We start from the raw sequence: 72,089 nt of genomic DNA on the forward strand, positions 1-72,089 counted from the left end.
GGTTACTCTTAAAACTTCAGCCATAAGTTTTATTCCTAATTTCAAGATGGTTTTTCTGGCTTTCTTCCCAATTCCAACACTCAACATGACCTTGGACGAGTAAGGGACGTGACCTTGGACGAGATGCCCGTATCAGAGTGGACTTGTTAAATGACTTCTTCGTTCTTCGAATCTTCTTGTTCCCAGAGTTGTAACGGGTCACGTGATGTAAAGTATCAGATGTGATGTGTGTAACACTATACATTTACATATGGCCTGTAAGAGTGGCGGAATGGTTTCTGAGTTACGAATGGTTACTCTTGAAACTTCAGCCATTAGCTTTAGTCTCAGTTTCAAGATGTTTTTTTTCTCTCAATTCTGATACCTAATATGACCCTGAGCTACAAAGGGACGTGACCTTGGACGAGATGCCCGTATCAGAGTGGACTTGTTAAATGACCTTCCTTCTTCGAATCTTCTTGTTCCCAGAGTTGTAACGGGTCACGTGATGTAAAGTATCAGATGTGATGTGTGTAACACTATACATTTACATATGGCCTGTAAGAGTGGCGGAATGGTTTCTGAGTTACGAATGGTTACTCTTAAAACTTCAGCCATAAGTTTTATTCCTAATTTCAAGATGGCTTTTCTGGCTTTCTTCCCAATTCCAACACTCAACATGACCTTGGACGAGTAAGGGACGTGACCTTGGACGAGATGCCCGTATCCGTGGGGACTTGTTAAATGAATTCTTCCTTCTTCGAATCTTCTTGTTCCCAGAGTTTTAACGGGTCACATGTGATGTAAAGTATCAGATGAAAACTGATGAATATCAGATGAATATAAAACACGTATTCTATTAATTCCACATAAAATTAGCATTAGACTAACAGTATATTATGTTGAATATGGCAGAATATTATATTGTAATAACACAATACATTCCAGCATCATTCAGATCACAGATTTTCTGTTAAAAATAACAGATTAATTTTTCGAATGTATACCTTCTGCTATTGTAGGAACTTAACTTTATACAGAGGCTAGGTTTTTTTTGGGGGGGGGGGGAGGGTTTAGTTACATAGCGAAAAAGAATTTCTTCTATATGTTTATTCCTATTTGTTATTAATACTATTTTTTGCGACGGTATCAGTACTTGTGTAACACACGTGTATCTACTTGGGTGGTGTACCATTATAGATTCTACATGTGTACAACTTGCAAGTCCCTCTGGGATACTTTTGAAGCAAATAAAAGCCTTCAAGTTCCATGTCAGTGTCGCTCTTTCTATTCCATATCAGGTTAAGCAGAGCCGTTTTTGGCGTCGCTCTCATTTCAAGCGTCAAGGTCCGGTTCTACAAACGCTTTTTCGACTTCAATTAAAATCTGAAATTGAATTTAAACCATTAATATTTGTGATCATAAGAAAAACAACTAGAATTAGAACGGCCTGTTACTTCGAGCACGTGTCACGGTTTAAATTTTTATGGCCATGGATATAAAATACTGAATCCTCAAATTTTGACGTCTGTGAAAATCTCTTTATGGAATCGGTACAACAGCCTTCTAATCGGAAGGACGTCGTGTGTTCAAATCCACACACCGTTAGTTTTGCGCTTGTTTTGGATCAAGAGGTCTGTGTCAGCTTTCCCCTAGCGTGTGTGCATTTTTTTCCGGCCTCTGTTCGGTTTCCTCTTTGATATATCCGGTTTCCCACAACCTCTTTCCAGTCTCCTCCAGCCTCTATCCAGTCTCATCCAGCATATTACAGTCCGACTTCATCCACAATCTGTCTGGTTTCCTCTTCTATATCTGGTGTCTGCCGTCTCTCCTGTTTATTCCAACCTCCAATCTATGTCCGGTTTCCTACAGCCTTTTTTCTGGTTTCACAACTTCGCTGGTTTCGTCTAGTATTTGACCTGGTTTTCCCCGACCTCTATTCTGTTTCCTCTACTATATGGCCGCTTTTCTCCAGCCTCTGTCTGGTATTCTCTTCTATACGACCGATTTACTCTACACGGTCTCTGTCCCGTTTCCTCCATCCTCTGTCCGGTTTCCTCCAGCTTGTTTCGTCCACTTATAATCCGCAGAATCGCCATTTTATGAGTGGAATATTCTTGAGTCCCACGTAATAAAGAGTATCCCATGCAGTCAAACAGTGGATACATTACCGTATATTCGATCATGTCCTTGGTTTAGTGAATGGATCGTGTTGAAAGATAGTATGTAGAATACCATTTATAGTGAGATTGCTTAGCTCCCTAAATCACCTTATTTGTGTACTTTTGGACCCGAGCAAGAACTTTGGCACACTGATAGACAGAACCATACAGAATGTTTGTGGCTACTGAAGCAGGCCGAGAACGTTCCACGTACGGCTGAAGAGGTAGCCACCATGCAAGAGTTGGATTTGAGAGGCTCCTGGGTCATTCGGAGGTATAGTACATGTACCATAGTAGTAGTCAATGTTGCAAACGTGTCGTTTTGAGGAGATGGAGTCGAGGAGGTGCAGGTGTGTCGTTGAGTCCGCGCTCTGCGCGTGACGTCAGCTGGGAGACGTCAGACGTTCCATTTCGTGCCAAAATGTCACGCGTGAGAGCATCACCTCCATGTTGCGCCAAAACTGACCAATGAGTGAGCTTCATTTCGCACCAAAACTGATGTCACGCGCGAGAGCAGCTCTGTTTTCCCGCTCGGTTATTTCGTTGAGGTCTGCGCTGCGTCGTCCAATGAGCGAGGAGGATGAGGGAGTACGAGAAGGGAACAAAATAACATTGTATAGCATGGTATAAAATAACATTGTATGGTATAACAAATAACATAGGCTTGTAAAAGAAAAGAAAAAGAAAAAACATCGCAAGAGTTCTGCAGAAAACACATAGGCTATCTGGAAAGCTGAAAATGACAAAAATCCAACGAATACACTACCTCTGACATCATATTCCTGTGTAATATTTTTTTGCGGGACGAATTTCTTCATGTGGTCTCCAGCTTTTGGATTGTCTGATAGAATAGCTTGTCATCTCACATAATTATCTGTTGGTATCGGCAGTCATACCTTTTCATGTATGTGCAAAAGCGAATAGGGGTGGGTGATATGTTTCGCGCTATAAAATTCAGGGGAAGTAACTCAATATACAATGATAATACACCCCCAAAATGTATTCCCCTTGTTAAAACTGTCCTAAAATGTTTCGACCCATACCAAACATGTTTGTCATCAATGCTTTAAGACTCAAACCACACAGCAAAACAACTGAGGATCAAGAGAAATTAGCTGATAACTTGGAAGCATACGGTTATGTAACACTCGCTGTGTCACCTCGAAAGCAGATCTCAAGTATCGAAAATTGAACTATTTATAGTACGAAATACGACACGTGTTTATACTACGGCGATTGTTCGGGTATACCAACTGAGAAAGAAAAATCCTTTTTTGAGGCGATGTGTCCGGACTAGACGAGGGCATCGCCGCGTAGACACTAAGCAAAATAATGACATTCTCATTATCATGATCCTAATTCCAGGAGTTCAAAAGAAAGCGCAGCCGGAGTCCGTGGGGGGCTTACTGATGACGTTATTGATTTTTTTGTCTAACGGGCAAGGCGGCCTTTATGGCTAATCTAAGCCCACTTGTCATAATGCTCACTTGGTCAACGCCCGACCCTATTCACTTCTGCGCATACATGAAAAGGTATGACTGCCGATACAAACAGATAATTGTGTGACATGACAAGCTATTCTATAAGACAATCCAGAAGCTAGAGACCACGTGAAAAAAAAATCGTCCCAAAATATTACTGGAATATTAACACAGGACAATGCCTGTTGTCAAATCGATGTCAGCGGTAGTGTATTCGTTGGGTTGGTGTCATTTTCAGCGCGAAATGGAGCTTACCCATTGGTCACTTCTGGCGCAAAATGGAGCTGAAGGAGCTGCGCTCGCGCATGACGTCACGCACACTCATTGGTCAGTTTTGGCGCGACATGAAGCTGAAGGAGCTGCTCTTGCCTGCGCGTGATATCAGTTTTTGGGCGAAAATGGAGCTCACCCAGTTTTGGCGCGAACGACATGGAGCTTACCAATTGGTCAATTTTGGCGCGACACGGAACTGACGCTCTCGCGCGTGACATTTTGGCGCGACATGAAACGTCTGACGTCACGAGGCAGAGCGCGGACTCAACGACACACCTGCACCTTCTCCACTCCACCTCCTCAAAACGACACGTTTGCAACAATTACAACTACTTACCATATTAAATGTTCGACGTTTTGTGCAAAGCACATTTGAAATACCTGGTGGAATTAGACGAGGATAGGGTCATTGATAAAATACACGGAGTTGTTTTCACTGAAGTTTTCGTTTAAAGTATATCGAAGAATCTAGGTGTATTAAGACAACCTTATTCAAGCTATCCGATCCGGTACAGTTATCTACATGATAATGATGATATGGTTGATCGTGTACATCAGGATATGGCAAACATCATGCCATGGATACTCTCCAAATTTCCATAGCTGCCAAATTGTTCGTTTGTCAATGTTTCAAGACAGATCTACATTCAAAATTGATTGGTCGTTTCCTTCTAAGTGCCAAGAAAATGAAGGCCCTGGGCCTTTGAAAGCCCTGGATGATGTGATGTTTTATGGACTCATCATCAAATGCCAATCGATGATGGTGACTACTATACAATGGATGCAACCGTAGACATATCACAGATTTTCTCCTCAACTTTTTTACCAACTGGTGGCTATGTCTGAACCCGCAAATGGAGTGTTAATTTGCTACCATTTATGCATTTATATGAACAGTTACAATAAAACCCTGACTGGGGTAAACAGCACAAGAGGCCGTGTTTCACCGGATACGTGTGACCATTTGCCAGTTGTCATACTGTCAGCGCTCCTCCGGTTTTACTCTCTACGCTGTACGTCTTTAATTATATTGCACTGATGTTTTTGCGATCCTAGATTGAAGAGAAATTAAATTTTGCATGCTGAGGGGGGTGCACTTGGTCTCACCGAACTTAAGACCCAAGTGCGTTGAATGGTAACCGGGGCAGGGTTACACTCAAAAAATTAATCTGTTAATTTTAAAAGAAAGTCTGTTGATGCTAGAATGTAACACAAAATTCTCTCATATTCACTACAATATCCTGTTAGCAGTCTACATAGAATCTTGATGTTAAATTAATTGAATATGTGTTCTATTCAATAGAACAACCTTCTGCGATAGCAGAATACATTCTAGCATCACTCAGACAACAGATTATCTGTTAAAATTAACAGATTAATTTATTGAATGTAGGTAACAAAGTTTGAGACATCCTTTTCTCTGACTGGAGGGCAGGAACAGTATTACGCTCTGCTGTAACCCGGGTCATGGATCTAGCGGACCACTTCAATGGGAGTAAATGATCAACACCGACTAAAGCCTCCAGGATCCTATGTCATAACAGCATGGCACTATCAATCTTCCATAGTTAACATTACGGGTCGAATACTACATGGTCGCTTAACTGTATTTAGCTAGGCGAATAGCCGCTACGTTAACAAATACTGTACTGTTACAAAAAACAGATTTTGGTGCATCTATGTTACCGTTCTGAGTTACAGTTAATTTCATTATTACACTTATCCTTGACGTTTATCATATCAAATGATAACCGTCCACATGAATTTATCAGCGAACATATTTAAATTCGTGGAACAATAACCTAAAACTAGAGAAAGATATTCCACACGGGCTACCATACATTTAAACTGCACGACCAAACTTGGATGACTATAACAAACTCAAACAGCTTCATTTCCATCTGCTTACTGCAGGAAAATATTATTTTCATTACTGAATCAACTTTTAACTGACAAGTTTTTTCCACAAAAAGCTAAACATAAACAACAGTAAGAAAAACGCGCTCGACAGCACACAATCGCATGTGACGTGAGTATTGTCCGCATAAACGCTAACTTTAATTATGATTCTAACGTTTCTTTGTATGACAAACGTCATGCAACCATTGACATACAAAGGTAAATTATGATCTCAAGGATGAGACAACATAAAATTTACAAACGTACATACCTGCAAGTAAGAATTTGTTACGTTAAAAAAAAATGTTAGGTGAAGCATCACGTACAGTTTGTCTGCCGGTCGGTGCGTGCAGACCGCCTTGTTCTACTAAAATACGGAGTTCACTAAGCGGTCGCGGACTTCCGGTTTGCTACAAACGTACATTCCTGTTATAAGTCTTCACACTTACTTTAAATGTGTATATTTTTCGCAGCTAAATCTGTCAGATTCTCACACTAACACACTATCACAAACTCCGATTGAACTGTGCAATGAAATCCGAAATTTCAGACGAGCAAATTTTACGGGAGGGGATTAAATTTTGAGGGGTAGCCTAACCGTTGCTGTGGTCAGATTGCCATGTTGGCTGCAATCTATTAGATTTATTTATTTAATTATTTGATTGGTGTTTTACGCCGTACTCAAGAATATTTTACTTATACGACGGCGGCCAGCATTATGGTGGGTGGAAACCGGGCAGAGCCTGGGGGAAATCCACGACCATCCGCAGGTTGCTAACAGACCTTCCCACGTACGGCCGGAGAGGGAGCCAGCATGAGCTGGACTTGAACTCACAGCGACCGCATTGGTGAGAGGCTCCTGGGTCATTACGCTGCGCTAGCGTGTTAACCAACTGAGCCACGGAGGCCCCCAATCTATTAGACGTCACTGGTCTGGAATGAAAAACTCAAATGTCATATGTTACATTGGCACAACATGCGTGTTAAGTGTTGTAAACTGCACGTGCGTGAGTGCCAACATTTTACAATGTTACTCCGGGCTGGGGAAGTATTAGTTGATTTATTTGTTTGGTTGGTTGGTGTTTTATGTCGTACTCAAGAATATTTCACGATTACGAAGGTGGCCATCGACAATCCGTAGGTTGCTGGCAAACCTTCCCATGTACGGTTGGAGAGGAAACCAGCATGAGCTGGACTTGAACTCACAACGACCTCATTAGTGGAAGGCTCCTGGGTCATTGTGCTGCGCTGGGGTGCTAACTCGATCCCTCGGCCACGGAGGCCCCTCATTATTTGAAGGTTGTAACAGTCCTATAGTGTTAGGGTAGGCTTCCAAATTTTTTTACATTTGAAATGCGGAACACATCACTTAACTAAATGCTAATTTGACCTAAGATAGTTTTAGATTAAGGCCTACAACATTTTCTATAAGTATTTGCAATGTGTTAAATTTCCCACACGATTTGTGTTGGATTAAGTAAAAATAACACCAATGCAGGTTAAATGCCTATAATGAAATGATCAAAATATTTTTTACTTTATTTTTATATATTTTATTTGATTTCTTTTAGCTTTTATTATTAAGTGTGACAATTTAAACATATTGTTTGAACGAATACTACCTCTGAATTATTATCACCGAATTCAAAATTTTGGTTACGAAATACCATGCCAGCAGAGACCGATTGACTCCATACCTAAATGGGCTGAGGGCGCCGTGACCAAGACCACGTGACTTGGATCAAATGGCGCGTGTTTAAACAAGTGCTTCTTTTCGGGTGAAGTTCGAGTTACAGATTATGTAGCTACTGGTGTTTATTGCGGGTAAGTTACTGTTAGCTGCCACAGTTCCCAGTGTAACAGATAGAATCAGGCAGAAAATATATTCGGATTCAGTCTACGGCGGTTTCCGAAAAGGAAGGCCGGAAATCGAACCGTTGTCACCAGCCTAATCGATCTGTTGAACACGTTGTTGTGTTGTCACATTCACAGTTTGTTGTCGCCTTGGGGACCACGTGCGCCGTTGTGGCCGGTACGCCCTTACCGCTACCGTCCATGCAGGTACTGTCGCGTGACATTGATTTTCATTACCGGTAGCTTTCGGGATGGTGTGATACTGTTGACAAATGTGCAGGATTTGACTTCTTTATCGTGGATTAAACATTCAAAGTCATAATATTTACCACGTCAAAGCAAACCACTTAGAGTCATTTTTGAACATGAACATCTTCTGATCGGCGGGAGTGTGCACAGTTATGGAAGAGCAGCACTGACTTGCTGTTGACTGACATACTTGATTGACTTTGTGTGCATGAACGATTTCGGAGTCGGGGTATGTAGCCATTTATATAGTTGTAGTGTGTTAACTTTTAATATGCAAGTGTAACTGTGGCATGAAAATGCAAGTACATGTATAAACATTAAATTATAAAACATTGAACGTTATATGTGACTTGACATAATGTTATTTAATGTAACAATGTAATGTAACTTTCTCGTACAGTAGACCTCTCAAAGAGTCCATGCTGTTTCATCTGTGTTACAGGATCAGTGTGTATAAAGCTATATTCAGTCAGTGTTCTGGGTCTCCAGGTTATCGCAGTGGTATTAACTTTAAAAAACAAATAAAGAAAGAAAGAAAAAAGATGTAAATGTAAATCGAGTTAGAAAATCTATTTTCCCAAGTTTTCAATAGCCCAAAGCTAAGTTGGACTTCCTTACCATAACACCCAGTTTCAATCATACAGACCTCCACGACAAGAATTTCTCCAAAAAAAACAACTCCATCCACCGATTCCCTAAAACAACCGAAATGTAATCCATGTAATGTAAACAGTTATCCAGCCGTTTAAATTCGGAATTTTGTTTTTCAACTTCGGGCAAGGTGATTGGCCCGAAAAATAAAATTTTATCATACCCATCACTCTTCTGAGAGTTTCATGCCCTGTTAACAGAATGTTGGATGGGATAAAAAATTTTTAAGTGAAATTGTCCGCGTGGAAGTCTATATGTCCGAAGCTGGGCGTTTCGATAGGAATGTCCAGCTTAGCTTTGGGCTAGTTTTTAATGGAGCTTAAAGAATAATAATTATATACATGTAATATAACGGTTGGTCTGATTCCGGTTTTGTTCACTACTGTATAAACTGTGACACTAGTTCACCCATCATCTGTTCAACAATAATTGTATCACCTGTGCGAGAGAGTCGCTGTGTTTGATAGAGCAGTCAGCTGACTCCAAAACCTGTTCTGCTAGCTTAGATATATATATATATATATATATATATATATATATTTATGAGAATAAGTGACTATGGGTGGACACCATATCAGCAATATTTCAGCAATATTGTGGTGAACACACTTTGAAAACATGAGGCACATACATGTACATGAATGAATGAGACAATCATATCTCAGGTGCACGCAGTGTACATTTCGTACGCCAACATAGATCCTTCAGTGTTGTATATATTGTTACATATACATATCTCTGAGCATAAATTTCATGTTTTAGGTAAGCGTCCTTTTAATCTTACATACAATACGACATAAAAAACACACAGGTAGGGCCTAGCTACATGTAGTAGTTGACATACAGAGTTTAGGTACTAGTATGTACATGTAGGCACATAGGATTTCAGTGTGCTTCATTGACTACCTCTATGGTAACACTATAACCTGCGTTTAACCTGTAGGCCTTTATATTGGGTAACTGGTATGCCCTGTATTATTTCATAGCAATTTACCCTCCTACAGAGACTCAACATTACCTGAGTGTTAAATTATACTTTTATTCAGTACATGATTGTGTTTTATTAATTGAGATATCCGGTAGCCCTCTTAAATTGAATTGTAAAATAATACTTTAATTGTAATGAAATGTGGCCTCTGTGGTTCATTTGGTTAGCGTGCTAGCACAGCGTAATGACCCAGGAGCCTCTCATCAATGCGGTCGCAGTGAGTCCAGCTCATGCTGGTTTCCTCTCCAGCCATACATGAGAAGGTCTGCCAACAACCTGCGGATGGTCGTGGGTTTCCCCCAGGCTCTGCCCGGTTTCCTCCCACCATAATGCTGGCCGCCGTTGTATAAGTGAAATATTCTTTCAACGTAAAACACCAATCAAATAAACAAGGAAATAAATGGTTAGAATTTTAGCCATGCACATTGCATCACCAGCAGAATGAGTTTTATTCTGTACCCATTGTTCCCAGTATAACTGTTTCTAGATTGTTGCTAGTTTGATTATCAGTTTCACTAGTGTTTCAGGGGAGAATTGACTGTGACTAACTGACTGAAACACTGAGCAACACACGCTGTATTTGTTTCATGTATTCGATTTTTTTTTCAATTTAGAATTCCTGTGCAATCTGAAGTTTTACGAGTCAAACTTTAATTCAATTGTCTTTGAGCAAAAGGTACATTGTACCATGGTTTAAAATGATTTTTTAAATTTTTTTGTATATTTTCAGTTATTTATTAGCACATGTATTGTCATTAGTTTTCATGAATCATTAAATATTATGTGTTCATTTTGTTTTGTTTTTTTTCTCCAGGACTGGGAAGTTAGGAATCATGAGATGAATAATCATGACAGATCTGAAGTGCGGGACAAGAACTGATTTCTTGTAAAATGTCAGTTTTTGAAATGATGGAATTTGCATTGATTAAAATCAGCTGGAACTGAAGACTTTGATCAGAATGCTTTAATTGGGTTTGATGAAAAAGAAAAAAAAAGCGTGTGCGGAAAGTTTGGGCACATCGAGGAGAATAAAAGTTTCCCAAAGTGACATTTAACGAAAACTTCAAAAATGCATTCTGTTCTTCGTGACCCCCGGACCTATGTCCGCCAGGAACCCCTCCCCGTTTACATTCCCAATGGGGTCAAAGTTCAGGCACGCAGCTTGAAGGTGTTTAACCCTACTATACCCTCCAGGAATGATATGCGGAGTGCAAACATTCGCCGTCGCCACTCTCAGATGACCTCCCAAGGGTTTCGTTCTGTGAATTTCAAACCCTACCATGGAATCGGCGACCCATTTTACCTAGACCAACAACAACTTATTCTTCATGCATTGGGACAGTTGGAAGAGGTGTGTAAAGAATTGGCCTCCGTCTTTGTTTTTTATCTAGATGTTTAAGTTATCCTTGGTTTGGGTGTTATATGTATTACACTCGCCAAGCAGGGTTTTTTATTTTGGTGGTATGTAGTTGTCTGAACTTATCTGTGGGTATACCAGGTACATGTACTGAACAGAAAAAGTTGTTCAAGCCCAAATATGAAAGAAATTTTATGCACCAGTTGCCATGGAGCTAAAGATCAATGCATCAAATTTTGGTGGTGATAGTATGTGCGAGTTAAGTGATTCTTCATCATTGACAGATAATATTGTCCCTTTGTCTGTAGTGTGGGAACTTGTAGCTTTGGCTGTGTTTTTAGTTTTTAGGTTGTTCTGTTGTATTGTTTTCAGTCCATCGGCTCACAATGTAGCATGTGCTTATTGCTTGATTTCACTTGTTTTGTAGAGTAAAGACCTGTCTAATCGCAGTGACGCAGGGCATGATGGGATAGATCCTCAGACAGAGTCCTATTCACAGAGGAAGACCAAAGTAAGTGGCTTAAGGTATCAAAATGAAGTGTAATAGTGACATACCATTTATCACATGAGAGCATGCAGCTTTGATAAATCATTATGCCAAAATGCTAAATGGTATACAGGGGCCACGGTGTCGGAGATGGTTAGCACACCAGTGTGGCGCAGTGACACAGGAACCTCTCACCAAGGTGATTGCTGTGAGTTCAAGTCTTGCTCATGCTGGCTTCTTCTCCGACTGTAGGTGAGAAGGCCTGCAGCAACCTGCGGATGGTTGTGGGTTTCCCCTGGGCTTTGCCCGGTTTTCTTCGATCATAATGCTGGTCACCGTTATATAAGTGAAATATTCTTGAGTACGGCGCAAAACACCAATGAAATAAAAAAAATAATAAATAAATGGTATTCGGCACATGGAGAAGAAGAGCAGAATAATATAGAGAGCGGTGGAATGTAGCTTAGGCCATCTTTCAAAACATGTTGGGCAATCATTACCCGCATTTTTTCTTCTTTTCTATTTTTTTAAAAATTTACTCTAAATGTTAGTTTCTTTACAATCTTCCAACTGACCTACATGTATACCCTTTTTTTGCTAAAGGGTGTTGATACACCTACAGTGTGTCAAAGAATGTTTAAGGATGGTGTTATTTTTTTAAAATTTTAAATAAAAAAAAGTTTTATTTTCTTAAAAATGTGGTTGGCTGTTCCATTTATTGTACGACATTAAGTGGAAAGTAAGTTTAAGAAGGGATTAATAAGGTTTTTTGTGAAAAAAAAACAAAATTTATATTTGGAAACCGAAATTTGTGCATTTCATGTAGCAGGTTTTTTAGGGACTAAATTACAGGTGTCATTTTTAGGGGCTAAATTACAGGTGTCATTTTTAGGGACTAAATTACAGGTGTCATTTTTAAGGACTAAATTAAATGTCATTTTTATCGACTAAATTACAGGTGTCATTTTATCGGCTAAATTACAGGTGTCATTTGTAGGGACTAAATTACAGGTGTCATTTTTAGGGACTAAATGACAGGTGTCATTTTTAGGGACTAAATTCCAAGTTTCATTTACACATTATAGTTAGAAATTATTAATGACAATACATAAAAAAAAGTCTCTGAATTCTGCTTCTTAGATTGCGACAAAATTTGTGTTACGACGAGACAGGCAAGGGTTGAACACGCTAAAGAAAGAAGTCAAACAAGGACGGTAAGATTCTCAAGACTCTGTGCTTTTTGCCTGATGTAGCAAGGGTTGAACACGCTGAAGAAAGAAGTCAGACAAGGACGGTAAGATTCTCAAGACTCTGTGCTTTGTGCCTGATGTAGCAAGGGTTGAACACGCTGAAGAAAGAAGTCAAACAAGGACGGTAAGATTCTCAAAACTCTGTGCTTTATGCCTGATGTAGCAAGGGTTGAACACGCTGAAGAAAGAAGTCAAACAAGGACGGTAAAATTCTCAAGACTCTGTGCTTTATGCCTGATGTAACTGCTGAATACCTGAGAAGGGTTTACGACAGATACACCCAAAAGTGGGCAGCGCTACGTAGGGCTAAGGGTTAGTGAACTTGTAACGAAAGTCCTGAACAAGTCGTAGAATTCTGCCTGAAAAGGTGCTGGAAGTCGTCAAGCATCTCGCTGCATGGGGTTAAATTGTAAGTCATTTAGGGTAATAACAGAAATGATTCAGCCAGGTGAAGTAATTAACACTAACACCTGAGATCTCGTTAGCAGAATTAATCAAGCATTTATCACATGGTTCATTGATTAACTCCTGGGTAAAGGTTAAGTAGTTGTGTCCAAGGTAGAACACTTTGTTTAATTGTCAATCATCAAACTTGCTCTTGTTTGATATCGGTGCCAGAACCAGGTGTTATCGAGTGTATTGATTGGTCAGCTGTCAGGAAAATGATTAATCCTCAGGTAATGGTTGTCTGAAGGTCCAGCAAGACCGTTTGGACAGTGGAAGTCATGGATATTCACTTACCTTCATTGTACCTGAGAGGACTGAGGAGGCTTAGCCCGCCCGCATGGCGCAATGACTCAAGAGCCTTTCACTAATACGGTCGCTGTGCGCTCATGCTGGCTTCCTCTCCGGCCATACAAGGGACGATCTGCCAGCAGCCTGCAGATGGTCGTGGGTTCCCCTGTGCTCTTCCAGTTTTCCACTCACCATAACTCTGGCTGCTGTCGTATAGGTGAAATATTCTTCAGTGCGGCGTAAAACACGAATTAAATAAATAGAAAAAGTTAGAATATCAGAAGTTACACCAAGTTTGTCCTGACTAAAAATGTGTTACCTCTACAACATTCAGGTATTTAAACATCGGTTTCCTCACCAGGGATAGAAATTAGAAGTAATGCCAGCAAAAAAAGATTAAATGTATTGTTGTTGACGTTGTTGGATTAGCTTCATTGCTGGGTGGGTTATTGATCCATTAGTCGATTTGCTTGGTATACCCAAATTGTTGTCAGCTGGTCGTTTTGAACAATCGGTATATTTCGTTTCGCTGCCAACGACTAGCATATTCCTGTAGTCGCACTCCTGTCCCTATGAACTTCATGTCGCGATATGCGCTTTGCTTCTCTTTGCTCAGTGAAAAGCCACAAGAACAGTGTAATCTATTTTCGTAACAAGGAAAGACTTGTACAGGAAGTCTGGTACATTTTATGGAAGCTTGATTTTCCGACGAAGTGATGTTCTGAAGTAATTTGATGTTTTGTTACAAATTAAAGGTGCCATTATGAATTCACTCAAATGCCAGTTTGAGAAACTGATCAAAGGGGCAAAATTTTATGTATGTGCAAATTTTCATCGCCAAATATTTAAGCGGACACTTGTCCTCGAAGCTCATAAATTTTGACGGACAAAAACATTTTTTTGCCAGACATGTGCGAAAAGTCAGTTGTAATTTCGAACCCTGCTCACTCTCGAGGCTCTTATGCTGTTTGCGGTGATGAGCAGCCTGCGTTTGTAGCTCTGTTAACACGGTCTAAATGTGCGTTAAGGACCACTTGTCTGGCACTGATGCTAACAGTTTCATGTATTTATTTATTTATTTATTTTTTGCTGCCGATGGTCAGTTTCATGGAGGAAATAAGTTCACGTGGTAAACCACCGACCTTTGGTAATGTTACTGACTAACTTTTCCACACGTGACACACATAAGGAAGACAGCACAAGTGGTGTTTAATGAATGTTTAGTGTAGTCTGCACAAATGGCCACAACAACACCTTTGACTGCCTGTTGTCACCATATCATGGCCAGAAGTATACAAATGTACATGTATGTTGGTACATCTTTAGGATTGATAGGCATTGATAAGCATAGTCTGCTCAGCTATCCTGGGTGTAACATGTAGGTACATGTTAGTGCTGTTTATTTTGTTTTTCTTTGGGGCCTCCGTAGCTGAGTGGTTAGCATGCTAGTGCAGCGCAATAGTTATGGAGCCTCTCACCAATGTGGTTGCTGTGAGTTCAAGTCCAGCTCATGCTGGCTTCCTCTCCGGTCATTTGTGGGAAGGTCTGCAGCAACCTGCGGATGGCTGTGGGTTTCACCTGAAGTCTGGCTGATTTCCTCCCACCATAATGCTGGGTGCCATCAAATAAGTGAAATATTCTTGAGTACAGGGTAAAACACAAATCAAATATTTTAATGAATAAGATTCTTTTTTCTTGTATTTTCAGAACTCTGGTGAGAAATGTCAAGCTGGGACATGGCTTATTTGATCTGATCAAACAGCAGAGACATGCTAAGGTAAGGAATCACAAGCAAATCAATACTCACTTTGGGCCTTCATCAGGAGTCCTTCGTGAGCAATCATAAGAGCATTTGGAGCTTTAACCTGACCTGTGTATAATATGACACCATTAACACTTTAAACCACTTGCATTTGGCCAGTCCACTAGCATTCCAGAGGCAGGCTGCCGGCAGACTACTGGCAAGATACAAACCCACTACATACTCACCATGAAGAGGTTTATAATAATTTGTTAGTCTTGGTGTTATTTATAGTCTTAAACTAAGGGTGTACAAAGGTGTTACTACATGGATCAGGTGTCTATAACTCTCCAGTCCACTACCAGTCCACAGTTGCACGACATGCAAGCCTTTGGCAGACAGCTGTGAAGCCTCTTTCTAGATTATTACATGTGTGTACAGTACACAAGACACATTACACAACATGTGATTGACTTGTTGGGTCGAAATAGGATTGGTTCTGTGAACATGTATATTGTATGATTTGTACCAAAAAGTCATTCCTAAAGTTAAATCTATTTTAATTCTTCACATGTAACCTATTTGCATGTTTGCAAGGTGTTTATTCAAGCATATTGATTATTCTGAAGGCGGTATTCTGTGTAGACTGATAAAACTTTACTTTCTGTCATGCCCTGAAATTGGCCAATCCATCCAGTGTAGTTTTGTCTCCAAAATCAAGTACACAGTGTGCATACATTGCATTGAAAGTTGCCCTTTTATGTGAGAAAAGGTAGAGGAAATAGGGTAAATGTACAAATCTGTACGATAATTTGCACTGTGAACCTGTGGATATGGATGTAAACAAGGTTTCTTTCGGATGCAGAGGGCACAAGCAGAAGCTGATCGAAAGCGAAAAGAAGAAGCCGCAAGAACAGATTGGCAACCACCAAAATTTCACAGCTCTGACGACGACACAGAATCCTCAGATGAGGAATTGGGGCAAGATGTGAGTCTGAACAGGTAAGTCGCCTCATCTGATTGGTTAATGAGTTTCGGTTTATTTTTGGTGAAGTTATTTAATAACGCTGTGATAAAAATTAATGAAAGCTTGTATTCATCAAAATATGCTCAGCATCTTGTAGGAAGTATCAATGGTTTGTTGGATAAAGGTTTTTATTGTAAGTTTTTGTATTGTTAGGTTATTATCAAGTTCCATCTTCAGTGGAAAGTACATTTTGATCAATTCAGTGAGGTGCCAAAAAGTTACCTTGAAAAAACATCTTGATATTTAATGATGCATGAATTAATAAAATTGTGATATATTTCGTTATGTATTAAAGTGGAAAATATGTGCATAAGAAAATGTTTTTTTTTTTAATTAACTGACACATCTTAAAAAACAACATGCTTCAGGAAATGCCTCTCCTGCTTTCTTCTCTTTGAACTGCAATTCTTTATGCAAGTTTTGTCTGCATGGTGTGAAAATCTGAATGTGGCATGATGTAAGTGTTTGCACATGTATTTTTCTTTTGTTTTTTTCACTCGGCCTGCTTTTTTCACTGTGATACTTTTTTCTTTCTCACAAGTTTCATGAGTGACACAGATCGTGCTGATACTGATGATGAAGGTTTTGACCAATCACATGCTTTGGAGTCAGACAGCCCTGATGGAAAAGGGCGTGTCACTTTCAGTGGGTGTGTACTTAATGCAAGGTTATGTTTTGCTTTTTTATTTTTCAATTTTTTTGCTTGTAATTTTTGCACAGCTTATAGTTTTCAGTGCTATTCAGACTAAAGATTGTCAGTGTCATGTTTGTATCTCACCACTAGCACCTTTAGAGCAGGCTTTCAGCATGATTCCTCTATCATTCACTTTGCCATCATAAATGTGGAAAGTAAAAATTACCAGAAACTATCTGTACATCTGTCAGTTCAAAATACTTTGTGTGAACAGTTCATATATTTCTGCTTTAAAGCGCTCGGTGCATTGATGTATTTCTTGCATACATACATGTATGCTCTAACATATCAGCCATTTTCTGAGTTAAAAATCATATTAAAATTCTGATTCACTTAATAAAAGTCAAATTAAAATTTGATTCGAATGATGTACTTAGAAAACCACTTCACAAAAAACAATGTAGCACCCAGTGGTTCTTGTTGGCTCATTTGACTATAACATTGTTGTGTGTTGCTTACGATGAACAATGTTTAAAAGGTTTGGAGACTCAAATTGAAAACTACTTCACTCTGCGGCTTTATGTCATTAGGTTTGTCAGGACACTGGAAATGCCTATTATTACGACCTGGGTATACCAGTATGTGTTGTTAAACATTGCTCGAATGAGTGCAATCAAACCCTAGGAATTGAAACCATGATATGAGCTCAGTATTTAAACAGTTTTGTTATGCCATCTTTATGAGCATTTATGTTACTGTAATTCTTCAACATTTTCACACGTTTGCGAGGTGTTTGTTCAAGCATATTCTGAAGGCATTATTCTAGTAGACTGATAAAATTATACTTTTTCTAAAACTCCCAAATTGGCCAACCCAACCAATGTAGTTTTGTTTCCAAAATCAAATTAAGAATGTGCATAAATTGCACTGAAAGTTGCTCTGTCATATGCTTTAAGGTTGAGGAATTAAGGTATGTATAAAACCATAGCATACCCATGAAGAGAGAGGAAAAATAAACCAATCAAATGATTAAAAATCATGCAAATAATCAGGATTGATCGTACTTAACAGTTCATGGCAGCGCCCCTACCAACATCCTGTACTCACATAACCAAAGTAATGCAGGTAGTTTAGTGCATAGTTTTGACTGAGACAAATATTATGTGTTTGGTTAACCTTGGTTGCTTATGTTTAGGAACTATTGGGTGTTGGCCTACCCTAATTCCTCGACCTTTTCGCTTATGAGAGAGCAACTTTCAGTGGAGTTTATGCACATTAATAATGAGATTTTGGATTCTACATTGATTGGATTGGCCAATTTCTGGGCTTCATGAAAAGTCTAACTTTATCAGATTACACAGATTAAGACCTTCACATTAGGCTTGAATAAGCACGTTGCATAAATGTGGAAAGGTTGAAGAATTACAGTAGCTGTAGAATTACAGTAGATGATGTGTGTCTGTCACTGTGTCTGAAATAAAAAGGAAACGTTCAACTATTGTATGTATCATGGCTTCTTTTTCTGATTCTTTGTAAAACTGATCTGTATTTTGGGATATCCCAACCAGATTACCTGATTCTTTTATGTGCTGTTTTAATTACCAGGCTTGAAAATCCTGATTGCTCAGTGATCACACAAAGCCGCCCCGTGAGTACGCGAAAGAAGAAAGCCCAAGAGCTTCGCCCATATACACCTCAGCACAACAGCCTTGTGGAGGCGAATGACCTTCAGTTCTGCTCCAAGTAAGGTCAAGGGTCAAGATGCAGACTTTATGTATAATAAACTGTGCTAAACAACTAACATCAGTGTTATAATGTCACAGTGTAACCCTGTTTGTGTTAAGACTGCATGTGGCCTTCATGCTGGCAGGGCCATATGTACAGCCATTTTAGTTCCGGAAAACGTTTAGGCCCCCAAACTGTTACGCCCCCCCAAACTAGCCAAGCTGTATTAAACAAGTAAATTGAACCAAAATATGATGGTTTTTACCAGCAAAAGTAGTTTTCATACGAATTTCCTTCATTCTCAGAAACCATCATTTTGAATGACAGTTCGTAAAATGTGTTTATGCGAGGCTACAATTTCACCTCTGATGTTTTGGATACAGAACTTTCTATTTGTTTCTTAGATATGGCCCTTAATAACGATGCTGTATTCCGTTTTCTTTGTAATACATAGGATACATGCACTTCCCGTCTCAGGATTTACCTCCGTAGCAGGTGTCTGTCCTTTATTTCAGTATGGAAAATATTGTTGTTTTAAAAACTTCATCATTTTCTGTATGCACAGAGGCAAATGGCATTCAAAAGTAGTTATTAAACCTTACAAGAAATTTTACAAGCGTATTAGTCGGAGTTCACCATTGTGGTTGTTTAAATTCCATCACACCAGTACTTCCAAATGCTAACAGCATTGGATAGTTGAACTGACACTTTCTGTCAAAGGGGGATAATCCATGAAAGGGGAAGTAATCTATGTATTACGGAGTGAGTGAGTGAGTGAGTGCTTGGGGTTTAACATCGTACTCAACAATTTTTCAGTCATATGACGACCTATGTATTACAAAAGCACAGAATAGAGTGTCATACTAAAAAAACCTCTAACCTTTGTCCATTGGTTTTATATAAGGAAGGGAAACCTTCTCTGATGGCCCAAGGTCAGACAAATTTGGTCAGACAACTCGACATCCCGTGAGGTACCTGAACTTGTGAATGGTCATGGGTTTTCCGCGGACTCTACCCAATTTCCTCCCACCATAATGCTGACCACCATCGTTAAGTGAAATATTCTTGATACAGCATAAAACACCAATCAGATAAATGAGTTACATGTAAAACTGCATGGGTGGAGTTTAAAAGCCACACCTGCTGGATTGGCGACAGCTTAATGTAGGAAAGTTGTTTTGGTCCATATTTAACATGATACTGTGATTGAGGACATCTCCTTGCTGAAGCACTGTCAGTGTGACATCAAAAACCAATCATTCATTCACTTATTTGTGAAAATACCTTGTGTCCCACGCTTTCCTTACAGGTCTGCGCTGTTCCGTCAGCTGTGCGTGCTGTTCTGGATCCTGGAAAGTATGAACATGGAACAGCCACACCTGATGGGAAATATTAGTCAGTCCTGGAACCTGGTGTGAGTATCGGTGATTTCAGGAATGTGTGCCAGGGATTTAGACGTTTGAACAGATTTGAATAATAACAGAAAATATAACAGAATTATAACGAAAGAAAGTAAAATAAAAATGACAATCAACAGAACAACTTTTCTGTTTATGGAGAAGTAAGTTGTTCAAACAGTATTCCAGTTTTGATAAAGAACACTCAATTAAATTGAAGCATTCTGTGAAAGACAATCAACAGAACAACTTTTCTGTTTATGGAGAAGTAAGTTGTTCAAACAGTATTCCAGTTTTGATAAAGAACACTCAATTAAATTGAAGCATTCTGTGAAAGACAATCAACAGAACAACTTTTCTGTTTATGGAGAAGTAAGTTGTTCAAACAGTATTCCAATTTTGATAAAGAACACTCAATTAAATTGAAGCATTCTGTGAAAGAGAAGTAGCTTTGTCAGAATTTGTAACTTTGACATAGTTTGCTCTTCCAATTATTAAGGAACACCCAATTAAACTTAAATGTTGAAATTTGGGTTGGGATGTGACTAGCTTTGTGTACTGGTAATTTCTTAAAGGCAAAGAAAACACTAATTTGAAGTATTTGTTAGATGTAAGACCATTAAACATTGTCCATGAAAATAGTTTGATTTATGTTTTTAGAATTTTTTCAACCCAGTAAAATGCATTTGAATCTTGGATTCTATATTGGCCTTTTGTGGCCATATTGGGAATAGTGATGTCACATCTGGTTTTTGTCACTCAAAAATATGGCCCTTTGTGGCCATATTGGGAATAGTGATGTCACATCAGGTTTTTGTCACTCAAAAATATGGCCCTTTGTGGCCATATTGGGAATAGTGATGTCACATCTGGTTTTTGTCTCTCAAAAATATGGCCCTTTGTGGCCATATTGGGAATAGTGATGTGACATCTGATTTTTGTCACTCAAAAACTCAGGGACTGCTAGATTTCATCATCCTGAACGTTTATACACGTAAGTCATTGACCAAATTGACCTTGAAACGAAACAAAATGTTAATGTGACATCAGTAATACTTTGCGGGTTACTATATATACAGTCCACCCTTGAATCTGCTGTCTTAAAACCGTTTTACATGGTTGGGAAAATAAAAAAAAAAAAAACTGAATTGTATTCCTAGACAGTGTTCAATGGTTTTTCAATGGTTACCTCATTTTAGCATTTTGTGTTCCTTCAAAAACACTGAAGTTCAAATATAAATGTGAAGAGTATAGTAAGGTCATTGAATTTCCCAAAAAACTTTAGTCATTTGTAAAGGTGGCAAATCCATACATGTCTCCTCTTTGTTTTCATTGAAAGATTCTTTATTCTTTGCAGGCACATCGGGGGCACGAAAACCCACCCAAGGAAGGCCCAGGAGAGGCGTTTGGCAGAAACAAAGTGGGACAACTTTGTCAACAAAGACCCCTCCGTACACAGAGTATGTGCACAAGAGGTTGTAACAGGCCTTCAAAATGTTGAACTCCAGAACATTAGACTTGTACATGATGTGGTTAATGGGCGGACATAGCCAGAAGCCAGACTTGAACTGGCAACCTTGGAGTTCACGAACAAGTATGGTTCTGAGAGCACCTGTCACACAGTTCAACCAGCAAGAATGTCAACGCATATTTTCCATGATGCACTTAAAAATATGTAAACTATAAAAGGGTAGAGCTTAGAGAATAAAACTGCAATATGATAGCTGGCAAATGGTACACATGACCGGTGAAATACAGCCTTTTGTCAATTTACCTCAGATAGGATTTTGTTCTAGCTGTTCATGTAAATGCATAAACAGGAGCAAATTACACGCCCTGTAGCACCATGGTTTAAGCAACATTATGTTTAAAAATTGCATTGATGTTAATTGTAATATATCAGATGTCACTGGTCTAGAATTACTCAAAAGCCTATGTCATCATAACATGAAATTGTTTCATGGCTGTTGTCTGTGAAATCCCCAAAAGACCCTGTAAAAGAACAATGACAATAGGGGAGTTTCCAGTACAAACTCTTTTGTCGTTCAAGGTAAAAACAGTCCTACTGCTTCATGTGATTTGTGAGAAATGTTAGGCAATGTTTGTTGACAATAATTTACTGATCACTTATCTCAACATGTTCCAAAGGCACAAATGACATCTCTTTCTGTTAAAAACATGTCAAGTTCAGAAAAGTTCAGCTCTTTAGTTTTCTCTATCATTTGTGTACTCTAAACAACTTTTGATGAAGTTTTTCCATGTTTATAGTAAATGCGATCAGTAGTAATTACATAACATTTTTGACAGGTGACATTGTACAGAAGGACTTTTTGTACCTAGCATGAAAAGAGTTTTAACTTGAAACTCCCCTATTATAGTTGATGCTGATAAACTTTTGATGTTTTCAAAAGGTTTACGAGCCAAAAAATCCTTATGAGATAAAAATAACGGTTGTTGTTGTTTTGTATCAAAAGGAAGTTTTAAAGCGTGTCTTTCAATGCGAGACTGGGCTTTATTAAAGAACAATGGCAGTTGTTGTTGATGTCAATAAGCTTTTGAGTTTATTTTATGGTGAAATGGTGAATGTAACGGCTGTTGTTGTTTTGTGTCAAAAGGGAGTTAAGCGTGCTAGTGCAAGCAGAAGCCGATTAACCCCACGCCGCATGACGCTGCACCCCAGGATGTCCATCTTCTCCACTGCCAGTGTGTCGTCTGTAACCACTCCAAACTCTTCCAATTATGCTGGCGGAGCTATCCCAGAAACTTCCCCTGTGAGCGCCTCACAGGAAGTGACGAATTCGGCAAACCAAGCAGATCCAGATGATGATGCTGCCGTCAACACAAGTGAGTCGCCGATAATTGATGACCATAAATTTCCTCCATGACTAACTTGCCCATATTTCCTGATTCTGAGAGTTGTATTGTTTGGAACATGGGATGATATTCTACTGGAAAATTGTAAGTTTCATCACCAAAAATAATATTTTGTGACATTTATTTGCCTCTAAAAATGTACTTTTGTGGGCGAAATTATGGATCATTTAGGATAATTTGTGTATTGGATCGGTGTTTCATGCCGTCCTCAACAATACTTCACTTAAATGACGGCGGCCAGCATTATGGTGGGAGGAAACCAAGCAGAACTTGGGGAGGATCCAACTGCCTTCCACAGGTTACTGGCAGACTTTCACATGCATCACCTGAGCAGAAGCCGGCATGTTTTCAGTTGATATTAACATCACTTATAAGCTTTCAAGTAAGTGGGAAGGTCTACCAGCAACCTGCGTGTGGTCGTGGGTTTTCCTCGGGCTCTACCAGGTTTTCTCCCACCATATTGCTGGCTGCCGCTGTATAAGTGAAATATATATTTATACAAATTAACAAATAATTTTTTCTAACAACTAAGTAAAACATCGTTTCAATGTCGGATTTAATTATTTTCAGTTTTGAACAGTTATAAAGACTAGAGTAATCCTGTTGTCAGTCAATGAGGCACTTCTCAGATGTTCATTGTGCAAAACTGTTCTTCTGGGAATCGATGTCACTCAAACATGTGACAGCAACTTCATTTTTAAAATCTTATATTTATTACAGGCATATTCAAATTTTTGGATGAATATTATGCGTCATTAGACCGTGATCGTGCTCAGGGAGATGGCGTTGAATCCAAAGCTGAGCAAGGGGCGGGGTCAGGTGAAGCTCCACCCTCCTCTGCCTTATCTGACAGGGCACAACTAGATAGCAGGTAATATCTCGTTTAACAATTTTGTAGTTGAAGAGAGATATGTGGATTTGCCCTTACTGGTACCTTAATTCTTCAACATTTTCAACCGCCTCTGCGACCAATATTTTTAGACATTCAGAGAGAACTATGGGGTATATAGATATAATATGCACAGTTTTATGAGGCCTCCATCTTAGTGACACAAACAAATAATTCTAGCGTCATTTTCATAAGAATTGTATGCATAACTTCCACTGGAAAAAGTACTTTAGAGGTCGAAAAGGCTGAAGATTTATTATATTTTCAAAAATAAGGACCGTTATGGTCTCTAGTCAGAGCATAATCTTCCTATTTCCTAGTGTGTTTGGGGGCTGATTTCCCCAAAATACACAGATTTATGCGCACCCCTCTGTTAATGTTAGCTCAGTGGGAGTAAGATATGATATGACACATGATGGTTTTGTGTGTTTGATTTTGGTCAACTTAAATGTGCATTCAAAACTTTCAAAAAAAAAAAAAAAGTAAGAGCTGCATTTTAACCTGGGACCTCATTACCCACTTGTCCGTTCTGACTGGCTGTGGAGAGAACAAGGCTTTTATATCTGGATTTTAATATGTTGTTATTGTAACCATAATGAGGTATCTCTACACTCTGAACCCATACCGCATAGACAGGTGTAATAACTTTGTGTGTGTGTGTTTTTTTGCAGGAATGATCGTCGATCAAAAACACCCAGAGCGTCTGTAGTGTTTTCCTCTGTAAGTAGCTTTTCTTTCACAGATTACTAGCCGAGTTATCTGCCTGTGGAGGAGTCTGTTGTAATCACCAAGTGGTGTCAGTATACTGTGACTGGGTGGGACGTCTTTTCTGTTGTTAGTACGCTTTGACTGGGTGGAATGTCCTGTCAGGTGTCAGTATACTGTGACTGGGTGGGATGACCTGTCTGGAGTATGCTGTGAATGGGTGAGATATGATAATGTATAATGTGGGTTGGGTGTAAGTATTCAATGACTGGGTGAGGTGTCGTGTCTTGTGTCAGTATACTATGACTGGGTGGGTGTCATGTTGGGTGTAAGTATACTATGACTGTGTGGGGTGTCATGCATGTTGTCCGTATACTATGACTAGTGGGGTGTCATGTCTGGTGTCAGTATACTGTGACTGGGTGGGTGTTGTATCTGGTGTCAGTATACTGTGACTGGGTGGATGTCACATCTGATGTCACTATACAGTGATTGGATGGTGTCATCTGGTGAGAGTACAGAATGAGTGGATGGGTGTTGTATCTGGTGTCAGTATTCAGTGACTCGATGGTTGTCATGTCGGTTGTCAACATGCTTTTACTGGGTGATAGTGTCATGTCTAGTGTTAGTGTACATTGACTGGGTGGGGTGTCATGCCTGTTGTCCGTATACTCTGAGTGGGTGGGAGTGTCCTGTCTGGTGTCAGTATACTGTGACTGAATGGTAATGTCATGTCTAGTGTCAGCGTACTGTGAATTGGTGTGACTTGTTGCCTGGTGTCAGCATACTGCGACTGGGTGGGACATCTTGTCTTGGGTCAGAGTGCAGGGACTGGATGGGTGTTGTGCCTGGTGTCAGTATACTGTGAATGGGTGGGACATCATGTCTGGCGTCAGTATACTGTGATTGAGTATGGTGTCATATCTGGTGTCAGTATACTGTGAATGGGTGGGACATCATGCCTGGTGTCAGTATACTGTGAATGTGTGGGACATCATGTCTGGTGTCAGTATGCTGTGAATGTGTGGGACATCATATCTGGTGTCAGTATAATGTGATTGAGTGAGGTGTCATGTCTGGTTTCAGTATACTGTGAATGGGTGGGACATCTTGTCTGGTGTCAATATGCTGTGAATGGGTGGGACATCTTTTCAGCGAAGCAGTATTAAAACTCTGGCCTCTTTGGGAATGCAGTGCTGCCAGGAGACAAAAAATGGAGAAAACATTATAATTCTTGCAGTAAAAACCTTTCAGTCAAAACTTATAGATTATCATAACACTCTTTTATCTTGAAGGGGAGAATGGACTCTGTGAGAAGAAGTCAGCATGAAAACACAGTCAGAAGTTTAGATCAGAATGGTTGTTCTGCTAGGTCTATGATGGCAAGCCAGCACACCGTACGACCCAAAAGGTAATGCTGTATTTCACCCCCAAATGATAATGATTATGACTGATAATGATAACACCGTATGAGCAATATTTCAGTTTGGTCTAAAGTTTAGTACGTATGCAAAAATGTGCGTTCAGAAGCACATTAAAGCTTTAAAATGATGGTTTTGATAAGAACACTTTTTTCTGGTGAGAAATATGCGGACTTCACAAGAAACTGTTAAGTTGCCCTGTAAGGAAGGTGAATCAGGGTGAAGCAAAATGTGTCTCTTGAAAACTGTCGAACGTTTGGTGCAAATACAGTAAATCAAATGCTGCTTTTGTCTGCGAACAAGTGTATTATGTACATGTTCATCAGAGTTTTCATCAGAAGTATTAGAATTGATGCCAGCCGTATGTGGGGAGGTCTGTCAGCAACCTGCGGATAGTCGTGGGTTTCCCCTAGACTCTACCCAGTTTCCACCCATCATAATGCTGGCCCCCGTTGTATAAGTGAAATATTCTTGAGTACGGCGTAAAACAACAACCAAATAAAGTAAATAAATAAAAAAGAATTGATGATTGAATGATAAATTTTCAATAAATTAAGTGATAATTTTATAGATAGATTCCTGTATTCTTTCTAAAGAATAATGCATTTCTAGTTTTGAACAGATTTTAAAAAACTTTAATCAGTGAGCAAGCATCCTGTTTTTTTTTTTACTATTAACGAAAGACAGGACTCATACATAAGCTTGAAAAATGACGTAAGAAATCTGTTACGAGAAAAGACTTTTAATATTTGAACTGTAAACCATAAAGTCGTATCCAGGGATTTTGTATTTTGTTTTTTTTTCACATACATCTTCCTTTATTCGGATAATGTACTGTAAACATGAATTGTTCTACACTTTTGTATTTTTGTTTACAGCACTCCAGCTGTACTAGAATTTCAAGCCTCATTGCCTAGTAACAAGTTAGAAACATTACCAGCAGACATGAAGGAAATGTTTGCTGAAATTAAAGAAGACAAAGCCTCAGAGATAAATGACACCCTGGAGCAAATAGAAAGGTGAGTTAACAAATTAAATCAAACACAGAATATTTTTTTGGTATGGTGGAATTCTCTAAACAAAAGACAGTGGCTGAAGTGGTTGGCATACCAGTGCAGCACAATGACCCAGGAGCCTCGAACCAATGGGGTCTCTGTGAGTTCAAGTCCAGCGAAGGAAGGTCTGTCTGCACATGGTGGTAGATTGTTAGCCACCACAACACTGGCTGTCATCGTATAAGTTAAACATTCTTGAGTATGATGTGAGACACCAATCAAACAAAATAAACATCAAAAATAAATAAATTTTGGTGATACCATGATTGTACCTATTTGAAACGTCAGTTATATTACTGATCAGTTTCACAATAACATGTGAAAACAAGAAGCACATTTCTACCTCTTTTTCAGAAGAGGTGAATCACTCAAAACTGGCTTATTATATTTTTTTTGTGTGAAAATTTGTCATGTTTCAGAAATCGTCTAAAAACTTGCCAGAACAAGTTCATCGCTCTGAGCATGTTGGCCAAAAAAGGGGAGACTTTTCATAACGCTGTCAAGGTCATACGACCAAAGAAGAAACCACCCAGTCAGCAACAAGAGCAACAACTGAGGAAGAAGTCTTCCATCCATTGTACTTGGTAGGTTAAGCATCAAGACTTTCAACAGTCCATGGAATCCATGACATTTGAGATTACAATCACTTCAGTACACAATTTTGCCACTAATTGAAAAGGTGGTGTTCTTTTCGAGACAATGTAAAATTTTGGTCACCAGAAATTTCTGAATCCCAAGATTTGACTACATGTGGTTAGTAGACTGCTCCCACTTCCACAAAACTTTTCTCCCTTTTGGCACTATTACCCAGTGCCTATTATACCTTTTACGAAAGTAGCCCCTGAAGACTGTCTGGCACCAGCACTAAAACTGACACAACTTGTCCAGGCTTCTACCAATCCCACAGCCTTCTTCTTCTCCGGAGGAAGTAAACAGTAAAGTATTTATTTAATTTATCTGATTGGTGTTTTTCGCCTTACTCAAGATATTACACTTATAGAACGGCCTTATGATGGGTGGAAATTGGGAAGAAGCCAGGGAAAACCCATGACCATCCACAAGTTTCTGGCAGACTTCCCATGAAAAGGAAGCCAATATTGAGCTGAACTTGAGCTTACAGTGACCGCATTGGTGGGAGTGCTAACCCCCTTGGTTACAGAAGCCCCCCTGGCAACAAAGTACATGCTGTGATCTGTTTATGTGGTGTCTAATACCACTAGCTCACCTACTAACTTGCCTGTAACTGGCTTCCAGCATTCCCCTGCCATCCCATCAGCCTTCCTATGCTGTGGTGTAGATTTATTGATGTGGCCTGTGGACTAGCACACCTGTACCAGGCTTCCAACATTCCTGTAGCGGACTTTGAGCATTTCCCTACCATCTCACTAGTCTTGGTATGCTGTGGTGTAGATTTACCGATGTGATTTCTGGATGTTGTACCTAATGCCACTACCTCACCTGTAGCAGACTTTGAGCATTTCCCTACCACCCCACTAACGTTTGTATGCTGTGGGGTAGATTTACCGATGTGATTTCTGGATGTTGTACCTAATGCCACTACCTCACCTGTAGCAGACTTTGAGCATTTCCCTACCACCCCACTAACGTTTCTATGCTGTGGGGTAGATTTACCGATGTGATTTCTGGATGTTGTACCTAATGCCACTACCTCACCTGTAGCAGACTTTGAGCATTTCCCTACCACCCCACTAACGTTTGTATGCTGTGGGGTAGATTTACCGATGTGATTTCTGGATGTTGTACCTAATGCCACTACCTCACCTGTAGCAGACTTTGAGCATTTCCCTACCACCCCACTAACGTTTGTATGCTGTGGGGTAGATTTACCGATGTGATTTCTCAATGTTATACCTAATGCCACTAGCTCACCTGTAGCAGACTTTCAGCATTTCCCTACCATTTCCCTACCGTTTCCCTGCTAGCCTTCGTATGTATGTTGTGGATGTCACGGGGGACAAGCTAGCGTTAGCATTCCACAATCAGTCCCACTGCTTCCACGGCCATCTGAAATGTTTAGTGTCACTCTCTCGATGAAAGCAATAGGGTTAGTCCTACTTTAGTGCTACTTCAATCCCTAGAGAAACTAGTCATTAATATTAAAACGATATACAAGATACCCTATGGAGTGTAGTTAACACTATTTAACCTCTATAAGGGAAGAATACTCAAAAATCAAAGTCTCCGGCTGTTTGAGTAAAATTTTCCTTATGTGAGAATGAATCAGGTAGATGTGACGTCGAGTAAGGTGGTTATGCTGGAATGACATGATGCGTGTTTGAAAGTAGGCGTCATTTGTGGATATACATCAAGGATGGGTGATGCCAAGTGCTCTTGCATGATAACACACTAGCCGGAATTGGAACCAACTCTTTTAATACAGTGAAATTTTGTTTACAGTTTAGGAAAGCAATTCAGCAATTCATTTGTGAATCTTGTCATTAACCCTGCTTTTAAGACATACAGGGGGCCTCCGTGGCTCAGTTGGTTAGCGCGCTAGCGCAGCATAATGACCCAGGAGTCTCTCACCAATGCGGTCGCTGTGAGTTCAAGTCCAGCTCCCTTCTGCTGGCTTCCTTTCCGGTCATACGTGGGAAGGTTTTTTTTCAGCAACCTGTGGATGGCCGTGGGTTTCCCCCAGGCTCTGCCCGGTTTCCTCCCACCATAATGCTGGCCGCCGTGGTATAAGTGAAATATTCTTGAGTACGGCGTAAAACACCAATCAAAAAAATTTAAGACATACATGTCTTAACACTGTAGTAGCAATTAGAGGTGTATCCACTATATCTGGCTTATTCGACTGTTACTAAGTTGAAATTGCAACAGCTGCCTTCATTCTGAATTTTTCGGCAACTTATCCTTGAAGTTAATGCTTCCTCAACTATATCATATTTAAATGTTTTTTTCCTTGGAAAATCTCTGTATTCTGTTTGCTTCTGTCTTTATTGCAGGTACTTGGAGTTGCTGGACAGTTTGCCACCAAGTTTGAAAGCCGAATGGAATTTCGAAAAAATTTTAGATAAATTGAAAAAATATGGTCTGGTAAGTCCAGTTATCTAGAACATATGCCATTGGAAAACCCAAAATATAATTTAATATGTACCAAAAGCAAGATGTCATGTGCATGTAATGATTTATCATGATAACATTCCAGTTTATGAATAAGTGTATGATGTTGTGCATGTCTGTCTGTCTGTCTGTCTGTCTGTCTCTGTCTGTTGTGCAGTGTCTGTACATGCATGGGTGTTTTTTGCAAATCACTTTGACATGTTGTGAAGTAAATTTGAGGGAGTCCAGCTCATGCAGGCTTCATCTCCGGTTGTACATCTGAAGGCCTGCCAGCAACCTGTGGTTGGCCAAGTATTTGTCATCATATAAGTGAAATATTCTTAAATATGGCATAAAACACCAGTCAAATAAATAAGTATGAGGGAAATTTCTGGTCAGTGTATTAACTTGAATTACTTCAAGATCAGAATCTTTTAGCAGTTATTTCATGGTGATCCTTTTAGGATCAAGAAGGTCAGCAAGCCAGCGCGTCGCAATGACGCAATAACCTTTTGCTGTTGTGGCCGCTGTGAGCTCAAGTCCAGCTTATGCTGGCTTCCTCTCCGGCCATATGTGGGATGATCTGTCAGCAACCTGGTCGTGGGTTTCCCCTGTGCTCTGCCTGGTTTTTTCCTTCATATAAGTGCAATAGTGAAAAATTTTTGAGTACAGTGTTAAACACCAGTCAAATAAATAAGTAAACAAATTTTATGGACTGACAGGTTTTGTGATAAACATTTTGAGTTGTGCAGTGAAGCATCCCATTTTACTGGAAATGAAAACCAAAAACAGAAAATCCCTATTAGTGTAGAGTCCAGTTTGTCCTTGGGAAAGCCTTACGGAAAGGATGGATACTTTGTGTCACTAGCTTGCGCCATTCACATGCCTTGTTTCAAGGTCATATTTCAGAAGAATCTCTACAGTTGTTGAAAATTAAATTTTTGTAAATATGTTTTGCCTTTCAGAAAAACTTTGACAGTAGTTTGGAATCTCATCTCGATGATCCATGTGTAATTGGTTTTTTCTTGTTAATGTTGTATTTGTTAGTCACCTTTGATAGATTTATGCATGTGGAGCACTTTACAAGTTTTCCAACATTTTTCATAGTGTCAAGCACTAAAGCACTTTTTCACAGTGTTAAGCACTTTTCCACAGCGTCAAGCACTTGTCAGTTTTTCCAGCATTTTTCACAGTGTCAAGCACTAAAGCACTTTTTCACAGTGTCAAGCACTAAAGCACTTTCTCACAGTGTCAAGCTCTAAAGCACTTTTCCATGGAGTCAAGCCTTATCATTTCAAAGCAAATTTCGTGTGTTAAAGCACCTTGTACATGTAATTGTCTATTCATGATGTTTCCAGCACCTAAATGGACACTTTTGATCCTTTACATTTATTTACTTAATTATTTGACTTTAAATTATCAATTACATAACAGTTTTATAATTTCATGGTGATGATCATGAGTTTTATTGTCAGAGGAAACCTTGCATAAACCACTGACTTTAAGCATGTTACTGACAAACTTTCCTACTTACTGCAATCCTTTAACCTTTTCGCATGCGTGCAAGGTGCTGTTTCCAGGGTATTCTGAAGGCAGTATTCTGTGTAGACTGATAAAATTATACTTTTTGTAAAGCCCAGAAATTTGCCAATCCAACCAATGTAGTTTTGTCACCAAAAACAAAATGTGAATAAAGTGCACTGAAATTTGCTAAAAATTTAGTCATATGCTAAAAGGTTGAGTAATTAGGGTATGATGTACTGATATATGGGACTGATTCCAGCAATCCATTTCTGACTTTAAAGTCAAAATTTGAGAATAAGATTTTGAGAATTTGAAATAAGATTTTTGGAGGATATTGTATGACACTAGACCACTGCATCATGTTATCTTAGGACAAATGTGTCATTATATCAACTTTCAGTACCAAAAGATAAGCATAGTTATAGTCCTGTGTCAAAATGTCAACTTTTAGTACCAAAAGATAAGCATAGCTATAGTCATGTGTCAAAATGTCAACTTTTAGTACCAAAAGATAAGCATAGTTATAGTCCTGTGTCAAAATGTCATCTTCCAGTACCAAAAGATAAGCATAGCTATAGCCCTGTGTCAAAATGTCATCTTCCAGTACCAAAAGATAAGCATAGCTATAGTCATGTGTCAAAATGTCATCTTCCAGTACCAAAAGATAAGCATAGCTATAGTCATGTGTCAAAACGTCAACTTCCAGTACCAAAAGATGAGCATAGCTATAGTCATGTGTCAAAACGTCAACTTCCAGTACCAAAAGATGAGCATAGCTATAGTCATGTGTCAAAACGTCAACTTTCAGTACCAAAAGATAAGCATAGCTATAGTCATGTGTCAAAACGTCAACTTTCAGTACCAAAAGATAAGCATAGCTATAGTCATGTGTCAAAATGTCAACTTTTAGTTCCAAAAGATAAGCATAGCTATAGTCATGTGTCAAAATGTCAACTTTCAGTACCAAAAGATAAGCATAGCTATAGTCATGTGTCAAAATGTCAACTTTCAGTACCAAAAGATAAGCATAGCTATAGTCATGTGTCAAAATGTCAACTTTCAGTACCAAAAGATAAGCATAGCTATAGTCATGTGTCAAAATGTCAACTTTTAGTACTTAAAGATAAGCATTGTTAGTCATGTGTCAAAATGTCAACTTCTAGTACCAAAAGATAAGCATAACTGTAGTCATGTGTCTAAACATCAACTTCCAGTACCAAAAGATAAGCATAGTTATAGTCCTGTGTCAAAATGTCAACTTCCAGTACCAAAAGATAAGCATAGCTATAGTCATGTGTCAAACGTCAACTTCCAGTAGCAAAGGATAAACATAGTTATAGTCATGTGTCTAAACGTCAACTTCCAGTACCAAAAGATAAGCATAGTTATAGTCCTGTGTCAAAATGTCAACTTCCAGTACCAAAAGATAAGCATAGCTATAGTCATGTGTCAAAATGTCAACTTCCAGTAGCAAAGGATAAACATAGTTATAGTCGTGTGTCTAAATGTCTACTTCCAGTAGCAAAGGATAAGCATTGTTAGTCATGTGTCTAAACATCAACTTCCAGTACCAAAAGATAAGCATAGTTATAGTCCTGTGTCAAAATGTCAACTTCCAGTACCAAAAGATAAGCATAACTATAGTCATGTGTCAAAACGTCAACTTCCAGTAGCAAAGGATAAACATAGTTATAGTCGTGTGTCTAAATGTCTACTTCCAGTAGCAAAGGATAAGCATTGTTAGTCATGTGTCTAAACATCAACTTCCAGTACCAAAAGATAAGCATAGTTATAGTCCTGTGTCAAAATGTCAACTTCCAGTAGCAAAGGATAAGCATTGTTAGTCATGTGTCTAAACATCAACTTCCAGTACCAAAAGATAAGCATAGTTATAGTCCTGTGTCAAAATGGCAACTTCCAGTACCAAAAGATAAGCATAGCTATAGTCATGTGTCAAAACATCAACTTCCAGTAGCAAAAGATAAGCATAGTTATAGTCATGTGTCAAAACGTCAACTTCCAGTACCAAAAGATAAGCATAGTTATAGTCCTGTGTCAAAATGTCAACTTCCAGTACCAAGAGAGTCATGTTACTAGGCTTTCAGTTTAAGTGAGTAATGGCTTTGTGGAATTGGCAGAACACAAGACTGGCCAGTCAGCCTCATAAGACCATAAATCACTTATTGTCACCAAACTAAGCACACTTAAACAATGAGAGCAATTGAAGTCTTCTCCTGCTCTTCATAAGCATATTGGCATTTTCCAAGTATATTCCAAGTTGCTCTATTATGTTATCTGCCTTTTGAATAAAGACCTGTTGAGCATGAACCCAATTGACCTCTTAGCTTGGGGGTCACGCTGTGCTTCAGCTGCTCTTCTGCATGTTCTGTGGTTAAAGTAACAGGCAAAGTTTGGTGGTCAGTTGCTTTCAATGGCAAACAAAATCTGCAACATTTCAAAGCAACATTTTTTACCTGACATTCCGAGTTTCTCCATTGTTTTTGCAACAAGTTGCTGTGAATGGGAATATTATCTTCATCGTAAGAGTTCCAATGAAGCACATATTTAATGTAGTTAGTATACTGCTGCTAGGTTAAAGCGTACATGTAGGTCATCAGGTGAAAATTAGCTCCAGACTTTTGCCCTTTAGCCGATTTCAAACATTTTTGACAAAAGTATAGATCTTATTGTCCTAGCTGTTTTTGCACATAAACATTTTTTTGCAAAACGGTTTGCCACAAAAAATGAATTGAAACTTGGTATGTGGTGTCATTATTACAAGTTACAGATCAAGTTTTTTGTGATCTTGTTCCTTTTCAACAAAATTACACATATAGATGCTTTGCCCTGTCATGGAGGCTGATAGTTTTCCAAACTTTTTTGTAAACAATTGGTTATTCTGATTTTAACTTAACACAATTAAGGCTCCACCGAGACAAGTTTGGTGACAGGCCAAGTTCCAAAATGTCCATTTTCCAAAAAAAAATAATTACAGGTTTTGCTCTGATGTGCATTTTGACATTGCTATTATTCTTACATCTAAAAGCCAATAGAGGAGATGTATCGTTGTTGTAATACTTTTTATTTAATAATCATGTAGACAAGCAAAGAAAAAAATGTTAACAGAAATATCAGTTCTGCTGTTAATGTATATGCATTTAAAGTTATGCACATTTATGATTTTATTTTGTTTAGCTGAAATATGAATACCATGAAGATCATAAAAACAGAAGTTTGTTGTTTTTGTTGTTTTTTTTTTTTTTTTTAATTATCTTTTTTTTGGCTTATCACTGTTTCAGGTTGAAGGAAGTGGAAAACAGAGTGTGTATAAGTTTTTGAATGTCTTGAAAGGATTGCGAAGTTGGGAAATCTGCAATCCTGACGTAAGTGCTGCTATTGAGTTCTGTCGTCGCAACGTTGTCGAAATGACAGTTTCAGAGTTTGAAGAATGGTTCCAGCAAACTTTCCCTACTATTGAAAGACCTCAGACTGCACCTCCAGTACTGAAGAATGGCCGCAAGGGAGCTAACTTCTCCAGTGGTCTTGCCAAGGCATGATTGAAGGGACAAAGTTTGTCATGGTAAAGTTATCCAGTGTGGAATGTCTCTGAACACAGGAGAAATCCATCAGTGAGAAAAGCAAGCAGGAGAAAACTGTGTGGGAAAAGCAATCTGAAAACTGGAGGTGAGAAACCCAAGTTGAAAAGTGAGAAACACATTCAGAAAACTGGTTGGTGGGTGGGGGGGGGGAGGTGAGAAAAGCAAACAGAACCTGAGTGAGAAAAACCATCAGAAACTGGGCGTGAGAAAAGCAAATGGAAAGCAGAGTGAGAAAAGCCTTTAGAACAATAGGTGAGAAGATCATAGGCATTCACTGTCATTGAGAAAAGCGAAGGGAAAACGTAGTTTGTGAAGAAGGAACGAAAATTGTCAGTGAGAAATCGAAGGGAAGACTTTTAGTGAACATATCAAGCAATGCCCAGTGTGGGCAAGCTAAAACTTTTGCAAAATGGGTTATTAATTGCAAGACGGTCAGTGAACATATTGAAACAGTGTTGCAAGAAGGAGAGCAATTGGAAGAAAACCGACTGTTGCAAATAAAACTACTCTACCTGTGTGAACAAGTGTTATGAAAGTGAGGAACTACCTGTGACAATTTTGTGACAAGTCATTGTTGCAATAATCTTCTGTTGTTGAAAAATTGTTGCAACAATGACTAATTTTGAAATTACTGTTCCAAGAAGATTTACTTCTTATTCACGGAAAGTCGGACATAATTTTTGGTGTATCGTATATGGAATATTTGGTGTAGATTCCCTCTGGTGTCATGGTTACAAGCATTGCCTGGTTCAGTTTGTACAGTGTAATTATTGTCAGCCATATTGACTTGTTTTGTTTGATGATGATGATTTGTGTGTCTGTTTTTGTTGACTTTGATCGTCGTAATTGAATGATTCGTTTGCGTGTTTGTGCTTGACATGTTGTTGTTGTTGAATTCAGCTTTTTTTGTTGATAAATTGAGATAACTTATCCTTGTTGACTCAAGTTGAGCTATTTCTGTTGACCAGTTCATATTCATGCGGATTAATCTGGAGATCATTAACCATCCAGTTTTAAAATGCTTTGTTCGTTTTGTCTTATTGTGTCATCGTTTTGTTTGTGTTGATTAGCTCGGCCATTTTCTGTCCAGTAAACTATACAGCGTCAAAGTTATTTGAAGGATTAAGACACGAAATACATGTTATTTGACGAAAAAAAGAATAAAACTGTTGTTGAACAACACTGAAATTCATGAACATTAAAAACTGTGATACAGTTAACATCGAAGAAGGCAAATGGAGGGTTTAACTACATTTTGTTATTTGTACATAACTACAATATATATATGATTGACTATTATTACATTTCATATTTAGTACATGAGAATAATTTACTATTATCCTCTTGATGTGTATATCTATTTATTGTAATATATAGAGAGAGATATGGAGCTAAAAGGGTAATTTTTTTTATATGACCATTGTATTAACATTTCACACACTTTGGTACCAAATCATTTTGTCAGCTAAGCTCCCGTCTATTTATTGCTATGGAAAACATCTACTTTGATGATAACAACAATCTTTTCATGCAGACTAATTATGGTTGTTTGGGACTGATATAACAGTTATATTAGTTGCATTTCTTATGGAAACTCTCAACATGTTTCTTGCAACTGAGACTATATTAGAAGGCTCGGTTGGTATTGTAAAAGCAATGCTGAAGGATCGCAGTATAATGATCCACTAGCATACCAGTGGTGTGCCTGTAGTGTGGTTGTAGTGTCTCTATTATCTGGGACTAGTATAACTGTTATATTCGTTCCATTTGTTATGAAAATTCTCAAAATTTATTTTACAACTGAGGCTACTGTATCCCATGAACATGCATGTACAGTGGTGTGAATTAGTAGGCTTGGCTGGTACGATAACAGCCTCGCTAAATGATCGCCGTGTAGGAGCAACCAGCCTACCAGTGGTCTGCCTGTGGTGTGGTTGTGGCATGGCTATTATGCACTCTCAAAATGTATACTACAACTGAACCTACAGTATCCCATGCACGTTTAATGGTGTGAATTAGTAGGCTTGGTTGGCACAGTAAAAACCACACTTAAAGATCTTTCCTGTAGTGAGCCACTAGCCTACCTGTGGTTTGCCTGTAGTGTGGATGTGGAATGATTGTGTAACACTGGAAAACATCAAACAGATTGATTCCATGAAGCATTTTTGAAGTGAAGCCAAATTTTAATACATCTGTATTTCTCATGGTTTAGGGCTCATAAGGTTTTAACTGTGACATATTTGTTATATGTATTTGTTATATGTAGTAAAATATATGTAACACTGTTTATACATTCCCAGTTCCTACACTTTTGAGTCCAAAAATGAGAATTTAAACAAATTCCAGATGTTGATTCAAGTCCAATCTGACTTTGGGGAATTGGACGGTCCACTCTCCATCCTCTGCTGATGAATGTGAAATGGATGCTGGTAGTGGGCCAGTCCTGTGGTGATGGTGAGCTAGTCATGTGCTGGTGATGAGCTAGTCATGTGCTTGTGGTGGTGAGCTAGTCGTGTGCTTGTGGTGAGCTAGTCGTGTGCTGATGGTGGTGAGCTAGTTGTGTGCTTGTGGTGAGCTAGTGTCATGCCAGTAAGGACCTTTAACCTGGATGGTACTGTGAACCTGTAGGAGGTGGATGGGTGGGTGTTATGCTGATTTTGTTTCAATTAAGATTTTGACGACTATTATATATGAAGGTGCAGGTGGAGACCTTAACTGTCTCAAGGACAGAGACAGTTTTTTACTTGGTGCCACATAACACTGTACTCAAGGAAAGTTGAAGTAATATAAGCTAGAACATTTCTTGTATTGCAGATGTCAAGTCAACCCCTACTAGTACATTTGTGAATTAAAAGTTTTATAGCAGCATTTTATTGGAAATCAGCAGTGGTTGTTGTGAGGCAGATTGCATTCTCAGTATCTATTGCGATGTACTTTAATTTATTTTCATGACTGTACAATAGAATTAAGAAAATATATAAATTAAAAATTTCTGTGATAAAATTTCAAATCATGGGAGTACTTGTACATATATATTTGCACCTTTCAATTTAATTATGAAAATTTTTGAAGTTATCTTCTCAGTTTATATGTGATAACATACGTATTATGTATTTATTTTATAAAGCCTATTGAGCATGGTATCACATAATTAATACCTGTATTACAAATATAAGACAAGACCAAAAAGGATATTTTTGTGATATATGGATTTTTAAGGAACAAAATTTTGTTATATAATTTAGCTTTTGTAATCTGAAAAAAAACTGTACAGGTAGGCTGTGAACTGTTAGATTTACCTCATGCAGTTTATTGACAGGCTGTGAAGTACTACTTGTGTATCATACAGTATATTGTTAGACTGCGAAGTACTACATGTGTATCGTGCAGTATATTGATAGGCTGTGAAGAATTACATGTTTGTCATGCAGTGTATTGATAGGCTGTGAAGTACTACATGTGTATCATGCAGCATATTGATAGGCTGTGAAGTACTACATGTGTATCGTGCAGTATATTGATAGGCTGCGAAGTACATGTGTATCATGCAGTATATTGATAGGCAGTGAAGTGCTACATGTGTATCGTGCAGTATATTGATAGGCTGTGAAGAATTACATGTTTGTCATGCAGTGTATTGATAGGCTGTGAAGTACTACATGTGTATCATGCAGCATATTGATAGGCTGTGAAGTACTACATGTGTATCGTGCAGTATATTGTTAGACTGCGAAGTATTACATGTGTATCATGCAGTATATTGATAGGCAGTGAAGTACTACATGTGTATCATGCAGTATATTGATAGGCTGTGAAGTACTACATCTGTATCGTACAGTATATTGATAGGCTGTGAAGTACTACATGTGTGTCATGCAGTATATTGATAGGCTGTGAAGTACTACATGTTTATCATGCAGTATATTGATAGGCTGTGAAGTACTACATGTGTATCGTACAGTATATTGATAGGCTGTGAAGTACTATGTGTATCATGCAGTATATTGATAGGCTGTGAAGTACTTCGTGTGTATCGTACAGTATATTGATAGGCTGTGAAGTACTACATGTGTATCGTGCAGTATATTGATAGGCTGTGAAGTACTACATGTTTGTCATGCAGTATATTGATAGGCTGTGAAGTACATGTGTATCGTGCAGTATATTGAAGGCTGTGAAGTACTAAGTGTGTATCGTATAGTATATTGATAGGCTGTGAAGTACTACATGTGTATCATGCAGTATATTGATAGGCTGTGAAGTACTACATGTGTATCATACAGTATATTGATAGGCTTTGAAGTACTACATGTGTATCGTGCAGTATATTGATAGGCTGTGAAGTACATGTGTATCGTGCAGTATATTGAAGGCTGTGAAGTACTACGTGTGTATCGTACAGTATATTGATAGGCTATGAAGTACTACCTGTGTATCATGCAGTATATTGATAGGCTGTGAAGTACTACATGTGTATCGTGCAGTATATTGAAAGGCTGTGAAGTACTACATGTGTATCGCACAGTATATTGATAGGCTGTGAAGTACTACGTGTGTATCGTACAGTATATTGATAGGCTGTGAAGCACTACCCCGGTACATGTGTATTGTGCAGTATACTGATAGGCTATGAAGTACTACATGTGTATTGTGCAGTATATTGATAGGCTGTGAAGTAGTACATTTCTATCATGGAGTATATTTTATGTACAATACTGCCTGTTTCCTTACATGTTCTAAGTACACTGTGAAATAAATGCTGATATAAAGCGGTGTTGGTTGGTTGCTACAGAAATGTGCTGTCAGCTGCAGGTTACATTCTCGTGATCATACAGGTTGCATGGTTCAGAAATTCAGCTATGCGTCAATTTGTTATTGAGCAACTTGTGATGCTTAAATATGCAACTGATATTTTAATTCCACCCCCTGTAAATCTATGTTGTAAGTGAAAAAGGGCCCTCGCTGTCAGAATCGGCTAATGCTCCACTATTTGACGACGAACGAATCCTTAGAGTGCATGCAATGTGCCTCTTTGTTGCAGGAAGGATTTATATCGATCCTTTATCTAGTGCTACTTCACTGAGATGACTTTCAGGATTGACCCTGGATCTCCCGCCCCCGAAGCGAACGCTCTGCCAGCTGAGCCATGCAGTCAAGAGGAGTGTTCGGTACCTACTGCATTGCAGGAATGGAAGGAATTCTGCCAATGGCCAGTTTTCTCCAGGCTCTATCAGTACTGGTTTCTTGCAGGCTCTGTCAATATCCAGTTATCTCCAGGCTTTGCCAATGCCAAGTTTTTTAGGCTTTGCCAATGATAAGTTTTTTACAGGCTCTCGCAGTTCCCATTTCCTTTAGACTTCCAATGTTCGGTTATCTCCATTCTCTGCCAAAGTTGGACAAAACCGATGTTGGAGGTCAGATGTGGACTAAGCTAAATTAGGCCTATTTGTAATGGGCTATCCAATGTGTCAAATCCATTATGTAGTCCGCACTTCTTCTTATATGTCTTATACATAATATCAGGCTATTTGATTTCATTTTATTCACAATATGCACACATACAAACAATACATTCAATAGGAGCGTGGCGCACATATGTAAAGCTCCAAGGAGCTTGCTCTATCACTTGCTATAAATCAAGCTATTAAAGTGTGAAAGCATTTCATTTGCGCTGAGTTTAGGTCGGTACTGGAAAAAAAAGCCCAGTTGAAAGGTAAGTTGTACAGTATACCAGGCCTGATGGAGCTCTTATTGTAATGTATTCGTCGAAACAGACATTGGTATACCAGCCGTCAACCAATTCCGCAAAACGACGTATAACACAAACTACCAAAGAACTGAGAAAGTAGGCCTATATAAAGGACGGAATCTTGCAAAGAGAAGCAGTGAACAGTTTTTAACGATTTGGAAAGACTCCTAGGCGAGTGAGTGTTCGAATACGGTGTACCATGCTAGAATATCAGTGGCCGATAACAAAATATGTATATCAGTAGCACTTTTATTGCAACTGTTCATGTCCAATGTGGCGATCTGTTTCATCACGATGAATACAAAGCCCCTAGCTCCGGGTTTAACGAATTTAAGGCACAGTCTTGAAGCAGATTGTCAGATATTGTAGACGTTCTGTCCATACATACATTGTAAAACTTTAAAAATCGTGAAGAAGTGAATACGATTCATGTGAATGTGAGTGCGTTTTCACACTCCACGCAGAATCTAACATATTCTACGAGGCGAGATATGTGCGGGCCATTTGGAGGACCCTTTGGCATATTGCTGTCCAAATAGGATAATTTAAAACATCAGAATTGAAACTATCCCTCTTGTAAAGTCTTCGAGAGAGGAAACTGTTTTTGGTCTTTGCACAAATATAGGTCCAGACAAGATGAACAATCTGGAGGGTCTGTGGTTTCCTTTAAATACAGCGAAGGTGGGTAAAAATATCTTTCACAGTCTCTGCTATATATGGATTGTTTAAAGCTAGCAGAGCATCAGAATATCGTTTAGTTAATGAGAAAGATCGGTTTTATTAAACACCGAAACAGATAGATATGAAATTCTATCTATCTATTTAATCCATGTGCGGAATAGCAGTATAGAGTGTGGAGAAACCCTAAGCAGAGATGTTCTTATACTATGTGTGTATTAGAGCCTCTATTTATTCAGTGAGACGGTTTGAGTTTTTAAGTATCCACATACAGTTGACGCCTGAATTTTTTGCAATTGCACAACAGGGCCTGCTGTCCTTAAACAATTGTCCTCAGTGCCATGCCCCTTTTTCAAGACCCCTTGCCAACGTTATTTGGCGTGGGACAGCGCCCTGCCCCTAAAATTGCCGCCACGCTGCCGTTTCTTTTGTCTGCGGCTATTTTTTTTCTAATTCTGCGTCTGTTCAACGTGTTCCAACCGCCTTGTCGTATTGGAGAGCTCTGACATTTCCGGGAAACCTCTACTTTTGGCGATTTCAGGTATTATCAAAACTATGTTTGGCCTATGCTGTGTTTTGTAGAAATCCCGATTCATGGGGAGTTCACTCTTCCTCGCGGTGCAGTAAAGATGCGAAGGAGTGAAAAGTGGGTGAAGAAACGGGAATTAACCGAAACAGCCGAGGGCTGTCATACAATTGTAGATTTCTTTGGGAAAAGCGGGGGCAGGCTGTCAACCAAACCAGCCACGGTCACCAATGAAAACAGTGTATCCGAGCCGGAGAAGCAAGGGACAGCCGACGATGAAACAACAACAACAACACATCAGATCACAAATGCCTTGGATGCTGCAACTGTTACTGCTAATGTGCCTTGTAAAACGTTAAAACAAAAACAAGCAAAACATTCTTTATGAAAAGAAGCTGTTCTAAGTCTTAATTCTGACTGGCTTTTAATTAATTATGAATGGAGTGACATTCCGATGTTATACAATACCCTATGTCAAAAACACAAAGCATACGCTCCAAATGAGAACAAAGCATGGACAGCTGTCTCATGTAATATTAATTATTTAATTGTGGATTATTTACCATGACTTCCTTGGATTTCCCGTGACTTCGGCATCAATTCTGCATAACACTACATGATTCGGTCTTATTCAAGGGAATAAATCTTTTGTTCAGCTTATATTTTTCTTGACAGTATTTTACTTGGAAGTTATGTTTCAGGGAAACTCGTGTAACAACATTTCATTAACATGATTGATTGCTTTTTGATATTCACCGCAGTTATACTCCTTATTCAAACTTAGGGTTGAATGCAGAGTCTTGTTGCGTCTTTCAAAAGGGTTCTTCCAAAAACACAAATGACTTAAAATTTACACACACAATGAAATTGAGAATTTCTGAATGTTTTGCACTTTGAAAATGGTTATCTTTAAAAGGGTAAATAGAAATATTTACATATTAAATTATGTAATTACTCCAAATTTATCTTCAAATTTTCAGTTTTCAAATGTCATTTGATTTGGCTCTACAAGAATTCCTGGATTCAACACTGACAAAATGTGAAAAACTGTTTTTCTTCACTGGAAATATAGTGGAATTCTGATAACATTTCATGGCTATAAATGGCTTAGATTGCTTCTCAGAGCATCTGGGATCTATAGCTTGCAGGGGCCTAGGCAGCCCCGAATAGCGACGCTCGCGGTGCATGCTCTTTTAGATACCTATTCCACCATGACCCTTTCAAATCCTGGCAAGGGGTCTGAGAACTTATTCAAAATCGTTAAGAGAGTGGATACACGTTTGGTGGAATAGCTTTTTGACAATAAAGCGAGCTTTGTATGGGGATTTATGCATATTTGGAATTCAGTAAAGCTGCGGTATGTTGGTGTGCCGGGAAGGTACGGATATTCTCCTCTGTTTGAGAAAGGACATGTTTTTTAAATAATTTTCTCCAGAGTATAGGTGGTTGTGGAATGCGTTGATGTTGCGGCAGTTGTGGTTGTGATATTACGCTCCTACACAAGAACCTGATAGTAATAATTCTTGCAGACAAATATAATACTATTACGAGCTTTGTACGCAGGAACAGTAACGTATTTTCTCCGAAGGTCATCAAGCACCGTTCGCACGGTAGGGTCCTTCAGAAATTGCTCGGCTGTTGTGACGTATTGTTGTGATGCTCATAGAGTAAATGAACAGTTCAGGGGAAGTGACTCTAAATCCAAAAATCTAAAATTTTTTACACCCCTAGATTTATTCCCCTTGCTAACCCGTCGCAAAGACAGGCGTGTCATTTCCGACAATTTTTCTGTTTTATTTTGAGCATTCTTGAAGAGTTACATTTAGATTGGAGAGTTAGGCGAGAAAGGGAAACTGACAATCGCCAGTTTAACCAGACAGATTGACAATGGCTTGAAGCACGGCTATTTAGCAGATGAAATAAAGGAAGCAGGGATCAATGCTATGTCCACAAATGTTCGCCTCAGAAGCTTCTTGGAAAAATTAGAAGACTTAACTCTACCCACTGAGAGAGATGTTACAGTCAGCAACTGCAATTTACCAACAACTTTGCCATCTTTCTAAGTAGCCAAAAGAGGATCCTCGGAACTTCCTGATTAGAGCCCTTGACATTAGACACAAGGTGTTTGCTTCCAAGGAAGTTGGTTCAGACATAAAGTACAGCCCGGAACCGCTGCAATGCATGTTTCTCCACGCTCTTCACACAGGAATAGCAAGTGACGCCATCCGACAGGAACTACAGCCCTTACTCCAGAACCCTGACGTCTGACACTGAACTGATAAACAAGATAACAATCCCTAGCTCGGCTAAACCGGAGAGGACATCGAGGCTGAGGATTAGAGCGCGGACCAGTCACGTGGAAAATGAACAGGACTCTGAAACCACTGTGGAGACTAAACCACAAAAACCAGGAAAGCCAAGTGTCTTAGCATTAGAAAAAGATAAAGTAAATGGTGTCCGGGACGAGGTCCGTGAACTCAAAGCCACCATAGCCTCCAGTTTTGAACAGTTGAATCAGCAGAAGATAAACTCATTAGCAGTTAGAGGAATGCGGCCACAGTCTTCGTGGATGCCCTCAGGTGGAACTGGAAATTGTTTTTATTGTGGGATCAATGAGCATTTCTTGTCTATATGTGTGAAGAAGAAAACCAACAAAGCTAAGCAAGGTGGCAAGGCGGTCGGAAGTGGCTGGAGAAAATGGATCCCAACTCAAGAGCCTGGGCGGTGGGCAAACTTTGGAGCTAAGTTGTAATGGGTGTTATACCCGGACACTGACCACGAAACAAGAATCCAGGCTTACAAGACTAGTGCTTGGTTGCCTATCATCTGGATACAGTGAAAACAAAGGCCCTGTGGGATACTGGGTCCCAAGTCAGCTTGATCCCACATCGCTGGTTAGTCACGAAAGTGAAAAGGGAGTTGAGGTCTTTTTCAGAGTTAACGGGAAGCCGGTTAGATCTTCCTGCAAATGGGACAACAGTTCCATATCTCGGATGGATCGACTTAGCGTTTTCTCTACCAAGCCAAGGAGATACACCAGGACAAGTGATTGCTCCGTTCCTGGTCGTCGAAGATGAAAAACTAGAACAGCCGATCGTTGGATATAACTTCATCAAGGAGTATGTGAACATAACTGACTGTCTAGATCCTACACAGAACAATTTTAACCAGTGTCTGCGCAGTGCAAAGTGTGGCAAACAAGCAAGTTGCTGCACTGGTGCACTTCATTCGGACTGTCAAAGTACATGTGCACCTGCGGCCTTCCAGAGGTTCATGGATGAGTGCTTATCATACGTCCGAGACACTTGCTGCTTGCCTTACCTTGATGGTGTGCTCGCCTACAGTACGACCTTCGCCAAACATCTGGATGACGTGCGAGCTGTTCTGCGGCAGGGATCAAGCTGAAGCCCAAAATGTGTGAACTGTTCAAACGAGAGGTCAACCACCAAGGCAAAACCGTCTGTCGACAAGGTGATTACATGAATCCAACAGAAAAGGAAGCTGTTCTGTCCCGGAAAGATAAGACATTCAAGACGGTGGGACAGACGATGGGGCTGTTGATCTACTGTCACCGGTACATTCAAGACTTCTCCCACAAGGCAGCACCTTTGTGCGACTTGTTTAAGAGAGACTTCAGTACAGTTAATAATAGAGTGTAAATCTGTCAGGTTTTGTGGCAATAAAAGTTTCACAGATCTTGAGCATAGGCCAGTAAAAAAATTGACATCTTGGTCGTTGTCCAAAATATTGTCAACATATTTCCTCATTTTCAGCTCTGCAATCTCCAAATTTAATTTCCCCACTTGCTTTGCTAACTTAGCCTCACTCAACAACCAACAGAAAAATATGGCACTGAGGTGGTAGGAGATGAAAGCTCTTCATCTGCAGGGTTGTCCGTTGTCGATTCTGGAAATTTCATCTGAATTTTATCTTCCTTATAGGGAATGTATATCACCTGTGAAAAAAAATAATAAATGAGTTAAAACCTATCATTTCCCTACTTTTGGAAAAAGCATACACCTAAGAGGTAAAAACTTCATTAATGATAACCATAAAACACATCTATAATAATAGTTAAAACTAAGATGGCAAACTAAAGATAATGACTACAGGATGTCAACAGAATTACTTCACTTAAAACACTTCGATAGTTTAAATCCTTCCCCCAAGCTCTCTCTCTCTCTGAAGCATTTGTAGTATTTCATTATCATAACAGCTTAACAAAAGCCAAAGTTTTTATTCAAAATAAAAACGTTTCTGATCAGAATAAAATGTTTTCGGTAAGCAGATGGTCCTGAAAACTGTGAACACGTATACATGTATGTTACAAGTATGAATTCATGACAGATTCCGTTACAACTAGTTTAAATATGAGAAATTTATGAATGAAAATAAACTGCCTTAACCTAGGAAAAAGTGGTGATGATGGACCCGTTTTAAAAAATCAGGCATTATTAATTCAAAATCAGTTTATCCTATCGCAAACCTTTTGAAGATTTAAAAGCAGAATTAGTCTATGTTTTCACAATAAAAATATCCCAGGAAATTAATTTTTGACTTTTCGGATTGGTTTTATTTAAAATACTACAATTTTAATCGATATTTGCAACCTAATTCTGGAGACGTTGTTTATTTATTTGTTCATTTAAGTTTTAAGCCTTTTCACAAATTATAAATTGTATAATTACCTACATGGCGGTTGACACTGGCAAGCTGATTTCTAATGGAGGCATCTGCATTTCTCGCACTGCTTCCGGACAGACGTCAACAAACATACCAGAGAATGCTTCATCTGATCAAACACGCTTCTCTTCAGGAAGGTGCTCTCTTCCAACCCTCTACAATTCAGGCAGATTTTGAAAAGGCTTTTCATAATGCTGTTGAAATATCCCTCCCAGCGACAGAAGTAAAAGGATGTTTTTTCCACTTCACGCAATGCATTTGGCGCAATTGCCAAAAACATGGTCTGCAGACAGCTTACAAAAATGACCCCGACATCCAGAAAATGGTTCGACGTGCTGCAATGTTACCTCTTGTGGCCCCGGAGGACATCGACGACGTTTGGCTGAACACTTTGGCCGAAGCACCTGCTACCGATAATTGTGTGAATTTTTTGGATTATGTGACGGAAAACTGGGTCGAAGGTGTATGGGGCAGGGACGTGTGGAACCACCATCATACAACGGCTGCCCGAACGAACAACAACGTTGAAGGGTGGCATCATAGGATGAATTCAGTCGCTGGTAAATCACATCCAAACCTTTTTGAATTCATCCGCATCATCCAGAGAGAACAGACGTTAACAGATTTGAAAATCTCTCAGCTACAAGCTGGTGGACGTTTCCCTCCAAAGAGGAGGAAATATCGGACTCAGGACGAGAAGTTACAAAGATTGAAAGAACAGTTGCAGGGAGAACAACTGACATTGGTGGAATTTGCCGACAAAGCATCGTTCTTGCTACACTTGTAATTTTTAACTGTCATCATTTATCACTTATCTATTTACCACTCTTATGTATTACATTCCTAACACTGGTATGTAACATAAATGTTTACAGCAGATGATCTATGCGTCCATCTTTGGGTCATTCTTTTGTTACTTATACTTGCAATTATTCACACACTTATAGCGGTACTTTAATCCTTCCACACGGTCCCCTGGAGTTTCAATCCCATTAAATGGTTATCTTCACACCTTGGGTATTATCATTACGCCTACCTCCAATTTCTAATTTCAAACAAAAGAAGTAGGCGAAATGAGACTACACCAGCGCGCTAGCGCAACGCACTGACCCAGGAGCCTCTCACCAATGCGGTCGCTGTGAGTTCAAGTCCAGCTCCGGTCGTAGGTGGGAAGGTCTGCCAGCAACCTGCGGATGGTCGTGGGTTTCCCCCGGGCTGTGCCCGGTTTCCACCCACCATAATGCCGGTCGCCGTCGTATAAGTGAAGTATTCTTGAGAACGGCGTAAAACACCAATAAAATAAATCAATAAATAAATCTAAGTTAGTGACCGTGTTTCAGTGCGATGACGTTGCAGTTCTATTTAGCCCAAAAAGCGGAATAAGTAGGCCTAATATATTTGTACAACATATGCACTCATCGGTGTAAGTTATTTATTTCATTATGGTTTATCGTCATTCCAAGATCATTTCACTTAGGACGGGTTGCAAGATGCATCAGTGAAGGAAAGCAACCGTTGTAACCACCGACTTTGGCGCGTTACTGACAATTCCCCTAAATCAGATGCACGCCGTTTTTTCTGAGCCAAAGGCCTGATCAAAAAGTGTATGTATACATGTGAATGACATTGATTTCAATCGAAAGCATGCCAGTTCGAACAGGCCGGCAAGTTTACCACCAATGCCCAGTAAAAACATGCATGTTTCTTTTCACCGATTGAGCTAAACGTCTAATTTTTTCAGGCAGGCTTAAGTAGTCACCACCTCAGTAGTTATATCTAAGATACGGCAAATCTTCAGAGCTTACGGGGCCTTGGCGGCCCCTGGACCCTCGCCTTTTTTGCTGGGACTCTTGCGTCCACCCTCCCTCCGCCCCCCCCCCCCCCAACACACACTTTGAAATTGCTTCCTACGCCCCTGTTAAAAATGCATATATATATATAGATCTGTGCATTTTTTCACCGAAAAAGCCTAGAAAAGAACTATTTCAAGCAAAAAATTTACATGCGGACGTCCCTGATACCTTCTGGGTCATTACAGAGCACCGTAGAATATGTTATTTTTTTTTTTAAACCAGTTTACACGGTTGGAAAAATTGTAAAAAATAAATCGATCTATTTTATCGATTGTTGTTATTAAATGGTCTTTCATCTAATATGTACTTCCTTATAGTGTTTTCTTAGTCTGCATTTTACACCATCAGTATATGTGGATTTTAGCTGGGTTTCAATTCAAGACTAGTAAGTTTGTGCAAATTTTTGTCTCAAATTACAGTACCCTGACTGGTGGAACCAAATGTTCCGGTACACGGTAAAAGGCTTTCTAAAAATCCGAATTGAAAGACTTTTGCTGATTCAGACCTGAAATAATGGAATCTCTTCTGTCGGATTAAGTCGATAGGAATTGAATGGGTGAATTACGTCCTTAGATAATTTTCTTTCGGAATAGTGGTGCGAAACAGTGTGTTGGGAACAAATGTCGTCACAACAGTTCTGTCCTTGGGAGCTGATACAGAAACTTATTTTTTTTACTTAATTATTTTTTTTTATTTAATTCATTCATTGATTTAATTTTTTATTTATTTATTTTATTCACTTTTTTGTAATCATGCATAACAGAGCATGCCAGTTCTAGATGGTCAGACAATGAGAAATGCTGCAATGCTGCAAGTTCTATCTGGCACACAAGGTTACTTCCCTTGATCAAAAGTCTTTGGTGAAGGAGATATTTTATGTACAACTGTGACAGAGGCAGTGAAATATTAAAGCAAAGTTTTAAGGCTAGAAGTAAATTCAGCTTTCCCTCTCTGAGACAAGGGTGGGTGGTTATCTTCTGACTCACGTTTGGTGTTGTGTTTTGCAAAGAGAGAAGAGTGTTGTTCAAATATTTTTGGTACATAATAACTTGAAGAGAAATGTGCTGTAGCGAAAACTGGACCACCTATGGTCTTCATAATAGGATACATGTCACTTAGTTATACGTCACTGAACAACATTGGTTACGTGTTTACAGTGGATAGCAGTCGGAGAAATGTGACTGCTTAGATGTAGTGGTAAAAACAGAAAAGCCAACAAAGTGGTCAGACATTTTGTAACCTAATCTTACCTTTATCTACTTGCAGTCATCATAGTGCAAAAGCATAGGCACTCAGAAAAAAAACTCAGAGCATGTTTGACGTTTCAATATTTCACCAAAACTTTGTTTATCATCTTTGGGATACACATTAAGTCACGCAAGTAGCAAGTATAGCTCGGTTACTAAAACAAACAAAAGAAGGCTCAACAGGGTTGGATTGAGGAATTCAGGATTGAGCGGGGTTGTTAAAATAACATCTTTCATTGTAATGAGGAAAAAAAAAAACAGCTTGCAGGATATGCTAATGAGATAAAGCAAAAGATAGATGTACTGCTGTAGAAAATAAGTTAATGACACATAGCAAAGGGTAATCTGCAATTCAGAAGTGGTTAAAGATGAATGTAGCAGTGGCAGTCCATTGAGCACAAGAACATATACATGTATGCAGGGCAAGTATAGTGTCAGCAGATTAACTTAGACTAACTTAGGGGCCTCCGTGGCTCAGTTGGTTAACGCACTAGCACAGCATAATGACCCAGGAGCCTCTCACCAATGCGGTCGCAGTGAGTTCAAGTCCAGCTGATGCTGGCTTCTTCTCCGACTGTACGTAGGAAGGTCTGCCAGCAACCTGCACATGGTCATGTGTTTCCCCCTAGCTCAGCCTGGTTTCCTCCCACCATAATGCTGGCCGCTGTCGTATAAGTGAAATATTCCTGAGTACGGCATAAAACGCCAATCAAATAAATAACAACAACGTACTACCTCCATATGTTATATTCCGGACATTCATTCGGTTGGTAGACAGTCAGCCAACAAGGTAAATGTTATGTAAGGAAAGAGACCATTTAGCTTGCTGAATTAAACTTGGGAGAAAATAAAAAAAGAGTGAAATTAAAACTATATTTTAGTGACTGTTTTGATTTATTTTAGTTTTATTTTGTTTTTCCTTTTCTGTCACCTGGAGAAAACAACCACACCACACTTCATGGCATTTCTTTCTCTTTGATATTGTTCTGTTTTCTCTTTGCATTCTTTTAAATCAGTGTTACCATTATCTCTATCAGTCTTATGCCAAGTCTTTGGGTTCACTCATTCTGAGATGGAGATGAAATATCAGGTCTGTATATTACTGCACACTTGCCTTGAGACAGTTCTAAGTGGCATTAAAGCAAGGAACGACCATATTTTACATGTGCAAGGGGCTCATTTAATGGTGAAAGCGGCTCATTGAATGACTAGTATCTTAAGCATTATCAAAAAATCATATTTCATATGTTTGCTCACAAAGGAAATTTGCCAAGCATTATTTGATGTCAATAAAAAGTGTTAAATTTCAATTATTTGCAGATTTTTTTGCAAGTCGACATGACGGAAGTTCCCTCCCCTAGTTGGGATATCGCCGAGGTGGTCGCAGAGAGGATGAACATAGACCACCGGGTGTCTATGAATGTGATTGACTTGCTGGAGAAGGAGAATACGATTCCGTTTATCGCACGCTACAGACGAGAACAGACTGGTATGATGGATGTTGACAAGCTGAGAGAGGTTCACAATCTCCTGGAAGAATTAAGGTAAGCATAATGTGATTTACTGAACAAAACTTTCACCACACGATACTGTACAAATACTGCAGGGTATCTAACAGAAAGGTAGGTACTGTACTGTACCATGCAGTTTTGATTCCGTTTATCGCACGCTACAGACGAGAACAGACTGGTATGATGGATGTTGACAAGCTGAGAGAGGTTCACAATCTCCTGGAAGAATTAAGGTAAGCATAATGTGATTTACTGAACAAAACTTTCACCACACGATACTGTACAAATACTGCAGGGTACAGCCTGAGGTCGTGTCTTTCTAAGTAAAGCCGGGGACGCATAGTATGCCCAGTTCTTGTACTGGCAGTACATTCATGTAGCTTAGTGGGAATTTCCCATTTTTTCAGATTGTAGATTGCTGGGTTCCTGTCCTTGTAAATGTCTATTTTGGAGCATGTATTTTTCTTCTGCCTATATTACATTAGCATCATATTTTAATACTCTGTTTAAAATTGACCTTTTGATACTTGCAGGTCTTCATTAAGTTGTACTGAGTTTGTAATAGTAGGTATATCAGATTACAAGGGTTGCTTTTATTTATTTATTTATTTATTTATGTATTTATTTATTTATTTATTTATTTATTTATTTGATTGGTGTTTTACGCTGTACTCAAGAATATTTCACTTATACAACGGCAGCCAGCATTATGGTGGGAGGAAACCAGGCAGAGCTGGGATGAAACCCATGAACATGCGCAGGTTGCTGACAGACCTTCCTATGTACATGAGCTGGACTTGTCCTCACGACTTAGGCTTCTTCTAAAACCAAGAAACCTATGGATGGTTGTAATGCTGGCTGCTGTCGTATAAGCGAAATATTCTTGGGTACGACATAAAACTCCAATCAGATAAATAAATAAAAAGTAAGATTTTTTCTCTGTTTAGGTCTGTTCGAACAAAGATAAAATCTGTTGCTCAGTCGATAGAAAAAGCAGGAAAGCTGTCCGAGGAGCTGAAGACGCTGTTGGCATCATCTCAGAGTCTGCCAGAGATTGAACATCTGGTGAGTTAGCATGTAACATTTGTATAAAAGGGAGGTCAGATAACAAATAAGATAAGTAATTTAGGAAGAAAACCACTTTGAATGGCCATAATCATCTTTTTCTGCCGTGCTTGTCAACTCCATAAATCAAGTTTTAATGAGGAATTCCTGAAAGGCCAGCCAAGGGTTATGGTTGAAAGGTAGAAAGTAGTTCATGTTAGGTAAGCAGAAACTTGCGCATCTTCTGGTTGTAGAAATAACTTACGCCTGATTGGTTAAAGCAGATAAGATGAATGTGCTTTTGATTTTCTCAGTGTGTACAATTTTAATTACTTTGATCTTCGATATCTCCAGTGTGGAACATCACATAAATAAAAAGTTACGCTTTTTAAGCTTCCTGTGGGATATTTTATCAATGCACATACATGTATTCATTTTGTCTCGTGTTGTTCTCTCTTTTAAAAACCTTGAGAGCACAGAAAACCGTCATCTATTAGACCAATATTGGGAACAGGCATAAAAACCAATCAATTAATTAATTAGTTTTTAGACCAATTAAGATTATATCAAGACACACCTGTATTTATTTGAAATGTTTTGACTGGTAGAGTGCCAGGGTCATACCTACGATTCTAAAATTTTCTTGCCCCACCTAAGTAAAATCTTGTGATTAGTAAGTACCTATGCCATTTGGTGAACATCTGGTGAACATCTGGTGAACATCTGGTGTTTCCATTTCAGTATGCACCATATAAAGAGGGAAGCAAAGGAACACTGGCTGCAAGAGCCAAGGAACTTGGACTTGAGCCATTGGCCCTGAGTGTGCTTAATGACCCTAATCGGGTCAATTTCAGTTCCTGGATCAAACAAGGGAAGAAAGGTTAGTGAGTTCAAGCTGTGCCATGTGTAAACAAAATATATATCAATGTTTTTATCTAATTTTTCTGAATTGTCCTACAACTTATTCTGAAAATTCCCAATTTTTTTTGTACAAAATGTCCAAAGAGTGGAACGGAGAGCCCTTTATTTTCCTTGTTTGCTCTTTTATTCTGAATCATTATCATGTATTTAGTACCATCAAAGGGAAATAATTTCATAATGATTTTTGATTCTTATTTTTAGAAGAATTCTTTTGACAGTTCTGTTATATAAGAAGACAAAGAAAAAACCAATATGAAGATTGTGTACACACATGTAGAGTTTATGCTGTGGCCTTGGTTATGGTGCTTACCTTTTAGTCATTACAACAAACAAGACGTGGGTTCAATCCCAGCCTTGGACAGGTAGTTCCGTCACTATCATAGTTCACTGTAGTCTTGGTGACAGTAAGCATTGGACAATGATTGTAAAAATACACAGTCGAACGTTAGTTGAAGACTTCTTCCACTGGTATGGTATGGATATCTGTGCATCACCTGTAGAAAAGACTACCAGTAACTTGCCTGGGAACTGCAGTTTTCTCCATCCATCCAACTGACCACCTTCGTTTAAGGACAACATTCTTCCATACGGCTTTAGGCTCATACTTGTATATGTACATATTGATTCAGTGATATTAATGACGATATCTTGACAATACAACATACATGTCAAAGGTTTCACAAGCTTTCGATCCTCTTGTCAGGGTTTTGTTGAAACCTTTAATGTTTCCATGGTGATGCCTTGACGTCTTCATCATTACAAAATTGGCATTAAATAAATCTATGGCATTAAATAAAACTTTGGGTAATGGTCTTTTTGAGTCGTGTCAAATTCATTATCTTTGTCAAGGTTGTAGTTAACCGGAACTGTTCTGTCTCAGTCGTGGTCATTTTGATCTATATCTATCACACGCATTCAATACCATGAATGGTAAAATGAATTTTAAGAGAGAAAAATTTTTGTGGATATGTTTTTACAAAAATCCTTTTGACATTTAGGACATTTTTGCTTTGTATGAAAACTAAAACAGAAATTAAAATCAGTTTTGTTAAAAATTAGGAGTGTGGAAAGTTTGACAGTGACTTGCCAAAAGATGATGGTTTTATCCCTGGCACTGGTCTGTCCTAGATCTATAAACCTGACTGTCATTGTCTTTGGGAAAAATCCTTGAGTATATTGAGTATAGCCGACGTGGCGTTAAGCCATAGACAACTTCACACATTAAAGGTTTCAACAAAACCCGGACAAGATTATTATTGACAATAATAATATAATAACAGTTGATCTGAGGGAAATCAATTAGCTACAAAACCTATCTTCCTCGAGTCCCTCAAGCAAACACACACATTTACACAAAAAGTTATTTACTTGTATATAAAATAGATGTAAAAAAAACAGATGAATTTGATTACAAGATAATTACCAGATACATACAATGTAGTGTATCGTAGACAACTTCACACTTCATCAACAGATACATATTTTGACATAATAAACATTTCTATTTATTTTTTTGGTGGGGGGGGAGGGGAAACATTGACATTCTGTGATTGATTTCTTAACATGTACAGGGAGTCTGTTCCACAGTGTCACCCCCAGAATATGTAAAGGAATTTTTAAAGGGCTTTAATTCCAGGTTTAGGGATTTGAGGTTCATGGATGTGGTAGATCAAAGGTCATGTAATCAGTAAATGAATGATACTAGGTGTAATGGCCTCTTCATTATCTTAGTCAAGGCTGCGTAATTCTTCAAACTTTTTCACATGTTTGCAAGGTGTTTATTCAAGCATATTCTGAAGGCATTATTCTGTGTAGAATGGTTAAATTACACTTTTTGTGAAGCCCTGAAATTAGCTAATCCAACCAATGTAGTTTTGTCTCCAATGTCAACTTAAAAATGTGTATAAATTGGACTTAAAATTGCTCTTTCACATGTGAAAAGATTGAGGAAATAGGATAAAAGAAACTGACATGTCCCAATGTATTGTTCAACAGGTTTGTCTTCAAAAGAGGAAGTCGAAACTGGAGTCATTAATATTATAGCAGATTTTTTCTCCAAACACAAAGATGTCATGGACCTTCTGCGAAATTTGTGAGTGAATTCTTTTGTCAGATATTAAATATTTGAAGAGACAGTTTAAAATTTTGTATACATTGGCTTTATTTATAAAATTCTTGAAACTGGACCTATACAAAGTAGTATTCAGCCTCTGCAGAAATGACAAAGAGAGCCTTGGGGTTTTGTGAGTGGGTGAGTGACAGATTATGGACAGGCGTCTAACTCTTGTTTGGTTTCTTGATTTTACTCAAGTATATTCGCCAGTTTTTAACTCGAATCGGAGGATAAATCACCTGTAGTCTTTCCGATTTTACATGGTAATGCACAAATTCATAAGGTCTCACCTATTTAAATTGTTGTTTTTACAGGCAGAATAAATCTTTTTCTAATAATGTCAAAAGAGCATATGGTAACCCCTCCTCTCAAAATCTCCAGCCATATGTGGGAAGGTTTGCCAGGATGGTCGTGTGTTTCCCGAGTTCTGTTCAGTTTCTTCCCATATATAATGGTGGCTGCTGTTGTATAAGTGAAATAGTCTTGAGTACAACCTTAAATACCAATCAAATAAACAAATAAATAAATCAAAATAGTGTGGCTCTTCTGAGATTTTCATGGAAGTGGAATAACTGCTTATGGTACATATATCTATGGGTTCAAGCCTTTCAGTTTGAAGCCCTGTTGTTATTGTAAGAGCATTGTTCTTCACGAAACTTCAGTATGTTTTAGGGTATGAGTTGAAGTTGTGCAAACTTTTGGGCCGATTCTATCACTGACTTGGCAGCCATATTTGATTTTAATAAAAATGCTGTCAAATGAAACTCCTTTTTGACAAATGAATCTACTGACATAAAAAATAGTGCAGATTATTTTTCAAAATTTGTAGGTTTTTGATTTTTGATTTTTATGCAAATTAATCTTATATTTGAAAATTATGCGAAAGTAGGTTAATTTTGATAAACATTTAAAATAACCAGAATAATGCTTTATCTGTTATAGTTTGATGTCAGGGTCACAGATCTGCAATTGGATTTTCACTGTTACGTGTGGTTTTCATGCAAATAGCAACAAAATTTTACAAAATTGTTCGAAAAGCTCTGTCTACTCAACATGGGGGCTTCATGCAAAGCCACTTTCTTTAATGACTTTTTTTATATTTGCTATTACTTTTACCAGTAGAATTTATACAGGACCTACAGAGTTTTCTGTTATGAATGTGCGCATTTTCGAATCCGTTAGTAAAATATTCAAGTAGAACTAAAAGAAATAATACTGCAAAATGTTTTTGGACTTCATGGTGTGACGTGTTTAAACTGATGAATTTGCATAGTGACTTTAACTGGATTAACACTCCACTATAAATGCGCCCGGGTATAGGCCTGAAACTACTTAACATTGGAGCTCAGTGCAAGACTGCACGAGTCTGAAGACTGCATGAGTCTAAAGACTGCAGTTTAACATGGGCATGGACTCAATCTTGCAACAGTGTATTGGGTTTGTCTTTTTTTTTTTGTGCTGTCAAAGCCACAATATTTGTATGCTTGTTTTCAGAACTACACTTGGTGAACATAACACCTGGATATCTCGAGTTCAAATCCAGTATATCCCTTTTGTTGTTTTTTTTTCTCACTTCTCACTTTTTGTTGTGTTTTTTTCACTTTCTTCACATTGTTGTTTGCAACAATGTCTTCTTTCTGTTATTAGCTGTGTATAGCAGATCAAAAGTACAATCCAACGCTGTAGGTACAAGTATCTGATTACAGTATGTCGTTTATTTTCTCTGATCTAATTTTTCTAACATAAGAATGGCAATTTTGACCAGTATTACATTCCAGTGTGACTGCTGGTGGTACACAAATAGATTAGGAAATTAGCTCGAACCCCAATGATGCGGTGATATCGGTAACTTCTTTATTACCTTTTTAAATTATTCGATCAAAATTGGAAAACTTGTATCTCCATTGCACATAATGCTACTGATGTTATGTTCATAGCACCATTTGATATTCAGCTGCATGTAGAAAGAAGTGACCATAGCCACCGGAGAAAACAGCTTGGACCCTGGAAATGCTGTTCACTAACAGCTTTACTATCATAGAAATATTAATATAATATTATTATATAACTTATATAATATCATATATAAGTTATTGTATCGTGTTTGAGATGTTTGTGTTTGATTTTTTCCAGGATAAGCTCATACAATGGAGAGTTGGAAACAGCCCAGGTAACCAAAAGCAAAAAAAACGGAGGAGAAATCTGAGAAGACAGACAAAAGTTACAAATACGACCAGTATATGAATTTTCGGTGTAGGATAGATTACCTAAAGCCTCATCAGGTAAAGTGGACAGTACTCTTTGTTCGGTTTTGTTTTTTTGTTTGTCAGTAGACATTTTTTGACCATTATGGTTGTATTTTTTATCAGTGGTCTGAAAACATCATTGACCAATCAGTGAGATGACGTGGAGTGGTCCGGGGGAGGTTCTGTATCAGTCATTGAATAAAATAAGATCAACCAGTGAAAACCATTATACTTTTTTCAGACTTCCCACGGCAGTTGTATAGTGTTGTATTTCCAACTTTTAATTGCCACTCAGTGGCCGTAGACGCAAGGTAACGCCAGACAGTGTAGGTTCCATCACACCAGTTCGTGATGAGTATAGAAGATTATGCAGGGGCCTATGGTAAATACAAATGAAACATTCTAGCTCAGATGTAGTTGTATCAGACATATGTATTAGCGTAACTAAAGCTTGCAAACGAACACAGTTCCCTTACACACTAACAACCCTTCTTGCACACTATTAAACACTCTCCTCTTGTACATTACCCTTTGCACACTAACTCACCTCCTTGCACACTAAATCACCCCCTTGCATACTAACGCACTCCCCTTGCACACTAACACATACCCCTTGCTCACTAACTCACCCCTTGCACACTAACTCACGTCTTGCATACTAATGCACTCCCCTTGCATACTAACACAGTCCTCTTGCACACTAAAATTGTCATATTGAATAATGATAGTAAACTCTCACACTAACATACTCCTTTTACACACCAGCCCACTTCTCTTACACACTCGCCTAGCATAATAGCACACTCTCCTTGTACACTAAAACTCTCCCCTTCCACACATGGACAGTTCCATCGCACATGCACACTCTCCTGGCACACTAAAACTCTCCCCTTCCACACAAGCACAGTTCCATCGCACATGCACACTCTCCTTGCACACCAAAACTCTCCCCATCCACAAAAGTACAGTTCCATCACACATGCACACTCTCCTTGCACACCAAAACTCTCCCATTCCACACAAGTACAGTTCCATCACACATGCACACTCTCCTTGCACACCAAAACTCTCTCCTTCCACACAAGCACATTTCCATTGCACATGCACACTCTCCATGCACACCAAAACTCTCCCATTCCACACAAGTACAATTCCATCACACATGCATGCTCTCCTTGCACACCAAAACTCTCCCCTTCCACACAAGCACATTTCCATCGCACATGAACACTCTCCTTGCACACCAAAACTCTCCCCTTCCACACAAGCACAGTTCCATCACACACGCACACTATGCTGGCACACCAAAACTCTCCCCTTCCACACAAGCACATTTCCATCACACACGCACACTCTCCTGGCACACCAAAACTCTCCCCTTCCACACAAGCACATTTCCATCACACATGCACACTCTCCTTGCACACCAAAACTCTCCCCTTCTACACAAGCACATTTCCATCACACATGCACACTCTCCTTGCACACCAAAACTCTCCCCCTCCACACAAGCACATTTCCATCGCACATGCACACTCTCCTGGCACACTAAAACTCTCCCCTTCCACACAAGCACATTTCCATCGCACATGCACACTCTGCTGGCACACCAAAACTCTCCCTTCCACACAAGCACATTTCCATCGCACATGCACACTCTGCTGGCACACCAAAACTCTCCCCTTCCACACAAGCACATTTCCATCACACATGCACACTCTCCTTGCACACCAAAACTCTCTCCTACCACACAAGCACAGTTCCATCACACATGCACACTCTCCTTGTACACCAAAACTCTCCCATTCCACACAAGTGCAGTTCCATCACACATGCACACTCTCCTGGCACACCAAAACTCTCCCATTCCACACAAGCACATTTCCATCGCACATGCACACTCTCCTTGCACACTAAAACTCTCCCATTCCACACAAGCACATTTCCATCGCACATGCACACTCTCCTTGCGCATAAGGACAGTCCAATTACACAGCCCACTTATACAATTCACTTAATACACAGTCAACTTTTTATTGTATGAAGGTTTTGGCCATCAATAGAGCAGAGTCAGAGAAGGTCATCAGTGTCAAGGTCACATTTCCTGAGAAGGTCAAGGCCACGTACAGCCGTTTCTGCGAAAGACGCTGGATTAAACCACATAGCAGTGACAAGATTCAACAGCTGGTGAGGAAAGGTATCGATCAGGCGTTTTCTCGTCTCATCCATCCTCTCCTGTGTCGACGGGCAAGGTATGAGTCAACAGAATTGATCTTCACAGCATACTCCTCACAGCACATGCGTCGCGCTCTACGTTTGCTTTACATCACTGCCATCACAAGCAAATTTTGTACAGAAATCTTGAACAGCATTATGTTCACTCGGGATAGGGTCATGAGGCAGGATGTGATTTCAGAAAGTACAAATTGTCTGTCTTAACTTACCTTTCTATTAATACTTCATGCATATACATTCTCTTTGTCTAAAGTATGTTCAACATGATTCTGATGATTGTACAGTTTTATTGATGAACACAGATAATAGGTCACCATTGGTGAGGCTAAGTCTGAACAACCCCAGGGACTGAAAAATTTGACCACAGCTGAGTGTGTTGTACTTAAATGTGTTTTCTGTTATAACATTTAAACCTTCTTGGTTGGGCTTAAACCCAGATGACCTTGTACCTTGGAGAGTACTGTTATGACAGGTTAACCATTTTGGTAGTTGTGGAACACAAACCATGCCAGAACTGTGTTGCTGACATGTGAGTTCACTTTACAGCTTCTGTACAGTGACCGAGAGGCTAGAACTTTGTCCTTATAACCAGCAGACTCATCGTTCATTTCCAACTTCATGCCTATGTCTTAGCAATCCTAGAAGAGTGCTCAGCAAAAGGGGTTAGGACAGATGTCAGTTTGCTGTGACTGGGAGGGGTGTCATGTGTAATTTTACTGTGGCTGTATGGGGCGTCATATGTGGTGTCTGTATGCTGTGACCAAGTGGGTGTCCTGTCTGGTGTCATTATACTCTGACTAGGTGGGGTGTCATGTCTGGTGTCTGTATGATGTGGCTTGGTAGGGTGTCATATCTGTTTTCTGTGTACTGTGACTGGGTGGGACACTATGTTGGGTGTTTGTATACTGTGACTAGGTGGGGTGTAATGTCTGGTGTCTGTAGGATGTGACTGGTAGGGTGTCATTCCTGGTTTGTGTATAATGTGACTGAGTAGGGTGCCATGTCTGGTGTCTGTGTGATATGACTGTGTAGGGTGTCATGTCTGGTGTCTGTATGATGTGGCTTGGTAGGGTGTCATATCTGTTTTCTGTGTACTGTGACTGGGTGGGACACTCTGTTGGGTGTTTGTATACTATGACTGGGTGGGGTGTCATATCAGTTGTCTGTATACTGTGACTAGGTAGGATGTCATGTCTGGTGTCTGTATAATGTGACTGGGTGAGGTGTCATGTCTGGTGTCTTTGACATGGTGTTTCACTGAAGCAGCACTGTAAGTATATTGGCATTGGGTCTGGCCTGCTTCAAGGATACACTGAATGTGATGTGATCAAAATAATGCTCAAAGTGGCAATAAATCTCAAGCAAAGAAACAAGTTAACAAATACTGATATCTTGTTTGTTTATGAATTTTTCATCTCTCAGAACAGACCTGACAAAGAATGCAGAGAAGGCATCTGTAGAAGTATTCACATCCAATTTGAAAAGGCTCTTACTTCAGCCTCCTGTCCGTGGAAAAGCTATCTGTGGTTTGGATCCTGGTTTTCGTAACGGATGCAAAATGGCCATTATATCTGCCACTGGTGAGAAAAATAAATTACTTTCCAATTTTTAGATTAGTTTTGGAGAAGTTGTCCTAGGTGTGATTAATCATTCATCTGGATGTTATCTGCAGTGTGATTGGATGAACTGCATGGGTGTTATCCATGCTGTGATTGGTCTGTGTGGATGTTATCCTTGCTGTGATTGGCTTGCCTGTATGGATGTTATCCTTGGTGTGATCGGTTTGTCTGTTTGGATGTTATACTTATGATTTTTTTTGTCTGTATAACATGTGTACTGAGTTATCCATGCTGTGATTGGATTGTCTGGATGTTATCTGTGCTGTGATTGGGTCGCCTGTGTGGATTTTATCCTTGTTGTGTTTGGTTTGTCTGTTTGGATGTTTTCCTCGCCATGATTGGATTGTCTGGAAGTTATCTGTGCTTGGATTGGATAATTTGTCTGGATGGTATGTGTGCTGTGATTGGATTGTCTGCATGAATGTTATTCGTGCTGTGAATGGTTTGCCTGTGTGAACTTTATTCCTGTTGTGATTGGATGTGAATAATGTGAATGGATTATCTGTCTTGATAGTATCTGTGCTGTGTTTGTCTGGGTCTTATTCTTGCTGTGATTGGATTGTCTGAATGTTATCTGTGCTGTGATTTGACAGTCTGTCTGAATGTTATCCATGCTGTGATTGGATTGTCTGAATGTTATCCTTGCTGTGATAGGATAGTCTGTCTGGATGTTGTGTGCTGTGATTGGTTGGTCTGTCTGGCTGTTATCCTTGCTGTGATTGGTATGTCTGTCTGGAAGTTATTCATGGCGTAATTGGTTTGCTTATTTATGACATAATTGGATTATCTCTCTGAAATTGGATTGTCTTTGTGCATGATTTGGTAACAGTAGTTGTTTGCAACAGTTTTTTGCCAAAAAAATTAAATATTTTTATTGTGACATAAAATACAGAACAGGTAAATCAGTAATCATATTTGTTTGTACATGTATCCAATTTTGACGGTAATACTTTCCCTGGGAAGCAATAGTGTGGCCAACTGTGCAGGTGTGCTTTCATTTCAAAAAGCTACAGTAAATTTACCTGAAAACTTATTATGTACATGTAGCAATATTGAGTCCTATTGATTTCTGTAAAGGTGAGATTCTCCACACAAATGTGTTGTACATCGTGGGGTGTAGAGGTGACCTGAACAGAGAGTGCAACAAGTTTAAACAAGCTTTAATCAAATACAGGTAAACCTTTAATATTAGATTGTGAAAAATGTGTTGCTTTTAATGTTCACGTAATGATACAAGTGATTTACACCTTGGAACATGATGTCAGCAGTTGATTGTCTAGCTTAGGTATGGAACCCAGTATTGCTGAAGTGGCATTAAGATATAGACAGTTTTACATTGGAAAGGTTAGGGACAACTTCAGAATCTAGCTTAAATCAAGTTAGACAAGAATGTGTATCTAGTAGATTGATCTAGTTTGGTGTGGGTTAACCTCATTTGGAGCTGAATCAGATAAAAGAATAGTTTGAACCACTCAGTACACAGTGGTTCAATCCCGGCATTATGAGAACATCCACATGGGGACCGTGGATAGCTTATTGACACCAAGACTATGAGAACATCCACAGGGGGACCATGGATAGCGTATTGACACCAAGACTATGAGAACATCCACATGGGGACCGTGGATAGCTTATTGACACCAAGACTATGAGAACATCCACATGAGGACCGTGGATAGCATATTGACACCAAGACTATGAGAACATCCACATGGGGACCATGCATAGCATATTGACACCAAAACTATGAGAACATCCACATGGGACCATGGATAGCATATTGACACCAAGACTGTGAGAACATCCACATGGGGACAATGGATAGCATATTGACACCAAGACTATGAGAACATCCACAGGGGACCATGGATAGCTTATTGACACCAAGACTATGATAACATGCACATGGGAACCATGGATAGCATATTGACACCAAGACTATGAGAACATCCACATGGGACCATGGATAGCATATTGACACCAAGACTGTGAGAACATCCACATGGGGACAATGGATAGCATATTGACACCAAGACTATGAGAACATCCACAGGGGACCATGGATAGCTTATTGACACCAAGACTATGAGAACATGCACATGGGAACCATGGATAGCATATTGACACCAAGACTATGAGAACATCCATATGGGGACCATGGATAGCTTTTTGACACCAAGACTATGAGAAAATCCACATGGGGACCATGGATACCTTATTGACACCAAGACTATGAGAACGTCCAAATGGGGACCATGGATAGCTTATTGACACCTAGACTATGAGAACAGGGGAAGCAGCTCTGTCTTTTATCCAAATTCCTCAACCTCTTTGCACATGAAAGAGTAATTTTCAGTGCAATTTACTTACATTTTTAAGTTGATATTGGAGACAAAACTACATTCCTGGTCAGATTGGCCAATTTTAGGGTTTCACAAGTAGCATAATATTATCAGTCTACACAGAATAATTGCCTCAGAACTTGTTTGTATAAAACACCTTGTGAACATGCAAAAAGGTTGAAGATTTACAGTAATTTTATTTTTTCAGGTGTAACATCATTGCCATAGGCAATGGCACAGCTTGTCGAGAGACGGAGAGAGTCGTCGCTGACTTGATCAATCAGATTCACCCTCTAAATGTAACATACTGGTAGGTAACACAGATGAAATGCTGTGGATTATTTAATTTTTTCTCGTTGATAAATATTATATTGTGGAATATAATATTTGTGACATATGTACTTGAATGCCGTAATGGTGGAAAACACGTGCACCTCACTGAATTCATATGTCTGCAGAAATTTCACTACGAGCATCGTCTATCACTTATTGTCACCAAGGCTTAATATGTAAAACAAGAAGTGTCCAGGATTGAACCATTCGCAAACTTTGTACAGAAATCTTGAACAATGCCAAGGTCACTGGGGTCAAGGTGATGAGACAGAAAGTGATGTCATAAAACACGGAAAACTCTGCCTTAACCTTTGTTTCTTGTAATGCTTTATACACTTGTATTTTCTTCATCTGAAGTATGTACAACATGATTCTATAATACACCTGGAATAATTGTATTTCTGAATGCTGAGTAAGTAGTTCTGCAGGAGGACACCTAAACAAGTCTGAAGCATCACACAAGCTCCAAAAGTCAAGCTTGTCTAGTGGTGGGTGACATTGCTGTAAAGCGATCGTAAGGAATAAAGGGTACAGGATTGAACCTCTTTTGTACATTCTGTGTCTCACGGCTGGGAATCATGCACTTTACTCAGCAAGTCAAACCCTTTTTAATCTGACTCTCAGTTCGTGTTCATTTGATGAGGATTTTATTTAATACTATGCTCCGGAATGTTACACCTACACAGTGGTAGTCAAAAACCTAGGAATAAATCAAAGGGCCAGAATGAAGTAAACTAAAGAGCAGGAATAGAATAAACCAAATGGCCAGAATGGAATAAACCAAAGGGTCAGAATGGAATAAACCAAAGAGCAGGAATGGAATAAACCAAAGGGCCAACATGGAATAAACTAAAGAACAGGAATGGAATAAACCCAAGGGCCAGAATGGAATAAAACAAAGAGCTGGAATGGAATAAACCAAAGGGCCAGAATGGAATTAACCAAAGAGCAGGAATGGAATAAACTAAAGGGCCAAAATGAAATAAACCAAAGAGCAGGAATGGAATACACCAAAGGGCTGAAATGGAATAAACCAAAGGGCCAGAATGGAATAAACTAAAGGTCCAGAATGGAATAAACCAAATGGCCACCAAAGGGCCAGAATGGAATAAACCAAATGGCCACCAAAGGCCCAGAATGGAATAAACCAAAGGGCCAGAATGGAATAAACCAAAGAGCAGGAATGGAATAAACCAAAGAGCCGGAATAGAATGAACTAAAAAGCCACCAAATGGCCAGAATGGAATAAGTCAAAGGGCCAGAATGGAATAAACCAAAGGGCCAGAATGGAATAAACCAAATGGCCACCAAAGATCCAGAATGGAATAAACTAAATAGCCACCAAAGGGCCAGAATGGAATAAACCAAAGAGCAGGAATGGAATAAACCAAAGAGCCGGAATAGAATAAACTAAAGAGCCACCAAATGGCCAGAATGGAATAAGCCAAATGGCCAGAATGGAATAAGCCAAAGGGCCAGAATGGAATAAGCCAAAGGGCCAGAATGGAATAAACCAAAGGGCCAGAATGAAATAAAAGACTGGAAAGACCATGTGACTAGTATACAAGCATGTAGTATACCAGCAACCACTTGTGGTCAACACACAAAAATCACCTTGCTACATGTATATGGCATAATTGTCTGGTTCTGGATCACATTACGATATTGACTGGTTCACTGCCACTGACATCAGATGGCGCTAAAAGCTTTGTGCCTGGTGCGGTGAAGTCATCACTAACCTTGGGTCATTGTTTCTGATGTGTTACAGTCACTGTGCTATTTGCGACGCTTTATTTATGTATCTTTGTGATGCCACAGTGGTGTTGTACATTGTCACATCAAATTCTAGCATTCACGCATCCCAAAAACTCCTATCATACACCATACTTCGTTGATAGGCTTCCACCAGCTGCGAACATGTTTATAAGTGACCAATCGTAGGGAAGATAGCTTTGTAATGTACCTGACGTTACATTCAAGCTACGCGGAATACGTGAGGGAACCAGACTAGTTATGATAATGTGGATAAACAAAATGTGGGGCTAATCCATGGTTTATGACAGGATCAAGAATAATCAGTGATTGCATAATTTTGTACAACTCAATGTTGTTGTTGCAGTATTGTCAATGAGAGTGGGGCATCAATATACAGCGTGTCCGACCAAGCCAAAAAAGAAATGCCGTCCCTAGATGTGAATCTCAGAAGTGCTGGTAAGTGACAGCAGAAATTGATATCAACTATTCCATCCTGTACCAAACAGTTCCCAGTATACCTTGCTTCCTCTCTGGCCTCCTCTCCGGTTGCACGTGGGAAGGTCTTGCAGCAGTGTGCAGTTGGTCATGGATTTCTCCTTTGCTCTGCTCGGTTTCCTTCCACCATAATGCCATCTGCCTTCGCATTCAAGAAATATTCTTGAGTATGGCATAAAAAAAACCAATCAAATAAATCCTCTCTGGTCATACATATAGTTGGGAAGGTCCAACAACTTGTGGATGATCGTGGGTTTTCCCCCGGGCTCTGCCTGGTAAGGTTCCACTATAATGCTTGAGTGTGGTGTGAAACATCAATCAAATAACTAAATAAAATGCCCATAGACCTTGGCCATCCAGCCATTGTCAAGGACAACAAACCTATAAACACTAACATTTCCGGTAAGCCATTGAGCAAACTTTCCCCAAAACTCTGAAGTTGCCCTTTATGGTGGAAGAATCAGTTAGAATCCAGCAACATGTGTCATTGGAGAAAAGCTGAACTTTAGGTGAAGTAAAGTGTTCCAGCTAAATCCGTGGCAAATTCCATCCCACACACGGTGAAGTTAATTTGTGTCCTTACCTGAACATTACAGTATAGTCTTCAAAATGGTACAAATTATTTTTTCAAATTGCATACAAATTTGTCGAGGATTTACGGTGTGTCAGATAGAGGGCCTTGGTGAACCGGATGGCTAGAGCGCTGACACTGCGATTTCCATTCCCTTGACCAATGATCTATGAGTGAATCCAGCTGTGGAATCAGGAGGTTTGTCAGGCACCTGCCAATGGTCGGTGGTTTATTCCAGGCACCCATAATCCTGACTGATGTTGTACAGGAGTACTGCATAGGTTCCTGAGAGTTAAACACCAATCAGGTTAAAATGTATGTGTATTATATGAATTAGATAATGGAATATATAAATATCAGGGAAGATGTTGCAATTCAGGGGAGTTCCACCCATCTAGATGTTTAATGTTTTTTTTAATTTCAGTTGGTTGCTCATCTTCAATTTTTTAACTCATTCTATTGTACACATCCAAGTAAGGTAATATTTTTTTGTCTGACAGTGTCAATAGCTCGCAGGCTACAGGATCCCCTGGCAGAGCTTGTGAAGATTGACCCTAAGCACATTGGTGTGGGAATGTATCAGGTGAGTGGTGGCACAGGTGTGGGAATGTATCAGGTGAGGGGTGGCACAGTTGTGAGAATGTATCAGGTGAGCAGTTGTACAGGTGTGGGAATGTATGAGGTAAGTGGTGACACAGGTGTGGGAATGTATGAGATAAGTGGTGACACAGGTGTCTGAATGTGTCAGGTGAGTGGTGACACAGGTGTGAGAATGTGTCAGGTGAGCGGTGGCACAGGTGTGAAAATGTACAAGGTGAGTGATGACACAGGTGTGAGAATGTATCAGGTGAGTGGTGGCACAGGTGTGAGAATGTATCGGGTGAGTGGTGACACAGATGTGTGAATGTACCAGGTAAGTGGTGACACAGGTGTGAGACTGTACCAGGTGAGTGGTGACACAGGTGTGTGAATGTATCGGGTGAGTGGTGACACAGGTGAGTGGTGACAGGTGTGTGAATGTACCAGGTAAGTGGTGACACAGATGTTTGAATGTACCAGGTAAGTGGCGACACAGGTGTGAGAATGTATCAGGTGAGTGGTGACACAGATGTTTTAATGTACCGGGTAAGTGGTGACACAGGTGTGTGAATGTATCAGGTGAGTGGTGACACAGGTGTGTGAATGTACCATGTGAGTGGTGACACAGGTGTTTGAATGTACCAGGTAAGTGGCGACACAGGTGTGAGAATGTATCAGGTGAGTGGTGACACAGGTGTGTGAATGTATCAGGTGAGTGGCGACACAGGTGTGAGATTGTACCAGGTAAGTGGTGACACAGGTGTGTGAATGTATCAGGTGAGTGGTGACACAGGTGTGTGAATGTATCAGGTGAGTGGTGACACAGATGTTTGAATGTACCAGGTAAGTGGTGACACAGGCGTGAGAATGTATCAGGTGAGTGGTGACACAGGTGTGTGAATGTACCAGGTAAGTGGTGACACAGGTGTGTGAATGTATCAGGTGAGTGGTGACAAAGGCTTGGGAATGTGTCAGGTGAGTAGTGTTACTTATTGTATGCCACACTTTTATAAAGCCACGCTGTACTACATCAAACTTTTAAAAAGCCACATTTACCAATGTCACCCTTTTAGAAAGCTTCTGTATACCACACCATCTGTGCAACACAATTTTAGAAAGCCGCACTGTACTGCATGCTTCTCATTTAAAATGCCATATTTACTGTATAATTAAAGACGTACAGCATAGAGAGTAAAAACAGAGCAGCAACGTGAGAGTGATAACTGGCAAATGATCACACGTATCCGTGAAATGCAGTATCAGTCAAGGTTTCATTCTAACTTTTCATGTAAAGGCTTCAGTGGTAGCAATCCACATATCCCTAACACCATGGCTTAAGCAGAATTAGGTAAAAATAAAAATGCAGTGATGTTAATTGCAATGTATTAAACGTCACTGGTCTAGAATTACTCAAAATGCTTTGTTGTCATCATATTTAACATACAATCACATTAAAACTTTTAGAAAGCCATACTTTCTGTATGCCATACTGTGTGAAATCCACACTTATTGTTGCCACACTCTTACAAGACCATGCTTGCCATACACAGCCACACTCACCATTGCCACACTCATACAAGACCGTGCTTGCCATACACGGTGCACACTCACCGTTGTCACACTCTTACAAGACCATGCTTGCTATGGAAGACACACACTTACTGTTGCCACACTCTTGCAAGACCATGTTGCTGTATGTGACATTTAAAAAAACATATTTTCTGCATGCCGCACTGTTAGAAAGCCATCGTGTACATGATGTATGCCATAATTTCTGTATGCTACACTTTTACACCATCGGTATATCTTTTACTAGTGGGGTTGCAATCACGCATACAGTGATGAAGTTTGAAAGATTAACAAGTAATTAATTGTCATGTCCCTTAAATAACAATGAAATCTTTGCCCTTTGTGGAAAAGATGGTCATATCTGTACATTTTTTGACAAAGTTACAAAGTTATCCTCATTTCCTATGTTTATATAACTTCTTTTCTTTACCTTTCTTAACTGAACTGACCTTTCTTGAGCAACCTGATCTTTCCTGACCCTTCTGACCTTTTTTAACTGAACTGACCTTTCTTGACTGAATTGACAATCCCTGACTGGATTGACCTTTCTTGACTCACCTGACCTTTCTTGATTGGATTGACCTTTCTTGACTGGATTGACCTTTCTTGACCGGATTGAACTTTCTTGACTCACCTGACCTGTTTCTTGACTCACCTGACCTGTTTCTTGACTCACCTGACCTTTCTTGACTCACCTTACCTTTCTTGACTCACCTTAACGTTCTTGACTGGATTGACCTTTCTTGATTCACCTTACCTTTCTTGACTCACCTTACCTTTCTTGACTCACCTGACCTTTGTTCACATTTCTTCACGTGTAGCACGATGTGTCTGACAGCCTCCTGCATAAAAGTCTGGACTCTGTGGTGGAGGAATGTGTCAGTTTTGTGGGTGTCGATGTCAACAGTGGCAGTGAATGTCTACTGAGGTAATAGCTTTTTTTCCCCTCCTTTTATTGCTGTCTTCATGAATTCGGTATCTTAAAATTCACACATTAGGCTGAATAAATACATTGGAAAAACATGAAAAAAGTGCCCTTGCTGTCTTATTCCTTTGTTGGCCCTAGCAGAAAAAATGTATTACTGGGCCTCTGTGTCCAAGGTGGTTAGTGTGCCAGCATGGCCCAATGACCCAGGAGCCTCTCACTAATGCTGTTGCTGTGACTTCAAGTCCATTTTATGCCTGTTTTCTCTCAGGTTGTGTGGGACGGTTTGCGAGGTGTCCTCCCACCATTATGTTGGCGGGTGTCGCATAAGGGAAATATTCTTGAGTATGGCGTAATAGACCAATGAAATAAAATTATGCACATTTTTAAGTTTATTTTGGTTGGGTTGGCCAGTTTCAGGGCTTCACAAAAAGTATAATAATAATTAAATAATGCCTGCAGAATACGCTGTATTTAACACCTTGCAAGAATGAGAAAAGGTTGATGAATTACAGTACCGGTATGTAAACAAACAATCCTCTTGACATTTTTGTGTTTTCGTCTGCAGACGTGTTGCAGGATTAACAGAGACAAGAGCCAAGAACATTGTTGCTTGGCGACAGACAAATGGGCCTTTCGTTAATCGGATGCAGATTAAACTGGTCAAAGGGATCGGAGAGAAGAGTTTTGTACAGTGTGCAGGTTTTGTACGAGTTCTGCCAGCTAACGAGGTCACTGGAGACAGGTGAGTGGCCAGGTTGCTACTACATCGATCCAATCAAATAAGTGCCTCCATATCATGTATGGAAGACCAGGGTTCAATTCTTGGTCCTGTCACACTCACAACTTTAAATTTGACAATGTTCGTACCAATATTTCCTAGCAAGTCCCCTACACACATGGGAATTTGCTGAAGTAAATAGTGGTCTGCCTAGCGTGTAACATATCTGGTCGCTTTGGTACTGGACATGTAGTGTATCTGTGGTATATGGGTTATGCCATACGAATCTCACCACTTTGGTGTCCTAATGCTTAGAGCGTCCGCCTCAAAGTCGTCAAACCAAGGCTCAAACCTAGGTCTGGTCCTACCAAAGACATCAAAAAGGGTACTTTTTGCTGCATTGTTTTGCGCTCACCACTACGAAGTTAGAGCATGGAAACAGGACTGGTTTGCTGGGTGTCAGTACAATGTGACTGGGTCTTACTTCAGTGATGGCAACTCTTTGGTGTGATGAACTCCCCTGCCAAAAGAAGACTCAGTATATGTACATGCAGCTAATGACTTGTCGTTGTCATGTGACTGAAAACTTGTTAAGTACAATGTTAAAACCCAAGCATGCATTCTACATAGACATACACTACAGATTTACAGAAAACCGCTAGAGGTGTGCTAATTACCAGCTAGTGGCTCACCACTGAGAACATTTGGCCTAGTCTTTCATATATATAATAATAATAATAATAATATCTTCATTTATCAAAGGTAGCTTGGTCAGTTTGTAATGAAACTGTTCTTCCCTGAGGCCTTCACAGAGAAAACAAATATATAGGACACATGTACTTCAGAGTCCAATCACAAAATACATCAATGTATATAAAACAAGTTAAACTACCATGTAGTTTGAAAAGAAAACCTGTATACATTCATACATACACACAAAGAACAGCATGACCAATAATGCTGTCCCTGCAACTGTCCCAACCAGCAGGAGAAGTAAGGTAGTGGGAGATGGCCCATTGCCAACCCCTTCCCGCCCCTCTCTGGTGGCTGGAACACCCTACACAGATGTACAGAGAAACAAACCTAGTGAATGGGGGGTAACAACTATTTTATATTGACAACTTCAAAAGGTGTGGTACCTGTATATCAAATATTAAGGGCTTGATTGTGGTACACTTGCACCAGTCTACATGCAAATGTACTGTAAGTCTTCAACCTTTTCGATCTCGAGAGGAATTTTGAGTACAATCACTGTGAAAATGACTCCAACATGAACTGTACTTGTCACTAAAGATGCAGGCTTCATAAAACTGTACACATTATTTTTCTACACCCCATAGCTCTCACAGAAT

The 72,089-nt window shown here is 39.4% G+C and overlaps 3 protein-coding genes across 3 annotated transcripts in view; all 3 read left to right on the plus strand.

The window, feature by feature from the left end:
• The first annotated feature begins 8,109 nt into the window (after positions 1 to 8,109).
• Positions 8,110 to 36,409, plus strand: LOC135464007 (coiled-coil domain-containing protein 60-like). The gene is made up of 19 exons (XM_064741482.1): positions 8,110 to 8,126; positions 10,351 to 10,887; positions 11,321 to 11,404; positions 12,521 to 12,594; positions 15,073 to 15,142; positions 15,972 to 16,108; positions 16,675 to 16,782; positions 18,373 to 18,510; positions 19,802 to 19,906; positions 21,247 to 21,349; positions 22,505 to 22,733; positions 23,484 to 23,634; positions 24,324 to 24,372; positions 25,653 to 25,768; positions 26,657 to 26,797; positions 27,253 to 27,417; positions 29,803 to 29,893; positions 30,865 to 30,909; positions 34,723 to 36,409. Exons 2-19 carry the CDS (start codon positions 10,606 to 10,608, stop codon positions 34,978 to 34,980), a joined length of 2,346 nt encoding a protein of 781 aa, XP_064597552.1. The 5' UTR covers positions 8,110 to 8,126; positions 10,351 to 10,605; the 3' UTR covers positions 34,981 to 36,409.
• Positions 36,410 to 46,758: 10,349 nt separating this feature from the next.
• LOC135463460 (uncharacterized) lies at positions 46,759 to 47,445 on the plus strand. The gene has a single exon (XM_064740719.1). The coding sequence runs from the start codon at positions 46,759 to 46,761 to the stop codon at positions 47,443 to 47,445; it is 687 nt and encodes a 228-aa protein (XP_064596789.1).
• A 1,939-nt stretch (positions 47,446 to 49,384) lies between these two features.
• The window catches only part of LOC135463461 (S1 RNA-binding domain-containing protein 1-like), a 28,831-nt gene continuing 6,126 nt past the window's right edge, over positions 49,385 to 72,089 (plus strand). The window contains exons 1-16 of the mRNA XM_064740720.1: positions 49,385 to 49,473; positions 51,079 to 51,298; positions 51,331 to 51,502; positions 52,217 to 52,334; positions 53,055 to 53,193; positions 55,230 to 55,326; positions 55,662 to 55,702; positions 57,529 to 57,629; positions 59,640 to 59,845; positions 61,251 to 61,408; positions 62,525 to 62,621; positions 63,998 to 64,099; positions 66,242 to 66,333; positions 67,444 to 67,526; positions 69,913 to 70,019; positions 70,585 to 70,761. Coding sequence (XP_064596790.1) covers positions 51,097 to 51,298; positions 51,331 to 51,502; positions 52,217 to 52,334; positions 53,055 to 53,193; positions 55,230 to 55,326; positions 55,662 to 55,702; positions 57,529 to 57,629; positions 59,640 to 59,845; positions 61,251 to 61,408; positions 62,525 to 62,621; positions 63,998 to 64,099; positions 66,242 to 66,333; positions 67,444 to 67,526; positions 69,913 to 70,019; positions 70,585 to 70,761 — 1,892 coding nt within the window. The 5' untranslated portion in view covers positions 49,385 to 49,473; positions 51,079 to 51,096. The remainder of the gene's footprint in view (positions 49,474 to 51,078; positions 51,299 to 51,330; positions 51,503 to 52,216; positions 52,335 to 53,054; positions 53,194 to 55,229; positions 55,327 to 55,661; positions 55,703 to 57,528; positions 57,630 to 59,639; positions 59,846 to 61,250; positions 61,409 to 62,524; positions 62,622 to 63,997; positions 64,100 to 66,241; positions 66,334 to 67,443; positions 67,527 to 69,912; positions 70,020 to 70,584; positions 70,762 to 72,089) is intronic.

Source organism: Liolophura sinensis, chromosome 3 (assembly GCF_032854445.1).
Source record: "Liolophura sinensis isolate JHLJ2023 chromosome 3, CUHK_Ljap_v2, whole genome shotgun sequence".
NCBI lineage: Eukaryota > Metazoa > Mollusca > Polyplacophora > Chitonida > Chitonidae > Liolophura > Liolophura sinensis.

Coding starts and splice junctions, on each gene's coding strand:
- LOC135464007 (XM_064741482.1), top strand. CDS start 10,606: ATGCATTCTGTTCTTCGTGACCCCCGGACCTATGTCCGCCAGGAACCC. Junction 15,143..15,971: donor AACAGCAGAGACATGCTAAG/GTAAGGAATCAC, acceptor TTTCGGATGCAG/AGGGCACAAGCAGAAGCTGA. Junction 21,350..22,504: donor AAGACCCCTCCGTACACAGA/GTATGTGCACAA, acceptor TTGTGTCAAAAG/GGAGTTAAGCGTGCTAGTGC.
- LOC135463460 (XM_064740719.1), top strand. CDS start 46,759: ATGCTTCATCTGATCAAACACGCTTCTCTTCAGGAAGGTGCTCTCTTC.